The sequence below is a fragment of the Equus przewalskii genome, chromosome 14 (assembly GCF_037783145.1).
Source record: "Equus przewalskii isolate Varuska chromosome 14, EquPr2, whole genome shotgun sequence".
In the NCBI taxonomy this organism is placed as follows: domain Eukaryota; kingdom Metazoa; phylum Chordata; class Mammalia; order Perissodactyla; family Equidae; genus Equus; species Equus przewalskii.
Window position 1 is genome coordinate 91,046,932 of NC_091844.1, and position 70,520 is coordinate 91,117,451.

Here is a 70,520-nt window from a genome sequence, read left to right on the forward strand (position 1 = left end):
TGTCCTAATCTGTAAAGTAGGGACAACAATATCTGAATCATGGGATTAACAAGGATGTTGACTGCGTATTTAACATGGGGTTTGGAGATGCTCTTGTAGCTAACAGAGGGTCGTAGCTTGTGTTCCCAAGCAGCTTCATGTCCAGCTGCTTGTTCTAATGATGGCAGTGACTACTGTGGCTTGTTACCATGCTGTGTGGTGAGATAATGAAACCAATTAAATGTTATGAACGCATTTCAAGCAATCTTCTGTGACCTAAGAAGTGTAAATAAGAAATCAATTCAGTGGAGTAACCTGGGCTGCTGCAACCGTAACACTATTTAAGCAGTGTCATCCTCTGCCATTTTCCCTGCCCACATTCCTCATTTATGCTTCTTCTGCTCAAAGTGTAGTCCTTGGACCACCAGCAGCATCATCACCTGTGGGTTTGTTAAAAATGTAGAATCTCAGATTTACTGGGCCAGAGTCTACATTTTAAGATTCCCCAGGTGATTTGTATGTGCATTAGATATTGAGAAGCGTTGGTCTGCTTTCTTTTCTGGTCTCCAGTTCCTCTGCCATAGCCCTGGAGAAACTAGTGAGTTTCCCGTCATGACTCCATCAAGCCCCATTTGTTACTGTGTCATGATTGCCCTTTCTTTTCCTAATCACATATCCTTTGTATTGAGAAAATTAAATGTCAACTGAATGCCACACATAAAGTTGCATTCATTAGTTCTATCATTCATTCATTCAGTAAATGCCCACTCTATGCCGAAGAGACATAATTGAAAAGTCTCAAAGTCTTTGAGATGTAAAGTAGTTGAAACATAGGTTAAAAGTGTTATAATTAAAATTTTTTTAGTGTTTTTTTTTAGCATTTTTTGTTTTTTGCTGATGAAGATTAGTCCTGAGCTAACAACTGTGCCAATCATCTTCTGTGTTTTCACATGTGGGACACCTCCACAGCATGGCTGATGAGTAGAGTAGGTTCACGCCTGGGATCTGAACCTGCAAACCTGGGCCACCAAAATGGAGCATGCAGAAGTTTCACCACTTGGCCACAGGGCTGGGCCCTGTAATTAATGTTTTTAAGCCAAAATTGAAACAAAAGTGAAGGAGACATATTGTTGGTCCGGGGAAAATCAGGGTAGCTTTCACAGAGAAGATGTCCCTTGAGCTGACTCCTGAAAGGAGACTAGGATTTAGGGAGGGCATTCCAGGCAGTATGATGCAGCACTGCTCTTCGAGCGCTGGCCACTGGTTTTGTGTGCGTGTATGTTAGTGTGGAGGATGGGGTGTGAGAGGGGAGGAGGAACTGTTGTAAAGGCTGGAATGGAGCCTAGAGGCATCTTGAAGGGTCTCATGGGCACGAACATTTCGGGTACTCTAAGGTATTCCTCATTTCAAAGAAATTGCTCCCCCGTCCCCATAAGAAAGCAGTAGTGCTTGCAAGACACATGTCCTGACTTCTGGCTCAGAAGATGCAAGATATCTACATACTCTTCTGGTCAAAAATGCAGAGACAACTATTTCTAGGCGATAGGAACAAGAAGGAGCAGAAGTACAGAACAGATGTTGGGAAGGTGCTGATGTTTTCCACCAGACGCGAGCCAGGAAGGGATGAGCCTGTCCCTCCAGGAGAGGAGATGGGAACATCTTGCCATTGCCCTTCGGTCTCCTAATTCTCAGGTCTTTCTGGGTTTACTTGATTCCTCCCTTCTCTATTTTCCACATCCTGATCTTCATAAGAAAGGATTCTTTGGACCCTGGACCCTACCTCCTTGAGGGCCTTATAATAGGTGATTGGTGCTGTATAATAAAAATATCTTTACTCTGATATTAATAGCCAGCAGTCTCTAATGTCTTTCCGCCTTAATGTTGCTGTTTTAACAAAACAGGTTTATGGGAAAAATCTACAAATGTTATAGGTATTCCATGTGGCATGAAACCCAGAACCAGGCTGAAATTAAAAACAAAACAAAGAAAAATCAGTGACAACACTAAATGGTAAGAGTGTAGAGCGGCTTTTTTAAAAAACAAGGTCATAAATGACAAGAAAAGGCCGAGATTCTTGAATGTGAGAGTAAAATAATGTTTGTTTTATTTAACTGAATTTTTTGGTCCAACACTATATATAGGCAAACCTTTCCCAATGAATACAGTGGTTTTACTGAGCAATCTATTGGGGATTTTATTTTCGAATAGAGAATACCCTAATACATGTGCAGGTTTAATGAGTACTCTGAAGCCAGACCTTGTAAATGTTTTCAAATTCTTCTTTTTCATACAATGTAGATTTTTGTCTCTGAAAATGTGATGTTTGTAGAGATGTCTTCATTCTGTACATGTGGGAATAACCTGAAGAATTTAAGCTTCCTGCTCTATAATTAACAAAAATATAAAATAAATCACTTGGCCTCCTGAAGAAACTGTTATTATCACTAATAAAAGGGGTTAAGATAAAAAATATTTTTAACGATATATACATGTGCCTGCCTTTTCTAAAAGGCAACAGATGTCACCAGCATTTAACAACATAAGAACTTTCAAATTGCTTTGGTATCAGATGAAGAATGTTAATTGCTGTTTTGTGGTTTAAGACAGTCCAGGTTCCAGAAGATTTCACTGCAGTTATGTTTACAGTTTCCTGCTTCGTGGCTCTCTCATAACAAGTAGCCTTGCATTTCAGGATCCTCCCAACTTGAAAATCTTCCACAGATGAGCACAGCTTTTTGACATTCTCTGACTCTGCTCGTTCATTTCCTCAACGTGGCCCGAGGCCCTGCCTCCTTCGTGTAGCAGCTTGTGAACAAGAGGCTGAAGTTAAAGGACATATGCTGCCATTGACCAAGCGGCCGCGGCCCAGACATGGATTTTCCTGATCTTTCTCAGATCTGGGCTCTCTGAACCCCGGTACTCACACAGCTGCTACTCTGGGATGTCTTCCTGTTGATTTTGGTTTCCCAGAAACAATTTCACCCTGCCTGCCTCTGGCTTTGGCAGCCTGAGACTTTCTCAAGATCGTTTTGTCTGGTCCTTTGACATGACTCTCCCACCTGTACTTTGCTTTTGGTATATTCCCTGCCTCCAGCTGATTCTGTTTGTGAACTTAACCATTAGCCTTGACAATACTTGATAATATTGTGTAAATACTTAACAAGTATTCTTAACTGAAAAAGTGTGTGTGTGTTTCCCAGGGAAAGGGTCCATAGCTCAGTCAAAAAAAGGAAGACGCAGACAAGGACAATGCATGTGAAGGGCCCCAAACAGAATAGTTTCCCCACAGCTGGTGGTTGTAGGGTTTCATGTGATCTTATGAGGTGAGTGATGTGCTCAGAGAATGGGAAAGGTCATACATTTTCTCAAGTTTAGAGTTAGGAAAATATTCTGTGCAATTTTTAAATTTAACCATTACATTTTACAGATAAAGTTTATTACTAATTTGGTAAGAGACAAGAAAAAGAAAAATAAAAGGGTGTCAACCCTTGTACAAAGTTTATAAGAGTTGATCCTCACAACCACCCTGGAGTTGGTATAACAGATGTTGAAGTCACCATTTATAGATGAGAAACGAGCACTTTAGGGAGTTGAATAATCAGCCCAAAGTCTCATCTGGTAACTGCAGGCTGGGTCTCAGTCCCAGATCTTTGCCTTAAGACCCAGTGCTCTTTCTAGAGTCATTAATTTTTAAGTCAAGAAACATCAGTTACTTTCACCCTAGGCAATAATTCTGTGTCTCTGTTCTTGAATTAGAGGTGTCGTGTATCTGCTGTTTTCTGTTATTTTGTCTTGTTCTCCCTAACTGTATAATATCCACAAGAACACCTGTCTTTAGATAAAATAGGAAGAAATGAAAATGCACTGCTTTGCATTTGTGCTGGAAGCAAGCTCAGAGGGTCTGCAGACAATGAGTATGTTCTGAAGGTAGTGGTTGGAATGCATGCATATTTTCCTCTTGTTTTGATTAGTGCCTCATGATTTTTCATTTCAGATTTCCTCAGACTGCCCCAAAATACTAATAACTATTAACAGGAGAACAGGTGGCCCTGCTCCTCGGAAGTGCTGGGAAAGCTGGCAGAGTGTTTAGTAATTACTAACTACGGCCTGTGCTGACTGGGAAGCAGGCGCCAGGAAACAGTCAACTGAGCTGAGAAGATCTGCTCAGTCACAATCCCAGCAACAACTCCTGGACTGAAAGCCAGAGCCTTAATGCTGCTGGGGACCTGTGCCTTTGTTTCCCTTAGCTTTGCATTGTACTGCTTTGCCTGCATACAAATGAGATTCTTAAGAAAGATTTAGCATAATTTCCTTTAGGAGAAGAGCCTTGAGCAGTCATGCTGTAAAAATTCAGTAGAAGAGTGTTAAGAATATAAACGTTTATCTTAAAAAAAGGAGAAGGAGAAGTTTCGTTCCCAGCTTTAACACAAACTAAATAAAATTGGGCAAAGTGCTCAATCACTTTATAGCTGAATATTCTCATCTTAGTTAAAGTAATGACTGGTACACAAGACTATGGTGCAGATACAATTTGGAAATATAAGTTAGAAAAACTTTGTGAAAAAGGAAGTAATTTATGAAAAACCCAATGCACGTTCTCTGGCATCATCTCATTTATTGCTGGAAACCCTCTTATGCCCACGTTACGGGTGGAGATCAAACCCAATGTTCCACAGCAGGTTACAGCCAAGCAAGGAGAATATGCAAGTCTCTCAGTCATGGGGTTATAGATTAGCTACCAATACTGTCAAATAAAGAAAATATGTTTTATATGGTTTTGAAGCAGAGTTCCTGCTGAAAATTAGCTTAGTACTGAAATTGTATGTTACAAATCATTTCTCTTTCCATCTTCACAGACTATACACACTTAGCATGGAAAGGTGAAAGACTACAACGCAGCCACACGCCAAGCTGCAGACAGGCCTCTCAAAGTCACGGACAAAGACTCATTAAGAAAATGAAGACAAATATCCTGGGGAGTGTGTGATAGTCCATCTGATTGTTTTCTTCAACCTTTAATACTTGCTTCTGGAGTTAATTAAAAAATTTAGGAAAATGGAATAATTGTTTTAATGTTGACTTAGAGAAGAAAAATATCTCAATTTGAATGTGAGGTCAAAGAACGTACTCATACTGTCCAGCAGAGTAGTCCAATCCCTCAGTTCCCAGCGTCACGGAACACACTTCAAGTGACACACTAGCTCCTCGTCTGTCCTCATGCTCAGGAACGCGACACAGAAAGGCGTCTGAGCGGGAAATGCCGCCCTCACACCCAGGAGCTCACCTGTGCCCTGCTGTGGAGCTTCAACATTGTGGGGGACAAAGACAGAGAGTCCTGGATCGTCCTGTCCAGTCCACCCCAGTCCAGCCCTCGTGCCTCCCACCAAGATTTATCGAGGCACCTAGTCATCAAATTACCTGCCTCCTCAGAGCTCCTACCCAGAGCAAAGCCCTGTTTCCTGAAACTCCCTAAATTGCCGAAGACAAGCCAGATCCTGGAACAGGTTCTTTCTGATACCCTCTTGCTGAGAAGCCCCACAGTTCCCATGGTGTGTTCTCTCCTTGATGAGTAATGGATCCAACTTGTGTTCTGGTGGCATTTGGCTGGAGGAGGACATTAAGGTCAGGACAAGTCACAGAGACGCTGACGATTCATTTCTTGATCTGACTGGCTGTCGTATCATTGTTCATGTGATAATTCATTCAAATATACACTTACGTGTTGTTCACTTTCTCACGTGTGTAATATTTTGTGATAAAAATTCTTTTTTAAAATTCTGCTTTGGATACAGAAATATATTTCTTAGCCCAGGAATAAAATATTCCCTTCAGAAAATTTACTGGGTAAGATCAATCACAAATATCAATAATGATAATATTTTTAAATCCTGGAAACACAAGTCTCATGTTTAGTCATTAACATAGTGGGGGATAAAAAAGAGGTGCAATAGACCAATATTGCAAAAGGTAGTGACAGTTTACATCAACACAAACATTCTGGTCTGTTTTCTCTGGTCAAATGCCTTTGAACTCAGACTACCAAATTCATTCAAATGAATGGGGTGAAAGGACATGAGCACACATGTGTTTCAATCAGAGACAGAGACACTGAGGACTTATGTTGGTTCTTGGCTTGGAGGAACAGTCAAGAATGAGTATTCCTACCAGTGGCAGAGACTTGGTGTCAGGCCAACTTGCAGGGACCCAGCCTGAAGGAGAGTCGGCTGTCATCCACGTGTGGCTTTTAAGACCCACTGCAGTCAGCTCCTTCAACACCCAGAAGCCCACGGAGTCAAGGCCAGAGTGGAGGATCAATGGGGATGCTTTTATGGGCTGGCCCTGGAAGCCCACACACATCGTACACATCATTTTGTCCATATTCCATTGGCTGGGACTCCGTTGGATGGGTTTACCCATGCAAGATGGGATGGCCAGTGTAGTCCCTCATGGGTAGCAGCTTCTCAGCAAAATATTTGTACTATCGAAGAGGAGCACAAATCTCTGGTGGAGAGCTGTCCACCCACCCATCCCTGCCCCACGCAAGTGAGAAATGTGACCTCTGTTATGTAATTTATGTAAGCCCCTGGAATTTTGCTTTTTTCAATTGTCACAGCCAGTATTCCCTCCTCAACTGATACAATAGAGAAAATTCCATACCTGAGAGGATGACCATCGACTACCAGTTGACTGTTATCAAGATTAGAAGTACAGAGAAAGGAGATGGAGCCGTAGAGAAGCAGCTAGGGTGGGCCTTTCAAGAGACCTGGTTATGGGGGCATGAGAATAAGCTCCTTCATTTATGAAACAAGTGTATATAACAAGTATATATATAAACAAGCATATATAACAAGTACATATATAAACAAGGATCTATAACAAGTATATATATATACAAGGATATATAACAATATATATATATAAACAAAGATATATAACAAATATATATAAATAAGGAATATAACAAGTATATATATAACAAGAATATATATAAACAAGGATACATAAGTATAAATATAACAAGGATATATAACAAGTATACATGTAACAAGTATGTATATATAAGCGAGAACACATAGCAAGTATATATATAAACAAGGATATATAACAATTGTATATACCTAAACAAGGATACAGCACCTATTAGGAGCCAGGTGGTGTGCTAAGTGCTGTCTTCTACAACCGTTAACCCAGTTAATCCTCTCAACAGCCTATCAGCTACATGTCTGTCCCCATGTGGCTAAAGCAGAGGCAGGTAAAGTAGCATCCTAGGTACCCTCAGCTAGAAAGTCTCAGAGGCAGTGGTTAAACCAGCCTGTGTGGCTCTGGATCCCTTGCTCTGGCCTTTACATGTTGCTGCCTCATGGAACTGGGCTCCCTGATGTCAGAGACTCAGAAGTGAGTGAGGAACGTCTCCAAGGCAGTCGAAGGGTTGGTGTCAGGCTGAGGTGGCCCAACATCCAAACTGCTGAGGGAGCTCAGAGATGAAGGAAGAATCCTGTGTTTCTCCAAACACAATGGGTAGATGGTGTTACATCCATTTTACTAATTGGGAGAATAAGTCTAAGAAAGGCCGCATGCCTTGCCCAAGGTTTCACATTTACTGATTTGATGGAACTGGGTTTTGAACTCCTGTCTCTGACCCTCAAACCCTCCATTTGGCCCTTTCCCCACTGTCTTTGTGTTTTGTTTATTTTATTCTTTTTGGAGGGGGAAAGGGGGAGATTACTATTGACTCATTTACTCAAAATGGGGAGTTAAAGAGGAACGTAAACCAAATCTACCAGAAGATACTGACTTTCCATTTTTCAGATGATATTATATAATCACCTCATTACAGATACAATCTTATTAAAGATCCCTAAATGATACATTTTCACTCGGAATCATGGCTATTTCGAGATGCAACTAAAGAGCATTTTATTCTTCATGACTGACATGATTTCTATTCTAAAACCTAGCAGAAAAAGAAACAATATTATGCTGACAGCTTGCCAACCAGAAAGCTGCTGAAGGTCTTTCCGTGGTGGATCTGTAGGAAGCTGGTATGCAGTTTAAACTCATATGAGATGGAAATACCAACAGTCAGCCTTTGGGGCTTGATCGGATCTGCTTTGGATTGATCAGAATTTGTGTGCTAAAGGGATTCTCCACGACCAGAGCCCCAAACGGCACAAAGCTGTGGTCCGTTTTTGCCGACTAGTTATCTTTTCTTCCTTTGCTCAGCAAAGTTTTCAAGGGATGTCCAGAGAGTTTTCCAGTGTTTCTGTTTCTCTGTTTAGCTGAGGCCGTATTGTTTGATGCTGAGGTCATGGTGGCACCATAATCAACAGCCACACGGACACTGAGATGGCCAGGAAAAGGGCAGCCAGGCAGAGACCCGTAGCCAAGAGTGTCTGTGGGAAAAGGGGAGACAGAGCCTCTGGAAGCAAACCGATGGGGAACGAGTGTCAAATGTGGAAAGTCATCCCAAGATGGGGGAAATTAGGTATGAGTTAGAACTGACACAGTGTGTTGATGTTTAAATCTGTCACCTCAGTGTGTTCATCCCCTGCTGGATGCGTTCACGCAGGATTTCACTATTAATGGTGAGAGATATTTCACTGAAACTCCATATATTCTGCTAGCACCCACTTCTGGCTCAGGACTCTAAAGCAAAAACTCTTTATTACTAGCCAGGACTAGTTCCAGATTCCAATATGTCCTCCGGGCCTCAAGGCTGGATTCAATGCAGCTGTAGCAATGAGCCTTTTGTCTGGGACACAGGTTGTCCAATAGCTTATGCCAAAACCACTGCTCTATGGAATGCTGTTTCAAGCGATCACACACACACATAGTCCCATTCTCAACCAAGTTTTGAGAAAGTTGGGCAGGTGGAGGGAGGAGATGAGAGGAACCTGATCCACCTGCTTATAGAAATGATTAAATTCAAGCTAAGATGGTAAAGAGAATTTCCGCAGATCCTGGAAGGTCGTTTTCTCACTGAGTCACCATTGATCTGCTCTTATTCTGCCTTCCACAGGGAAGTAAGACATTTCCCAAGCTTGTGTGTGACTGTATCCCATCAGAGATGGGGCAGTGACTCACTCCTTTCACAAAATACATACAACGGCCCACGTATGCTAGAATATTTGGCTTTGGTTTTATCTCCCAGTGGACCGGTGACTGTCTTTGCTCTGCTTCCATCTCTCACTGCTCTGCTCTCCGGCTTCAAACCACCCAGGATAGGTGAACATTTTTCTGGAGAAATTGGCTTCAATTGCCATCCTCACCTTGACTCACTTTTCTACAGCAAAGCTGTAAAAGCCCTTCAGTGAGCCAGCGTACACTCAGCCAGTTTTCTTTGGTAAGTTTTCCCTGGTGATAATTTCCTCATTTTTATTTTTCCAGGTTTAGGAAATTGTGTTGCTGTGATGATTGGCATTGTGTTGGCAGGAGTTAAATATGAAGTGTGATACAGTTAATTGACCACGGAAGTTTCCTTGAGCTGCTTGTCCTGGGTTTGCCACCTGAAATATATCCCCAAGGGGAGACTTTTAAATGTTTAAAGAAATTCGAGGGGCCGGCCCCAAGGCTGAGTGGTTAAGTTCGCGCTCTGCTGCAGCGGCCCAGGGTTTTGCTGGTTTGGATCCTAGGTGCAGACATGGCACCACTCATCAGGCCACGTTGAAGTGGGATCCCACACACCACAACTAGAAGGACCTGCAGCTAAGATATACAACTATGTACGGGGGGGATTGGGCAGATAAAGCAGAAAAAAAAAAAAGGAAGATTGGCAACAGTTGTTAGCTCAAGTGCCAATCTTTAAAAAAAAAAAGAAATTTGAATTCTGGTAAAAAGAATCTTGAAAATTGGCAACGTTATTGTCGTGTTGTTTGCTGGCACGTGACGAGCACTTGTTGCTAAGAGCAAAGACTGGAAGCCCCAGAGATCACAAAACCCACCACCTCTCTCACCCCACCTTCCGCCTGGACAGTCCGACAGCCTCTAAGTTTCCAGGGTCCAGCAGTGAGTCTCTAATCAATGCCAGCTCTTCAGACTCAGCTCTTTAGACTTCAGACTCGTCCAGAACAAAGGCCTGGTGACCCAGAGCCCAACCCCACCAAGCCTGAGTCCACCAAGACTCTCCTCGGCATCTGTAGGACAAAAGTGTGCTCAGACCGGCCTCGCTTCCCTGGAGGGCCGGGAACTTCAAGGTTGCCCGTGCTGTGAGTAAACCCCGTGTGCCAGCATGTCCTTTTCCAGGTAAGTCTTTTTCTTCCTGGGGGGCAGCCAACCAGACTGCTCAGAGCTTGACACAGAAGAGACTTGTACCCCAGTCCTTTCTCTGATGGAGCCCTGAGGCTGTTCAGTCTGGCCCTTCACAGTCATGCACATTCACGCTCACATGCATACACCACTTAGGCCCTGGGGAATCTGCTGCTTTTTCCGCTTCATAAGTGGCTTTGTAACTGAGATTGTGTGAAGGGAAAATGCATGGCATGGTCACCGAGGCCAGAGCTGACATTCTCGCACAGACAATACCCCTTAACAACATTAAATGTATTGTGAAAGAGCCGTGTCGATCCATTATTAGGACTGTGCTCTAGTTTGTCAAAAGTTGAGGTGAAATAACGCACGTGGAGACTTTATCAACCCCTTTAATTTCTAGGAAAATTGGAAGTGAGCATCCTGTGGCAGGTCAGCTGCACTCAGGGCACCATCCCTCGATTCTCTTTGTTCCTGTGCCCTTTGTCCTGTGGCTCTGCAATTCCTCTCCTCAAGGGGAGAGGCCCCTTCCTGCCCCTTCAAGCCCAGCTGGTCGTGGGACTCCCTTTGGCCAAGAGATTATCAGCCGACTGCAGCAAGCAGGTCCGCGCCACCCTGTCAGGTCCTGCTGCCTCACTGGCTGCTCTGCAGTCACGAGAACACGCCCAGGTGGACCTGATCCAGGGATGGGAGAGGCACGTCCACGTGAGACCCACACGAGGACAGCGGTTACCCCAGCCCAGCCGTGAAAGACAAGCCCAGACAGCTGACCCCTACGCCAGGGAGCAAGCCCAGCAGAGGGCAGAGCAGCCTCCAGTCTGAAGCCGAGCACAGACTTCTGAGCGGTTCTTCAACACCTGGGCCGGAGAAGAGGGTGCAGAGACGATGATCGTTGTAGGGCACAGGGTTTTGAGGTTATTTGAGCATTTTTGGGACAACAGATGGCTACTGTATCACTGGTCTAATCACATGGAACCTTATGAATATAAAAACATAAAGAATCTGAAATAGACTAGAGGATAATTATCCTCAAATGGTCCATCATGGGACAACTTTAGACCACAGCCCTTCTGAGTCCTATGCGTCCTTCCACAGCGTGCCCACTGTCAGGACAGGCAACCTGTGCAGTAGTTTCAGATACACTCTTAAAATTGTCTCTATCGTACGTAGGAGCCAGAAAGTCTGCCAGGAACAGCACCTTGACTCAATCCCAGATGCTCGAGGTTAAGATAGAGATCCTGACCCTGAGATGAAGGCATCGTCTATACAGAGTTGCACTTGAGAACTACTTGTCACCACTCATTTTCTTTCCTAACCATTGTGGTAGGCAGAAGAGAAGCCTCCCAGAAACGTCCTCCTCCTAATCCCCAAGACTGTGGACATGTCACCTCACACGGCAAAAGGGCCTTTGCAGCTGTGATTAAATTAAGGCTCTTGGGATGGGGAGAATATCCTGGATTATTAGGTAGGCCCAATCTAATCACATGGGTCTGTATGGAGAGGTGGGGGCGGTGAGACATCAAAGTCAGAGAGAATATGTGAGGACAGAGCAGGGGTTGGAGAAGACAGAAGATGCCATTCGACTGGCTGTGATGATGGAGGAAGGGGCTGCAAGCCAAAGAACGTGGACGCCAGAAAAACCCACTGGAAGCACCTGCCTGGAGCCTCCAGAAGCAGTGCAGTCCTCCAGACCCATTTCAGACTTCTGACCTCCAGAAGTATAAATTAGTACATTTGTGTGGTTTTAAGCTAGAAGTTGGTGGTAATTTGTTACAGCAACGATAGGAAATGACACGACCATGCATTCATATTTTCTGATGTTTATAATATGAACTGTGAACTTGCACATGGACAGAGAACTTGCCCCAACACTGTGCTAAGGGCCATGAACTCACTTCAGCCTGGCCTGTGCTGAGGCCAGGTCCCTAAAGCTGACCCCAGTTCCCATGCCGCGTCTTTGTTCAAGTAAACGCAATGCTGCCACACCACAAATGTGCTTTTGCCCAGCACACATTGCTAGCAGTTTTCAGTAATTTCCACTCACCCCTTCTGTAATGTTCCACGTCCCCACAGACCACTTTTGTTTCCTCTTTGCTCTCTCTTTAAAATCCTTAGTCACTTTTGTCTAGTTGGACAGGAGTCATTCTATTCCGGACTCTCGCCTCACCACGGGAGTGAGTAAAACCTGCGCCGCCGCCTTAGCGAGAGGCCCATGCTGCTCCTGTTTGACGGTGAGCAATTTTGTTAAAAGCATACACATCCAATTCTCCTCCCTGGTGGCGGAGTAACTTCAAACGCACGCCTGAAGTTTGCATAAACCCTCCCCGAAAATGCGTTTATTCTAGATGTACCGCTAAACCCTACCGGGCGGAAGCTCACAGGTTCTACCCCTGATGCCTTCCCGCTGCGTGAGGCTGTACAGCCTCTGAGCCCTGTGAGCTTCCGCCTTCTCTTCTGGGTCAGACAGTAGCCACGTGCGGGGTTACAGAGCAATGGGCGCCCGCAGGCACACCCCTCAGGCTCTGCAGGGTCCTTCAGCAACTCTGACCACATCCCTAGGAGGCGCGTCCTTTCTTATTCCTGCTTCTTATTCTGATTCCCTGCTTCTTATTTGCACATGAGTGCTGGGGAGGAAGGGTTAGTAAGTGGTGGAGCCAGGACTCAAAACAGTCTGGCGCCGAAGCCGCGGCGAAGCCCACGCTCCCTGCGCCTGTGGGTCCCGCTCCGCAGGAGTCAGAGCGCCGAGCGAGGCCGCGTGTCCGAGGTGAGAGCGCAGCGCGGCCCGCGTGGACCACCCGCCCCCGCGGCCCCTTCGCTCCCTGGAGGAAGCAAGCTCACCGCCCACCAGGCACCCTCCTCTCTCCTTCTGAAACAGGAGAGTGTTTATTTAAACTGAAGCTTTTTAAAATCAAAATCACTTTGAGGATCATCCAGCGGAGAGTTCTCTGTTCACGGGTGGGGCACTGAGGACCAGGAGCGGCTGCCAGCGACGGGCCAGCCCCGCGCCGCACGGTCGGGGACAGGGCCAGAAGCCGATTCGCTCCGCTGTTCTTGATTTTGAAAGATTCGGAGGTTGCTTGGGAGGAGAAGGGCAGTAAGGTCTGCTGAGGTCCATCACAAGTCAGGCTTTGAGCTCCACAGAGGCGGAAACGGCGCCCTGACGGAGTGGCCGGTCCCTGTGTCTGCAGGCTGCGCGCTGGCGCGGGCTCCTCAGGCGGACCTGACACCCGGGTGCAGGGGAGCTGCCCTCAGCCGGAGACGTGGACGGGTCCTCGAGGGTTAGGGTTAGGGTTAGGTCCTGGCGCTCCTGGCAGGGCCAGTGGAGAGAGGCCGAGTCGTGACAGAAAAGAGCAGAGCTGCTGGATGACGTTCCTTCGCTCCGTGGGAGCCGCCTCGTCAGGTGAACTGAAAAACGCAACAGAGAAACCTGGGGTGCTCGATGGGCCCACAGCTGTGGTGCTGGGCTGACCCTGGGGCTCAGACAGCGGATTTAGGATGTGGTACTCCCGGGGGCTTGCCGCTGGAGGCCAGAACAGCCTCTTGTGTGTTTATACATGTGCTGGGCGTTTTGTATTTATATATAATCTCCATATATGTCATAGATGATAAATGTAATCTCTCTATACATATATATGCACACATTTATAGTCTACTCTCTTTTTAGTAACATTAGAATTATAATAGGAATATTAAAAAAAATAACAGGGGCTGGCCGGGTGGCAGAGCTGTTCCCCGGTTCAGATCCTGGGTGCAGACATGGCACTGCGTAGCATGCCATGCTGTGGCAGGTGTCCCACATATAATGTAGAGGAAGAATGGGCATGGATGTTACCTCAGGGCCAGTCCTCCTCAGCAAAAAGAGGAGGATTGGCAGCAGATGTTCGCTCAGGGCTAATCTTCCTCAACCGCCCCCCCCCCCCAAAGAAAAAACAAAACTAAAGCTCTCCACGCTGCCCCAGGTCCCTCTTGAGAAGGGACTGCAGGACACGCAGGCGCTCCTGGGACCTGCTCCTTTCAGGGCTGCTGTGAGTCACATGTCCAGCTGACCTTGAAGGGGCAGGAAGGGGCCTCTGACCTTGAAGAGAGGAATTACAGAGCCACAGGGCAAAGGGCACAGGATCAGAGAGAACTGAGGGATCGTGCCCTGAGTGCAGATGACTCACCACGATGTGGACTTCCAGCGTTCCTAGAAATTAAAGGGGTTGTGTCAATGAAAATAATCTATAACCAATCTATAAATGAAAATTGGGGTGAGTTCATTATGAACCAGGTCTGAGGACTAGCTTAGCCCTGGGCCTTCTTTCCCAAAGGAAGGAAGGGCACCAAAGAAGTGGGGTGTACAGTGTGGTTATATGCCTTGAAAGAGGTTGTTTCACATAGAATTGAAATGTCCCTTTTACAGTAGTCGTGAGACTGCTCTGTTGGCACAGCGATGGATGGACACAGCAGGTAGTAGGTCTGCTGTCTCGGTGCACACAGCAGAGTGGCAGGTCTGTTGTCTGGAGCTGAGTGGTCACAGGTGAGCACAGTAGTCAGTTCCTAGCCTAGGGAGAGATGCTTATCCTTAAGGAAATGCCAATGTGGAGGAAGTTGCATCTTTATCTTAAGGCCATTTGTTCTTGTCTTTGGGACACAGCAAATGTTTAAAGCGGATATACAAAGCATGCTCAACTGCTTCGTTAGGCCCTTTTGGAAAAAAAACCCAACAAGGTCAGGCTGAATTAGTTTTACACCACATGGCTTCCTCACATGCTCCAGTATGTCCTACTGCTCGCCGTTTGTCAGTTGATAGAGGATTCTCCACGTGCGTTCTTTTACCTTGTCTTATGACAAACTAGCATATGGTGCTAGTAATTGATTGATGTGGCTCTTTCACAATACATGGATGCAGGCTCCCCATCACAGGAGCCAAAGGGCACCGCTGGAGCACAGGAGATGGAGTTTTAAGGATAAAAGTCAGTACCAGTCTGCTCGACTGGAATATCAAATTGACTGCTTTGGCGAGGTTCCTGCAGACCTCCCCTAAGCTCCTCCGGAGGCAGAGCTCTGCCCTGAGCCTCTAAAGTTGCCGGGAAATGGTGCCCACACCCTGTCAGCTGCCTTCAAACACACTTTCTAGTTTAGAGAACCCCATGGTTCAGAATTGAGGGAAAGAGGATATTTGTGGGTAAATGGGAAGGAATTCATTAGAGGAAGAAGATCACTGATCATATCAGACTCTTCACATGCTGCCCTCACATTCCCTTTCCAACCAGGAGGAAGGAGCAACCATCCCATACAGAGCTGACCAGCAGTGTTAACTTTCTTCAGGCTATAGAACTAGCAGGTGACAGCCAGTCTTGAGCCAGACCTCCTGGCTTTACAACCAACGCCCGTTCCCAGCCCTGAGTTGGTTCATAATCAGAACAGCTGTATTAGCACAAACACGTCCACACAGCTATTTCTCCATGCTCTATCAATGTCTAGATCTTGAAGAAAAAACGATCTCAAAATCAATAAGCATCCTTCTAAAAGTATAAAATAAACTATTAAACTTTGCAATTATCTCTTAAAGTATCTCTTTGCGTGGTAATTTATTATTGACCTTCCTGTTTAATTAGTATCCAGTTCTTAGTCGTCGGTGTTGGGAACCTCTCAGTCCTTTCAATTCAGAGGAGGATGTAACGCCCTCAGTGGGACACTGTTGAACTTCCACTGTATCAGAGAGGGTGGCCCGTCATCTGGTCACCCAGGACAAATACTTGAGCCACTGCCTGCCCCCCTGTTGGCCCTTCATTTCTTGGCACAAAAGACAAAATAAATAGGTTTGATACAGGTCTTTGGGCCCCACAAACCTCATCCGCCCTCTCAGAACAAGTTCAGGTAATGTGTGAACTGCCAACTGATTACGTAAAATCATATTTATTGAAGATTAACATCCACACAATGCCTATAAAGCTTTATAGCAAGAATTATAAACATGTGACCGTAATTGGACACCAATGTTTTCTTTCACTCAGGTTAAAATGTCACTACTTGAATTATTAAACTCAAGATTAAACACACTGGGTTCCTGAAAGAAGGAACAGTTGTGTCACTCTATCATTTTGGCTGGCTCTCCACAATATTCCTGAGGCGTCTCTCTGTGCTTCCTCCAGTGCTCAGTGGGTAGTGGGGGGGGCAACATTGCAACCCTGGAGCTGCTGGGGCCCTGGAAGGTGTGTGGGGTCTCGCTGCCTGGCTGGGGTTAGGTGAGCACCGCCCTGCCCTTCCCTCTTGGCCCAGACACCCCCCAAGTCCTCACTTCCTCACCACCTGGCGTTTTCTGCTTCCGGAACTGTGACTGACCTGCCTCCTTCGACCAGGAAGTCTCCCTTCCCTTTGTTTCCTGTTTTCTGACGAAATGCAAAGATGCCTCAGAGTGATCACAAGACAGAGAACAGAGGACCAGTGAGTGTGCAGGAGAAGGGGGCTGCGTGGTTCACAGAACGACTAACAGAGAGGAGCCCACAGGAAGAGACACAGGAGCAGGGGCTCATCATTATGGAAGAGGGTTTGTGAAGCAGCACCCTTCTCCTGGAGTCAGGGGGTTACTCAAAGTCCCTTCCTAAATAGAACTTTGATTTAGGGCCCAAGAAAATTAGACTACTCTAATTTATTCAGAATCCAGTTATTTTGTCACTCTGCTAACTAGTATTGTTTGATAAGCCCTATTTCCTCGCATTTCAAACCTCATCCTGCCTGTCCTTCAAGGCCCTCTCTCCACGCTTGCCGCCCATGGGAGGCCTCTCTGTGTCCCCCACTGGCCCAGCACCCCCTTCTACCTAGTCAGATTTACTAGATAAGGAGCACTAACCTCTGCAATCAGAGCAGGCATCCAGCAAGTTTCAGAGCAAACTGGATGGAAACCAATAGAAAAAGAATTTGTACAGAGTGATTGCATCTTGAGAAAACACCTTAGCAAAATTGAAGAACTCTCTGTAATTCCTGACAAAAACCCTGAGACCAGAGTGAGAGTGCAGAGCGGCTTGCTGGGGCAGGGCCCCACGGCGCAGGGCACACACAGAGACTTGCTGTCTGGAAGGAACAGCATCCAAGACAGGACAGTGGTCCTGGCCGCCCTGAAAGAGGCTGCTGCCAAGCGGACAGAGGAAGGGGAACCATGTGTGTCGCCAGGTCTGCTTCACGTCATCCCGCGTGCGGACCTCACAACGTGACAAAGGCTGTGCCGTCTCTCGCAGGTGCTCTCAGTTATTCTCAGCACGGCCTCGGTCCTCCTCATGCCCAGCCCTGCGGCCTCGCCTGCCCCTCCTCCAGCTGTGGTGGGTCTGTACTTGCTCCTTCACCGTCTGCTGTTGGGCCGTGTCGTTTCTTCCTGCTTTTCCACATCTGTCTACCTCCTTCTCAGATTCTGTGCACAGAAGAGGTATAGTTTGTTTAAGCTGAAGGCCTGTGTAGGACCGAGTTGACTGTTGGCTCTGACACGCTTGACAAGCCATTACAAGAGGAATGAGTCACACGCAGCTCAGCAAATAGCAGCATCCCAGAGTCTGATCACAGAGCCGAGTTTGGATTTTTGTTTTAAGCAACTGTTTTAAGGAAGCCTTCCTGTGAATTTGTTTAGTGAAGAAGTTTGTTTTCTTGAAAACTAGAAAGCTGTAGAAACATCACCCTTGAAACCCACCCGTGCTTCCTTCAGTGGCCAGGATGGGGCTGAGCAGACCTAAGCCATGGCTTAGCTGAACCTCCTCATTTTAAAAGTGGGAAAGTCAGCTCAGAAAGTTAGTTAACCTCCATAAAGACACGCAATTGGTTAGAACTGGCCGTATAGCTAGAGTGACCATGTAGGTTATCATCCAAATTAAGATATTGTTTAAAGTAAAGGGGCAGTATTAATAATTATGTCAGAATAACAGGCAGACACTGGGACCGTGACAGGCGAAGACCTGTGGCCCCACAGTAGTCAGATCTTCTGCGCCTTACAGTCGGCCTGCCCCAACACGGATTAGTAGGAAGAGTAAGAAGCACTTTTGTGCAATGATTCTATTGAAAATGAAAGTGAATTTTCTTTTCTGAGGAAGACTAGCCCTAAGCTAACATCCATGCCCATTGTCCTCTCATTTATATGTGGGACGCCTGCCACAACATGGCTTGACAAGTGGTGCCATGTCCGCACCCGAGATCCAAACTGGCAAACCCTGGGCCGCTGAAGTGTAGTGTGAGAACTTAACCACTGCGCCACCAGGCCTGTCCCCAAAGTGGATTTTTGATAGAGAAAATAATTTATATTTTGTTTCACAAAATCAGTTTGAAAAAATTATTTTAATGTTTATGCAATTTACGGTAATAAATCCTGAATCCATTCTTCATTAGCATAACTATAATTTCATAGCTTTGTATTATCATAATTAGAGCAAAACAAAGCAATTAGTAATAATGCCATCTTCCAAATTCCTCAGCTTTAATAAAAGAAGGCAAAGAACCTTCTCATCAAAGATTGGAATTTAATAATTTTGAAAGTTAAACTTTATAATTTAGGTTTCATATTAGATTCAGGGATTTGCTATTATCTGTATGTGGAAACAGATGTCAAGTTTTATAAACAAAAAGCTTATTGTAATTAAACTTATGATTATGGAGTGAAAATAAAACACAAAAACATGTTGTTATAATCAAAATCTGAATGATGCATTTTTATGTGTTTACTTAAACAAGTAACTGAAAAATAGAGATGTCAATAATTGACCAAGAAAATACGAATGAAAATCAACTGACAGACTTCTTTGCTTGCCTACTGAACACAAATACTCTGCTAGTTGTTAGAGATTCAAGTATCGAAAAGTAAAGGTTCTGGTCCTGAGGAACCTACAAAATGTGTTTGGAAAAAACATTGCGTAAAGTTTTAATAACAATACACCTGACAGTGACAGGGGGACTGTGAGCCCCTATGGAGTTTCCCATCAGTAGGCTGCTGGGCAGTTTCAGAGCGGAGGAAGGATGGACGGATAGAGTGAGCGCAGGTGCGCGGGAAGCGGAGGCCTCCCAGGAGGGGGAGCCGCAGGGCAGCACCTTACCATCCACACAGCCTGGAAGCAGCGCCTCCTTGAAAGGGCTCAGGCTAAACCAGGCAGTCGTTTGGGACCAGTAGGCTCTGTGTCCTCCTGTCCTGTAAATTTTTGCAGAGCAGGAACCATGGGCAGTTTTGTTTTTTTTTTTTTTACTTTTCTGTTTTACATTTAGAATGAGAAAAAATAAAGTTTAAAAGTAATAAAGAGATATGCAAATAACTTCTAGTCTCTCCTACTGGGCAGATATTAAACCATCTCTGCCAAATAGGTGTCATCTTTATAATCATCATTATAATCTTCGTGAAATATTTGATCAGTTTCTGGCATTGACGGTCTTTTGACTATGGGAAGGCATCTTCTGTAATTTTTATCTGACATTCTATCTGTTAGAATGAACTTTAATGCAACTTACACAGTTGGCTGAAGATGCTCAATTTTTTTTTTTTTTTTTTTTGAGCAAGATTAGCCCTGAGCTAACTACTGCCAATCCTCCTCTTTTTGCTGAGGAAGATTGGCCCTGAGCTAACATCCATGCCCATCTTCCTCTACTTTTTTATATGTGGGATGCCTACCACAGCATGACTTTTTGCCAGGTGGTGCCATGTCTACACCCAGGATCCAAACTGGCGAACCCCGGGCCACCAAAGCACAACGTGCAGTGCACACTTAACTGCTGCACCACCAGGCCGGCCGCAAGATGCTCAATTTTAAAGCCACAGTCTGGCCATGGGAGGGCAGCAGAGAGAGCTGGTCTGTACAGTGTCATTCATGACTCAGTTTCTAGTGTCTGCTGGTTACTTCTCCTGAAGAGCGTCTGACCAGGCGTTTATGTCCCACAGTGGAGGATGCTCACCTTCCTGGCTGTGGGCAGCTTCACACTAACAGTTACAATCCAGCAAATTTCTCTAAATATTTGAGCTGCTCTTATCACCATCAAAATCAACTTCAGTTAAAAGAGGAAAAAATTTAGTAAATGATGCATGGACACTTTATATTCAAGGTTCATTCTTCTTAAATAACAGAGGAAGAAAAAAATGAAAAAAAGACAAGAATACTGCCTGGAAATTTGATAAGTTTCACCTATAAAAGAATTTCCTAAGATCTTTGGCCAGAGTTATTGTGACCAAATTAAGATGATAAGATCAGATACCATCTATGATTTCGCCTGTGGGTTTCTTCCAACATAAACTAATGAAGTTTCAATAGTTGGATTTCATCTAAGTTTTCAGGGTTTCTTTTCTTTTTCTTAATTCACTAACTTACTGCGTTTAGAAAATGACCTGATTCACTCTTTTGCTGCAAAATGTAGTTTAACCTTAACTTAGTTAAATATATTTTCTAGAGTATTATCAGGTATTTCTTGTCTTAAAGAGAAACCAGAACTCAGTAACTTTTTTGTTTTTAAATACCCTACCTGAAGTTTCTTCCTATGGCGTCTGTCAAACCCCCGACAGGAGGGACTGTGGAGGGAGCTGAGGTGGGGAGGGGTGTTGTATGATTTGCTTCCTGTTGTTGGAAGATGGCTGAACTCGCCCTTTGTTCCTGTCTTCTCTGAGTTCCTGTCCTGGCTCAGGTGTGGCACCTCCTCTAGCGCTTTAGCCAATCCCGCGTCCCCTCTTCACAGGTTTATTCAGTTCTGGTTCTTCTTACGTTTACCAGATGTTCACCTCTCACCAACCAAAGTCGAGTCTTTCTTTCACCATCTTTCCTGGTTAATGTCCTTCTACTTTTTCCCACCACCAGATTTCCCACTTTGAAAATGACCCTACTTGTATCCTTCACTTCTTCACCACCTGTTCTCTTATTAACTCAGCATAAGCCAGCCCTGGGGGTCTAGTGGTTAACATTCTGCCATCTAACCTAGTGGACCCCGGTTTGTTTCTGGTCAGGGAACCACATTGCCCATCTGTCGGTTGTCATAGTGTGGCAGCTGTGTGTGGCTGTGATGCTGAGAGCCATGCCACTAGGACTTCAAATACCAGCAGGGTCACCCGTGGTGGACAGGTTTCAGCAGATCTTACAGACTAGACAGACCAGGGAGAAGGACCTGGCCACCCACTTCCAAAAATTGGCCATGAAAGCCCTATGAATAGCAGTGGAGCATCATCTGATACAGGATCAGAAGGCGAGAGGACGGGGCAAAAAGCCTGGGCAGGCTTCCACTCTGCTGTGCACAGGGTGTCTCAGAGTCAGAATGACTAGACGTGACTGACAAAGCCGGCATCTGTACCTGTCACTCAACTGAAACTGCAGTGCTGCAGGACCTCCAGAGGCCACTGATCCCCATCCCTCTGTGGTGGTCTTCACAGCTGATCACCTCTCCTCCTTGAAATTCTCTTCTTCCTGGAGGCCACACCAAGTAAACTCTCTCCTGATCCATCCCCTAGACTAGGCTCTTAAGGTTCCAGAACCCCCGTCCAACATGCACACACACACATGCACACGGTAGGCTATATTGAGAATCTCTCTCATTCTCTCTCTCTTTCTTTTTCGAAACTCTTTAGGCTGCCTGGTTTACTTTTCATTGCCATGGTTTCAGATGTTACTTCTATTCAGCTGGCTCCTGTATCCTGTCACTTGCTCAGACATCTCTGTTAAGCTTTGTGTCTGCAATTACATCTGGTTGATGACTGTTTCCGTTTGAATGGACCACTAAAACCTAAACTAAAATGTCCCAAACTGAGTTAATTCTCTTCTCCCATATATCTATCCCTTGATATTGAGTTTCTAATTTGAAGTAGGTCCATTCTCCAAGTCACATAGACTAGAACCTGTCAACTTATTTTCTTCCTCTTTACTTTCATATCCAAGCAATTGCCGGCCTATGCAGATTTAGTAATCCCAATATATTTTCTATCCAGTCTGCCATTTCTTGTCCCACTGTATTCGTCAGGGTTCTCCAGAGAAACAGAATCAATAGGGTGTGTATAGAAGAGAGAAACATTTGTTTTCGGGAATTGGCTTCTGTGATAATGGAGGCTGGTAAGTGCAAAACCTTCAGGATAAGTTGTCAGACTGGAGATGCAAGAAGAGTGAATGCTGCAGTTCAAGTCCAAAGGCCGTCTGCCGGCGGAATTCCTTCTTGCTTGGGAGAGGTCAGGCTTTGTTCTCTTCAGGCCTCCCACTGATTGGATGAGGCCCACCCATGTATGGAGAGCAATCTGCTTTACTCAGAGTCCACTGAGTAAATGCTAATCTCGTCCAAAGTGCCCTCACAGAAACATCCAGAATAACGTGTGACCATATGTCAGGGCACTGTGGCCCAGCACAGCTGACACATGACTTTAACCATCACATCTACTACTGCTGCCACTATCTCAGCTACACCCATAAGAATTATCGTGCTCTCCAATCAGCCTTCTGTCTTTCGACACTGGCCTACTTCAGGCCACCCTGCATCACCCTGCTGTGTCAGGATGTAACTATCAGTACAGTGGTATCGCTCGGTTTCTCACTCTTTTGCTTATGTAATCACACACAGACTCTACTCATGACGTCCCAGACCCTCCCTGATATTGACTCAGTTAATCTTTCAAGTCTCATCAATAATGTTTTCATTTTACATGTTACTGTAGCCAACTTGCTGTCCCTAAATGTTCCAGCTATTTCAAGGCAAAACCTCTGTCTCTGATGTTTCTCATGGCAGGAAATTTCCACCCTCCGACCTTCTCATGCTGAGATTCTATCTAAAACGTCCACCGCAGCTACAATGACCCACATTCACAGTAACGGTTACAGTCCAACAGATTCCTTAGACACTTGAATTGCCTATATCACCACCACTATCAACTGCAACTAAAGAAAGAAAGGAAACTAGTAAATGATACTTGGGCATTTCATACTAAAGGCTTATTCTGAGAACAAGAAAGAGTGAGAGAGAGATTACGTTTTTTATATTTGTTTTAATTATTTTTTTCCTAAAACAAGACATTGCAGCTATAGCTGAAGCCCTTGTTCCTTTCTCCCCCTCCCCAGAGGAAACTTCTCTGGTAAATTTGGCACATTTCCATACCATATTTTTATATTATTCTTCATAGTTGCATATGCAAAATAACATCATTTCCCATCCTTTTAAATTTATTTAGATATCAAAATGTACGTAATATTCTAATTTACTTTTTACTCAGCATTGTTTTCTAGATTTATTCAAGTCAATACGTATAAATAAAGTTCATTTGCGGTAGCTGCTTTAATGCATTAATTGTATAAACAATCAAAATTTATCATTACATTGCCCGACCAACAGACATTTCAGTTGTTGCCTTTCTTTTTTCCATTAGACATCATGATTCAATGGGTATACATGTCATGTTTTCCTTATGCACATGTACATAATTAGGTAATATATTCAAACTGGAATTGCTAAGCAGCAGAGTATTTTCATCTTCAGATTTACTAGGTACTGTACAACGACTCTCCAACTGGCAGTGTGTTTCCATTTCTTTATCTCTAATCAATAATATTGCCAGATATTTTTTAGTTTTGCCAGTCTTACAGGTCTGAAATATTTCCTCATTATCTGTAATTTCTGATTATTACGAGTTTCATCTTTCTATGCGTTTGTCAGCTATTCATATTTTCTCTTCCATGAACTGCCTGTTCATATCCTCTGATAAATGACTATCTGGTTTTTTGTGCTCCCTAATTGCCTAGTGGAGCTGCTTGATGTAAACTGAGTTCCAACATCTATCAATTAGATGTATTGTACATGTCTTCTCCCAGTCTGTGGCTTGTTTTTTTATTTCATATTCTTTTGTGATACATAAATCTTTTACATCGTAATGTAGTTAAATGTCTGAAAAGATTTTTTTTTTTATTATGATCTATGTCTTATTTTAGAAATATCTTGAAAAGTTTTTAAAATATCTTTTTGCTGTGAAGTTATGGTTTTTTACATTTAGGTCTTTAATCCATCAATTTACCTTTGTGTTTGTTGAGAGAAAGAGATACAATATTTTTCCACTCAGAAATACAATTGTTCTCAGACTATTATTATGAACATTTACATTTTACCCACTGATTTTAAATGTTCCCTACATTATATCTACTTTGAGGCTATTTTTCAACTTATCTGTCTATCTCTGCAACACTATCATACTCTATTTATTACTATAATTTTATAATAACTGTATTATACACACATTCACACACTCATGTGTGTCTATATGTATTAAGAAGGTAGAAGGATCCCTAAATTTTTATTGGGACCATCATGTATACAAAGCATTAGCACATCAGTACTTTACACATTCACTTATAAAGCGTCTTATTCATTCATAATTTTTTCACTTTAGTTAACTTCAAATTTAAGAATATTCCCCATAGGAATTTCAATACTTTACTGTCAATAGGCAATAAATATTGCATAAAATAGCTAAGAATAAAAATACTTTGGATCATTATCATTCTGCAGAGTTTTAAATGACTGATAAATTCAAGAATGGAATCTCCATCTTCTCATTGACTTATAAAATGGGGGGAGGGGATATGTTACCAAAATTGATTCAAATAATAAATAAACTTTAAAAAAGATATATAACTTTCTATTAAGAAATTTATTAAAATAGTACAGTGCTATTTTTAACACACAAATGCTTTACAAGTATTATGTGAGTATGTGTTACAGCCAGAGTCTGTCATAGGAAAGGTGAATGAGCACGAGTGAAATGTGTTTCTGTTTACATATCTGATCCAAAGATAATTAAGTGATGTGTTTCAAAGTAATCGTGGTTATTTACAAATAAATGTGCATATAACTCATTTTTTTTTAAACCCACAAGCATAATATTCATATCAGAAAACTAACCCAACAAACACTTTGATCATTAAGCCAGAAAAAAACTAATATTTACTCAATTTAAAGGAGATGCATAAATTGAAGTATGGCTTATACTTATTTTTTAATTATCATTGTTCATTACTGTCTCTTTGGTAGCTAGCACAGTGTTCTGCATATAGTAAGTGCCAATAAATAATTATTATGCTCTACAATGTACTCAGAGGCTGAGGAACTGCAGTAAATATGACTGACACACCTATGCAGTTATTCACTCATTTATATTACTATTTTTATTTTTTAATTATTAAACATATTTTTAGATAAAAAAGATAGACTCACATGCAGTTGTAAGAAATAACACAGAGAGATTCAGCATATCCTTCACTCAGTTTCCCCCAACTTCCCCCACTTGCAGACTACAGTAAAATACCATAACCAGAATATTGACATTGACACAGTCAAGACACAGAACATTTCCACCACCACAGTGATGTCTCATGCTGCCCTTTATAGTTAGATCCACTTCTCCCCTAGTTCTGTCCCAAAGTCCTGGCACCACTAATCTATTCTCTGCTTCTATAATTTTGTCATTTTGAGAATGCTGTGTGAATGAAATCATATGGTATATAAACCTTTTGGATGAGCATTTTACACTCAGCATAATTCCCTGTAGATTCATCCCAGTTGGATGTATCAGTAGTTCATTCCTTACTGCTGAGTAATATTCCACAGCATTGTTGTACCACAGTTTTTGCTTTTTTCACTTTTTTTTTGTTGTGGTAAAATGCACATAACAATTACCATCCTCACCATTTTTAAGTATACAGTTCAGTGGTACTAAATACATTCACGTTGCTGCGCAGCCATCACCATCCATCCCCATTACTCTTTCCATCTTGTAAAACTGAAACTCCATCCATTAAACAATAACTCCCCGTGCTCCCCTCCACCAGTTCCTGATGACAACCATTCTACTTTCTGTCTTTATAATTTTGACTACTCTAAATACCTCATGTAAGTGGAATCTGACACTATTTGTCTTTTTATGACTTATTTTTCTTAGCATAATGTTCTCCAGGTTCATCCATGTTGTAGCACATTGCAGAATTTTCTTCATTTTTAAGACTGAATAATATTGCATTGAATTTATATAGCACATTTTGCTTATCTATTCGTCTGTGGATAAACACTTGGGTTGCTTCCACATTTTAGCTATGGTGAATAATGTTGCTATGAATATAGGTGTACAATGATCTCTTCCAGACCTTGCTTTCAATTCTTTGGGGCCTATAACTAAAAGTGGAATTGCTGGATGATATGATGATTCTATTTTTAATTTTTTATGAACCACCATATTGCTTTCCAGAGCAGCTTACATTTTATATTCCCACTAACAGTGCAAAATTCCCACCAGCTTCTCCAAATCTTCACCAGCACTTGTTTTCTACTTTTTTTTATAGTAGTCATCTTAATGGATGTGAGGTGTATTTCATTGTAGTTTTAATTTGCATTTCCCTAATGATTACTGATTTTGAGCAGTTTTTCATGTGCTTATTGGCCATTCGTATTATCTTCTTTTGAGAAATGTGTATTCAAGCCCTTTGCCCATTTTTGAATTGAATTTTTTGTTTTTGTGTTGTTGTTTTAGGAGTTCTCTATACATTCTGGATAGTAACCCATTATCAGACATATGACTAGCAAATATTTTCTCCCATTCTATGGGTTGCCATTTTTCTCTGTGGATAGTGTATTTTGATTTTTAAATTTTCATGAAGTCCAATTTGTTTATTTTGTTACCTGTGCCATTGGTGTCATGTCCATGGAATCATTGCCAAATCCAATATTGTGAAGCTTTTGGGTCTTACATTTTAGGTCCTCGATCGATTTTGAGTTAGTTGTTGTATATTGTGTTAGATAAAGGCTAACTTCATTCTTCTTCATGTAGATATTAGTTGTCTCAGCACCATTTGTTGAAAAGACTGTCCCTTGCCAATTGAATGGTCTTGGCACCCTGTCAAAAATCATGTCACCATATATATGAGAGTTTATTCTGGGCTCTCTGCTCTATTCCATTGTCTATACATCTGTCTTTATGCAATACCACACTGCTTTGTTTATTACAGCTTCGGAGTAAGTTTTGAAATCAGAGGTGTGAGTCCTCCAGTTTTGTTCTTTTTTTTAAGATTGTTATGGCTGTTTGGGGTCCCTTGAGATTCCACATGAATTTTAGGATAGGTTTTTCTATTTCTGCAGAAAGGTCATTAGGATTTTGATAGAGACTACATTGAATCTGTAGATTGTTTTAGGTACTACTGACATTTTAAGAAGATTGAGTCTTCCGATACATGAACAAGGGATGTGTTTCCATTTACTTACATTTTCTTTAATTTCTTTCATCAATGTTTTGTAGTTTTCATTGTACAAGTCTTTTACCTCCTTGTTTAAGTTAATTCCTAAGTACTTTACTCTTTTTGCTGCTATTGTAAATGCAATTGATTCTATAATTTTCTTTTCAGATTGTTCATTGTTAGTGTATAAAAATGCAATTGATTTTTGTGTGTTGACTTTGTATCCTCCTACTTGGCTGAATTAATTTTTTTTTTAAAGGAGGTGAACTATTTTTTTTTAATTGACTCTGAGCTAACATCTGTTGCCAATCTGTTTTTTTTTCTTCTCTCCCCAAAGCCCCCAGTACATAGTTGTATATTCCAGTTGTAGGTCCTTTTAGTTTTGCTATGTGGGACACTGTCTCAGCATGGCTTGATAAGTGCTGCTAGGTCTGCACCCAGGATCCAAACTGGCAAAACCCTGGGTCATCTGAGCAGAGCATGTGAACTTGACCACTTGGCCACAGGGCTGCCCCCTAATTTTTCATTCTAACTTTTTTGTGGAATGTTTAGTGTTTTCTCTATATGAGGTCATATCATCTGCAAACAAGGAAAATTTTACTTCTTCCTTTCCAATTTGGATGACTTTTATTTCTTTTTCTTGTCTAATTGCTCTGGCTAGAACTTCTAGTACCATGTTGAATACAAGTGGTAAAAGTGGGCACTCTTGCCTTGTTCCTGATCTTAGAGGAAATGCTTTCAGTCTCTCACCATTGAGTATAATGTTCACTATAGGTTTTTCATATATGGCTTTTATTATATTGAGATGTTCCCTCTATTCCTAGTTTGTTGAGGGTTTTTATCATGAAAGGGTGTTGTTGAATTTTGTCAAGTGCTTTTTCTGCATCAATTGAGATGATCATGTGTTTCTCTTCCTTCGTTCTGTTGATGTGGCATATTACGTTGGTTGATTTTCATATGTTGAATCATCTTTGCATTCCAGCAATAAATCCCACTTTGTTGTGGTGTATGATCTTTTCACCATGCTGCTAAATTCTCTTTGCTAGTATTTTGTTGAGGATTTTTGCATCAATGTTTTTAAAAGATATTGATCTGTAGTTTTCTTTTCCTGTGGTATCTTTGTCTGACTTTGGTATCAGGGTAATGCAGGCTTCATAGAATGAATTAAGAAGTGCTCCTTGCTCTTCAACTTTTGAAAAAGGTTGAGAAGGATTGATATTCATTATTCTTTAACTGTCTGGTCACTGAAATGACCATGTCCAGGGCTTTTCTCTGTTAGGAGATATTTGATCACTGATTCAATGTCCCTACTAGTTATGAGTCTGTTCAGGTTGTCTATTTTTTCATGATTTAATCTTTTGAGGTATTGTTTTCCTGGCAATTTATCCAAGATTGCTACTATATTTGTGTTATTTTTAAAATTTCACATACATCATGATCATTTCCCACTCCATAAAATATTGTGTGAAAGCATGGTTGTAAATGGTTACATAATAATCCATCCCATGGGTATATCATACATTTTCTAGCTTCCCTCCTGTTGTTGAATGTAGGTTGACTTCAATTGTTTGTCTGCAAGGGATAGCCTCATACTGTGCACATATCTCTTCTTTGTCCTTAGGATAAATTCCTAGGAGTAGAGTTTCTGGATCATTGGGTCCATAAGCATTTTCTCCTGCTCTGATCAAATCTTTTGAGGTGACGCCAGGAAGGAAATTAGGCTCAAAGTTTAAGTTATCTGATAAGTAATGAGAACAATTTATTTTCTTGTCTCTCTTACTATTCCAGTTTCATTTTTCAAGTAAATTATCTGCTTAATAGATGGAAAATTAGGGATATAAATAGAATTAGTTTTGTCTAATAGCAACAAGTCTTCAATACTTTATTTATAGTAGTTTTACTTTTATTCTTAATATGTTCAATACTCATATGTGAATTCACAAACCATTTAAAATGTGATAAACAGTTGATTAACTCATAAGCATCCGTGTCAAAACAATAAATTTAAAATTTATTGAAAATTTGCTCTGTACCAGATATAGTATTAAGGTCTTTATACACATAATCTCATTAACTTAACAAAAACTTTAACAGGCGGATATAAGGATCTCTAATTTAGACATGAGCAATCAGAGAGGACAGGAGGTCCAACCTCGCAGCCTCTGCAGAAGGCAGAGCAGAGATTCAGCCGAGGTCTTTCAGATTAACGTTTCTTTGTTGCTCACTATGAAGCAATGAGTGTTCTAAGCTATAAAAATGGCAATTTTTACAAATGACAAAACAAAGACCCTGAGAGGTTTATTATCTGTCCAAAGGAACATTGCTAATAAACAGTGGACTCACACTCAGACGGATTCCAGAGGCCCCAATCCTCTCAGAACTGCTACAGTCACACATGAAGAAGCGCCCATCAGGAGCAGAATTTTAAAAACTGTTTTCCCTCTGACTGACAAGATACCAGGCTGCTTGAGCAGAGAAAAGGCTGGACATGGGCCCCCACCAGGCCCCCTTCACCAGTAGTATCCTGTTAATGGGAAACAATCTGTCCAACCCAGGAGTTCTCTCCCTCCCCGCCCCTCTCCCCTTCACCTAAGAGATCATGACTTACCTGGCTAGTCTGGCTCTCAGGAGACCTGGTTTCTTGTGCTTCTATCTGACTGTGGGATTGGGACCAAAGGTCTAAAGATCCACGTGGCACAACCCTGAGGTGGTTCTCTGATCATCGGTGGTTGGTGGTAATCTGGCGCGGGTGTGCCAATCCCTGGCTGAGTTCACTCAGCTGCTGCACCTGCTGACTCACCACCAGCCCCTTTTGGTGCCCGCTGGCACCCAAGACCCTCTTTTGGAAACAAAATTCCACCCGGACCTAACGCACCCTCCTGGCCGCTGTGTTGCGCTCGCGCGTAGGAGGGCACTTAACCACGACTGCGGAAGGTCAGCATATCTGGGAGCTCGCCTTAACGTGAGACAACGTGGACATTTCACTCGTCTGGCAGATATTTTTAGTCCTTTGTCCAACTTTTGGAAAGAATGGAATTTTGGAAGTATTTTCTCTTACGCGTTTTGCATTCCTGGCCTGATCCACCGCCCTGGCAAACTCGTGGTTTCCGGGTTGCCTTGGTGACAGTAAAAACAGCAGTGATTCTGGGCATTATTTGTTCCAAATCCGCTGAACCTCGCTCCCGCCACCAGCTGTCCCGGGAGTCCCAGCACCCGGTGCTCCGGTTTGGTCAGTCCCGCGGCCGGCAGTGCCGGAGTCTGGAACCGATCCGGGTCCCTGCCGGGTTCCCGGGTTCTCTCCACGCAGCACACACTGTCCCTATCCTGCAATGCGTTTTCTTTCCTTTTCTATCCTGTCCTTCCCGATAACAAGAGTATGTGCTCAGGTAGAGACTCAGGAAATTATACAAAGTCAAAACTTTCCAAACACGCTGACGTCACTTCAAGAATTCAAAGGACGTGAGACACCTGCCTGGGGGTGGGGGAGCCCATTCCCTCTGCCCTTCCCCCACTCCGGAAATGCCAGCGTCCAGCGGTGACCCAAGGCACTACCCGGGCAGGGAGCAGGCGGCTGATACCTAGAGCTGAAAGCACTGGGTGCCTTCCCGCTCGTCTGCCCTGGGCACGGCGTGGGCCCCGCGCGCCCGAGCGCCCCTCCCCGGCGCGCAGCCCTCTCGGTGCCGGTCGCCCGCGGCCTTCCCGGCGATTAGCCGCGCGGGCTCGAGGTGCGGGCGGGGCGGGGGCTCCGGGCCGGAGGTGAGGGGCGGGGGCGGCGCTGGGCGAGCGCGCGGGGGAGGGGGCCAGGGCAGGCGGGGAGGAGCCGGCGGGGCGGGCACTGGGGCGATTCGCCAATCGGGGCAGACTCGGGTTCGTCCAGACTCTGGACCTGGGCCGGCAGGGGCTGAGGCGCTGCTCCTCGCCCTGCGCGGACTTTGGAATTGGCTCGGGGACGGCCGCGGGCCGCAGCAGGAGCGCGTTTCCGAGGGACGCCGAGCCCCCGACCCCGCCGAGCCCCGAGGATGCGCGCTCTTCCAGCCCTGGACGCGCCCGCCAGCCAGCGGCTCCTGCCCCGGGACCCCAAGGCACCCCGGGCCCCAGACGACGCGGCGGGACCGGCTCGCAGGAGCGCCGTGGAGAGGCTGGCCGCCGACCGCGCCAAGTACGTGCGGGGCCTGCCCGGGGTCGGCCCGCGCCCCGCTTCCGAGGGCGGCAGCTCCGGGGCGAGCGGAGGGCAGGTGGGCGACCCTCGGGCCCCGGCCCGCGTTCCCGGTCCGGTGGCGCGCAGAGCCATTGCGCGGAAGCCGTTGCGGCCTGACTCGCTGGTCATCTACCGGCAGAAATGCGAGTTCGTCCGTGCGCCGGGCGCCGACAGCTCCCGAGGGGGGCTGGTGAGGAAGCTCTTCCAGGGGCCGGGCAGGGACAAGACGCCGGTGCCTCCCGAGACGTCCCAGGGGGCAGAAGAGGGCAGGGCCAGGGCCGAGGAGGCCGCCCGGACCAAGCCCAGCCCCGTGGAGGCCCCCGCGGCCCGGGCCCCCGCCACGCCCGTCGGGGCGCCCCCCGGAGTCCCGGCCGGGGCGCGGGGTGCGGGGCTTCCGGGGCTGAGGCGCGGGGCGCTGCAACGCTCGCAGTCGGACCTCAGCTCCCGCTACTCTGCGTCCAGGGCCGAGTCTGACACCTTCTTCCGCTACTGCGGCCTGGATCCCGAGGTGGTGGAGGCGCTGGGGCGGGAGAACTTCTCCGCGGCGTCGGACCACGTCGCGCTCAAGGTCCGCAGCGTGAGCGTCGCCACCTCCGACAGCGGCTTCTCCCGGCACAGCAGCGGCGACGAGGGGCTGCAGGAGGAGGAGCTGACGGAGCAGGTGCCCAGCACCACCTCGGTGGTCGAGAGGAATGCCCGCATCATCAAGTGGCTCTACACCTGTAGGAAGGCCAAGGAGGCCTCCGGCCAGGCGCTGCAGGGCCCGGCGTGACTGCGGGCCCGGAGCCCCAGCCCCGAGGTGTGCGTGCGGCACCCTGGGGGGGAAGGCTGTGCGTGCGTGTCTGTGAGGCTGGGTGAGTGTGGCCGAGTTGGGTGGATCCAGGCCTCCCAAACTGCAGGGACCCTACAGATCGAGACGCAGAGGCTCGTGCGTTAGAGTGGCCTCTGCTGAAGAGCAGAAGTGCTGCGAATCCAGGTCCCCGCAGGTCCAGCGTGCTTTCTTTTGAGTGTGCTCCTTCTGACTGCCTGGAGAAGTAATTCTGAACGTTAACGCCGTCCCAGTTGGTTCTTGTTGTCAAAAGAGAAGAAATAGGAATTACAGAATGCTGAGCGAGAAGGCAGTTTTACACCTCTGCTATTACTTCTTGCACTGAAAATAACCTGAGAGCCCTAGTCCCCTGTGAATTGAGAGGTGGGCTCCCGAGGTTCGATCAGAGCTGCTGCTCAGCCTCTAGCCCCAGGGTCGGGCTGCCATCTGCCCCCCTCGGAAAGGAAGTCTCTGTGCAGTCCCTGGACGTTCCTGCACATTTACCAAGTGGCAGGAGAGGGCGAGCTTGTCTGCGGATCTTGTCAGCAGGGTGATGTTCCTTTAGCTGCAAAGATCTCTCTTTGCTAAGTTTTGTTTGAATTGTTTCGAGAGCTTTCTAGGGAGAGTCCCTCGGGCAGCTTAGATCACAAGGAGCTTCAGCTTGTTAACAGGGTGCTGGTCTGGACTGTTACTGGTGTCTTGAAGTCCTCCGTGGCTGTGGTTCTGTCTTTGCCTCTGCTGGTGAGACAGGAGGTACATTTCTTCCCCGTGGGCACCAGGAGCGCGGGGTTGATCTCAGGTTCCTTTTTCCTGAGGAACTGAGGAATGGGTCTCCTCGCTGGCACCTCTGCTCTTCCTTACAGGCACAGTGGGCGCTTCGGGGGATAGTGATGGGAGGAGAAGATCCCTTTTCAGGGTTTTCTTTGAGAACCAAGAATTTAAACCTTGCAGCATCTTTCTTTCTCCTACCCTTCAATGACGACTTGCTGTAGATTTTTTGAAAATCCATATGATGGAAGGACTTTGTCTGCCTTGAGGTAAACGTGTTGAACTCACAGTCTCAGTCTCTAGAGTGGAGGGGAGGGGCCACAAGACATGTCTGTCTGCAGCTCACCTGTGCCTGAGGCCTCAGCAGAAGCCTGCCTTCCCTGAGCTGCCGAGGGAAGTTAACCAGGAGTGAGGATTTCATTGTTTCTCTTGAAGTCAGAAGGTTTATTACTTGGGTTCTTCCTTCTAATTTATTGAAGATTATTGCATTTTCCATTAGCCTAAGTCCCCAAAGAATGTATATAGACAGTCAAAATTAAAAACAAAAAACATTAACTACATCTTTCACAGATGGTCTTTTGGGAATGAGATGGGTGAATGCTGGCAAGGTGTTCCCAGGAAGCCACCTGGACCCCTGGGTGTGGAGGGGGAAAGGTGCAGGGCTCGGCATGGCCCCCGGGGATGTGGTCTGGTGGACAGAGCACTCAGTGGGAATTAGGAGGCCTGTCTTCTGTTAGGAGTTTCTCCTGTACTGTAGGCTTGGGTCTCTGTGGTCCGCAAATGAAGGCAGATGGACAGATGGTTTCCAACCTCTCTACTTTACAATTCTGCATAGGTAATAATTTGTATATTTGTGTTCTGTGATTGGAACCCAGAAAAGGAAAATAAAAAGCCACTGTCTATTGGAGTAAAAAGTAAACTTACAAATAAGATCCCTGGGGGTCGCCAGAGTGCACTGTGTTTGCGCACAGAGGTAGAGTTGGTGATGGTGCTGAGGAAACAAGATGGTGCACCAACAGACCAAAATAAACCCTGACAGCTGAAAATATGAGCATTGCTGTCTGGTCCCTCCAGACCCAGACTCAGCCCCAATCCCAGTCCACTTTCCACGCAGGGACCCGAGAAGGGTTTTAGGGTTCGGTATGTGGAGTTAACCCGTCTGAGGCCCTCTTAGGTTTGAGCCTTTGAACAATGTAAGCAGTTCCATCAGCTTGCGGGAACTTTCACTTTTGTGGTGAGAAGTGGTTGAGGCAAGAGGGGCCGTGACAGGAGGTTCGGGAAGCCCCAGGGCGAATCTGTGCTGGAGAACAGAGGTTCGAATTCCTCATCCTCTGCCTCCCTCTGTCTCAATCCTGTTTGTTCCAGTGGCGGACTGAGTCACCTGTCTTCTGAGCACTCGCTCAAAGAAGGGAGACGACGTCACAGAGAGCCCGCCCCGTGTTCTGTGCGTCATCAGCATCACCGCACTGTGAGATTTACGTCACAGATTTACTCCCCCAGAGACAAACACGGCTCGGTGCTTGGAAACGTCACCCCAGGGGACCCACAGCCTGGCCTTTGGAGGACTGTGAGGAGGAAATGATTCTCCTGGGCTTTCTCCACTCACTGGGCCCGGGGGATGTCTGCTTGTGACCACGGCCCCTCAGTTTGCCGCCTCCAGACACCGCGTCTTCTCTGCGGAGGAGCCAGCAGAGAGCGAGACTCAGACGCAGATTCCGCCTTCCTCTGTGAGGCTCGTCTGGCGGCTGGACCGGAAGGCGCTGACCTTCCTCACAGGGTCACTTGTATGAGGCTAATTCCATAACATAGGGAAGCGGTGGAAGCAAGAATGCAGACTGCCACTTTCTCTAGTTTCTCAGGACTTTTGTGTTGGAATCCATATAGATTCATTTTAGGATTTCACGAAAAATTCAGAAAATTGGAGATGAACAAAGATATGCTTTCTAAGCGAAAAAGAAAAATATATTTCATATGGAAGTTTTTGTCCCCTTGGTAGATAGAGACATTATAACTTAAAATGAAAATATTCCACCCAGAATTAAATAGAAAGTTCATAAATTTATTACCCCATGGAGTAAAAATATTTTCACAGTTGAGAATATCAGAGCTGGAGAGTGACTCATGGACTCTGTGCAAATCCCACTGGGACCCCTGAGTGGTAGACACACTCGGGTCGTTGTGGTTGCCGTTTCCCAGCCTGTAATTCATGAAAATTACTCTTCCATCCACTGGTATTTAGTCATCTTCCTGTCCTTCAATTCAATAAAATGGCAGGCCTACCGAGATTTAGTTCTCTCTGGTTTTCTGTCTTTTGCATGGCGTATGTGTTACTGATTTTAATATTGTTATCAAAGAATGGTAGTTTTTCCTTTGGATTAACTAGGGATAAACATTGTTCAATTTCAAGGCAAAAATATCAGGGGCCGGCTGGTGGCATAGTGGTTAAGTTCAGTGCCCTCTGCTTCTGCGGCCCAGGCTTGTGGGTTCAGATCCCTGGGTGCCGACCTACACACCACTCATCAAGCCATGCTGTGGTGGCATCCTGCATATGAAATAGAGGAACGATGGCACAGATGTTAAGTCGGGGCTAATCTTCCTCAAGCAAAAGAAAGACAAAAATGAGATATTCCACAGCTCTCCGCACATCTCTCTTTGACATCAGAGGAGCGCCTGTGGCAACCAGCCCCCTGAAGCTGGTGGGATAGAACTAGTCTCATCATGTGCGGAGATGCCGAGGGGGATGGAGCAAATGCGTTTCCGCACCTTCTTGTCTGACCAGCTGCGAAGCTCCCCGTGTTAGGTGAACAAGTGGTTCCAGTAGCCCTAGGGCCACCCCCTCTGCCTTCAGGCCAGTTCAGGGCCTTTTAGAGGGGTTTGTGTCTGAGAAGGGGGAATCTGCCATTGAATATTCATTTAGATTGCTGGCGTTGTTTTCTCTTTTGTTGTCCAGCTCTGATAGTTGGCACTGGACTTACCAACATTCAGAAAGAGCCTCTTTACTCCTATGAGTAGTTGGAGGCACCCAGAAATTTCCAAAGTCCAGAAAAAGGCCTGCATGGCGATGGATATTTGTTCTGCCAAAGAAACCAGATGATAGCTGTCTTTCCTAAGGCTACTTTGTTTCAAAATGTAAAATGCAACAAGGAGATGTTTTAAATGGGGAAAATATCACAAAACTAAAGACTGCAGGGGCCAGACTTTGTAGGATGATGTGTGGCTTTGTAACTTCGTCTAGACTGGTGTTGAGTCACTACTTTTTCTTACTCCCCAGGAAGCAAGCCTTCCCAATAATGGGGGCTCCTTGAAGAGTGTCGTGGATGATTTGGAACCCCAAGGCCATCCTCACTGCCACAGGCTTTGTCTAGTGCACACAAGTGACCACATGGTTGTTGTTTTCCTAAGAATAAAGCACCCCATTGAAGAAACGTAAGTAATTTCAGAAGGGTTGAAATGCCGTGGAGAAGATGGGAACAAAGAACTTGGAAATTAGCTGAGTTACAACTGTTAGGACACGGCTGAGGCTCTGGAGATGTTTTCTTGCTCAGGTGGACCTATCCTTCCAGGGGGCAGCAGAAGAGAGGAGAGCTGCTTGGAAACATTTTCAGGGGCATCTTTTTGACTGGCTTTCTGACAAAGACGTACCATGATGCATTTAAGTGATATCACATTGATTTTAAAAAGAGAAAAACCAACGATCATGACAACCAAGCGTGAACACCATGGTATTCACTGCTTTCATTCATCTTGGACAGATTGGCACTGTTGAAATCAAAGTGCCATAATCACAAGAAGGTCCCTTCTACTTAAATACTATGGCTAACAAAGAGTAAACACACACTTACACTTGGACCCTCAACACAGACCTGCTTTGCTCGGCATCCCTGGGCCTTAAACCACAGAGAGCTCCCAAACTGGGTGGCTGGTCATCTTGCCTGATGAGTCAGAAAGCACTTTTAAAGTTGCTTGAGGGCTACAAGGTCATTCTATTAATGCTACTCCCGCTGGGTTGTAGACATATGGAAGTACATTCCAAAATAAGTTAGAGTTGAAATACTGCTAAAATACCTTTTCTCAGACCTGGACTATTTCTTGAGAATTGGCGGAAGAATCTTGGAGCTTCCTTTCATTAGATCAATAGCAGAATTCCTCTTTTGCAGCACCATTTAGAGTGTGCCTCCACAGTTCTCTTGTTCCCAGCTTCCAGAAGGAGAAGAAAACGTCGGTTTATACAGAATGTGGACGCATGAAACAGAACACGCCTGCCCTTTGGTCTGGTTCCCACCTCCATGTATCACACAGTCATCTCAAACTGGCAATAGTTCACCCTTCTCTGCAAAGGGTCTTTTTGAGACAAGGGGCAGTCTCTGGGTGGCCGGGCATCATGAAGATCAGAATCTTGTTGGTGAGGAGCTACTTATTCAGAACGGGCTCTCGTGACACCCGGAGGCCACAGGTTTCAGACTCAGAACCTTCTGAGAGAAATTTTATGTCAGTGATGGCACTCAAAGTAAATTTTCACCCAGTCACCTCTTTCAAAGTCTACCATATTTTATCAAAATACATCCTTTCAAGAACAAAATTATTAAAGAATATGGAGGGGAGGGAAATGAGTTTTTCAATGGTAAATATTTTATAAATCAATCCATTTTGATATATTCATGTATTTGTTTAATAGTGTATTCTATTTTTGTAACTTTTACTGTGACAGTAGGTCTTTGAGTTACTTAAATATTTATTTTTACACAGTTATTGATCTTCAAATAGTTTTCCTTCACTTCATATGGTTTCAGTTTTTATTGTATAATTTTGAATCATTTTCTCATTGGCTGTCATTTTGTATATGTTGTTTAATTGAATTTTCAACTTTTGGCTGTAAGTGTCCTCTGCTCTATGAAGCATTCGATGCCATAGTGATTTGTTTTCAGATTAGCCCCAGATACAAATTTTGGAGGCTCTGTTGGCAGACAAATGTACTTTTCTCAATGTAGACTCTATTTAAAGACAGCATATTCCCCGCTTTCAGGATTTTTCTCCAGTTGTCCCTCTAAAAATGCTGCTATTTTGCTGTTCACTGGATTGCACTTACTTTAAAAAGATATTGTCAAAGATGAGACTTTTTTTTTAAAGGATCTTTTCATATACCCAGTTCCCTTATTTGCAGTTGTTGCATTAAGTTTCTGTGTGAATGCTTTAAGTGAAATTGTTTTGTGCTTTTCTACTGTCAGAATAGGATGAACTGAAACCTAGGTCAGATTTATCTTAGATCAAAATGGTGCAGACTTGCCATCCATACAGCAGATGAAAAATATAAAAACATATTGGTTGCTGCTGAAAAGCACCAAGCTCTGCCAGAAGGGTGTGCACGTCAGTGGACGTACCGAGAGAGCAGAGAGTTCAGGAGGAGCGAATGCTGGAAGTCAGTGTCAGAGGCGGGTGTGAAGAACAGGAATGGGGTGTCCCCAGATGCTCTCCCTCCCTCGATGCAGATTCTCGCCTCAGCATCAGGGCCCCCATGTGTGGTTGGACGCACAAGTCCTCTCCTAACCCTGAGTTACCCCAGATTGCCTAGTGACCCTGGGAAAACCAAACTTTGTAGCTCAATCTGAATGACAAAGTTCGCAACTGCTTTTCACGAGGATGAGCAGTAGTTACTACTGCAAAATGGTTTTGTTTATGAAAGAGCCGAACATAAAATAACGTGATTAAATGCAGTGGAAAGAAAAATTATTGATAACCCAGGGAAAATAGCTTGACAGTATCTATTCCACTAACATATGGTACAGATTTGCAATGCCTCAGACTGCAGGGTGTTTATGTAACTGGAAGTTTCCTCATTATATACATGTGTGTATGGTCTTTAAACCGCTGTCCGTGACACTGGACTAGAAGGAAAGCTGCTTTAAACTTTGCCCTTTTCAGTGGTTGAAAGTTCGTGCGACCTTGCCGTGGTTATCGTTGGTGACGCCATAAAACATCAGGCCCAGACAGTGGTTACGGCAGTTTCTAAATATAGTTTTCTCTACCCAGTGCTTACAGCTGGAGTGCAATATTGTGTATTCTGTACTAAAGAAATAAAGCATTTTTATCATTTGTTAATACTAATTTATGAATTTGTATGATGTGAAAAAAGTTGAAGCAAGAGTGTGCCCACTGCAGTCACTCACATGTTTTGTTTTCTCCCTTTCTTCCTACCGCCGATCATCAGACCCTCAGTAGAAACGAGGAGAGCATTCCAGGACCTGACCCAGGTGAGTCCTGTGGTCTCTCAAGTCCCCAGTGCTCCCTGGAGATGGAATGCAGTAAAAACGGTTTTGAATATTTAGCACATTGTTTTTCTTTAATTGTTTCATCAGGTTTTTGCTTAAAAAGATTTTTTTCTCTATGTTTTATTAATATCATTGTTGGAAAATGGGCACAGAGATCAAAATGAAAGCATGGTTTGTCACCTTTCACGTGAGCCTCCCATTTGTGGAGGCAATCTCCAGGTATTTCAAGTTTGCTGCCGTCTCTGATTGGGGTGGAGGTGGGAGGAGGGAGCAGGACGTCTCGTCTAAATCACCGCACTGGCTGAGCCAGACTTTCTTCTCTAGTCCTGCCGTGGCTTGTGCCCAAACCAGTGCAAGCATCCAAGATGGGCCTTCTTGAGGAGAATAGATAAATCATTCTATATTCCCTTGAAGACAATGGACAAGTCCTCTGGGTACCATAGAAACTCTCTTATCGTAACTTGGAAACAGTCTGGATGTCGTACTGTGTGGCTTTCATCACTGAGTCGAGGGCAGGTGCTTTTTCTTCCATCAGGTCAACTTCAGTTCTTAGCTTTCAGTTACTCTTTTTGAAAATTCAGTAAAACAGAAGCAATAAAGTGATGCATAGTGGCTAGGTGTTTAAACTTTGCTTGTGTTTTCAGTGATGAAATAAGTAGATTTATATAATGTTTAAATGTTCCGTGTTGGAAATATTGAACAAGAAGGAAATGAAGTTCTCAAGGAGCTTATAACTCTGGTTGTAGAAGTAGCAGGTGCCGCAAATTCTGCAGTTGATTTTCATCTTCATGCCATCTCCTTGAAAATTGTCATTAAAATTTGAATCCTTTCTGAAGGGGAGGATGTATTAAATCATTAATAACTGCACATCTTTAAGTCAAAATAGAATATTCATTTCCTTAGACAGTGAGAACCTGAACCACAGGAACAAATACAGAAAGACCTGGATCTTGGCCTCAGGATGGCCTGTGGGATACTCAGTTTTGAGCTCGAGTAAGACTATCAGTTACAAGTGCCAGACAGGAAATTACTGTATTAACTAAACCCATATCCTGCTGTCCACTGGGTGGTATTGAAATAATTGTGCTCCTGAGCAATAGTGACTGTAATCAAGGACAACCCGCTGATGACAACAAGCAGAGTTCACCCTCATGCATTTATTGAGGAGCCAAATACTGCACTAGGCACTGGGGGTACCCAAGCTCCCTGCCACGATGGGCTTGCATTCTAGAAGGAGGGTCAGCTAATCAGTAATGGTGCACGGATGTATGTATGTATGGATGGATAGGTAGATAGATAGAAGATGGATGGGTGGGTGGGTGGGTGGATAGATGGATAGATAGATGATAGATGATGATAGACAAGCAGATAGATGACATAGATGGATAATACATAGATGGAAGGAAGGGATGGAGGGAGGGAAGAAATAAAGCAGAGTAAGGAAATAGTAGTGAGTGGAGCTAAGAATTAATTTAAGAATTTCATAAATCTTCTGGTCTATGGTTTCTGTTTGGTGGCCAATCTGTGTGAACCATGAAAAAAACCCAAAGTTCAAATCATATGAAAAGAACCAAGAAACAGGGAAGGAAAACGAGCAGATTATAAATGGTGTATTTTTTCACTGAGAGGTTTATTTTACTCCTTGGAGGTCATTCACCCCAGCAGATTAAAGCTTTGAAGTCTAAATTGAATTAAAAAATCACAACATATTACAAATGGGGCCTCAGGACTTGGTCTGCATCCAGTCAGAAGGTTGTTGGTAAGAGACGTGTGCCTTCCCTGGGCTTTTAGAGGAAGTCTGCTTTTCAAACACAAGGAGAGAATAAAAAGCGTCCATGTAGGAAGTAAGCTGTGACTCACAGGCCAGCTTTCCAGAAGGGGTGGTGTTTTCTCGCAGTCACCTCTGAGTGTCTCTAGGACGCGCCCTTGGAGGTAAACAGCCGGCGAGCCGGGCTGATGTTATCAGGACTTGAGGACCATGTTCCTCTCTGAGCTGCTTGGCAGATCAGGACTGCAGCATCCACAGTGAAGAAGCGGGTGTGTCCAAGCTCCCGGAGGGCTCTCACACCGTTTCCCTTGCAGGCGTGTGAGGTGCAAAGAGAAGATGTCCCTGTGCGCATCTGCTGAGGTGGGCAGAGACCGTCTCAGCCAGAACCACAGACTTGAGACGGAAAGTAACATTAGAAATCACGTGGTTCTGCCCTCCCAACTCCCAGGAGGCCCTCGAGGCCCAGGTGCACAGAGGCCGGAAAGCAGAGCTGCCTCATCCGCCCCAGGCTCGTCCTGAGTCCTGCTTCGAGTAAGTGGACATTAGGAGGTTAAGTACCTGCTTGCTGGGGACTTTCCTGGTGTTACCCCTGAGTCCCCTGTCCTGGGAAAACCTTCAGTTCCCAGCGACTAGGGAGGCTGACACCCTAAGAGAGGCAGTCTTGCTTAACACACCCAGATGCCAAATTCTCGATTTCACGTTAATTTCCACTCTGAGGAAATAAATGTCAAAACGACTGTGAGCACACGAGGATTTCAAGTGCTTGGTTTTGCATTTTCACTCTTGTCCTAAATTTGGGTGGTTTAGGGTGCTTCCTGCCCACTGGGGAAGATCACTTGGTCAGGGTTGAGGAGGGGCAGAAGTGTTTCCCACAGGAAGGAAACATGCACCTCGGAGGACCTGACTTGTCCCCACAGGTCAGGGGAGACGCTAGCACTTCCCACGCCCTCAGCAGCAGGAACAGCACTGCATGCTTTCCGCTGGTTCTTCACTCAACCCTCCTGCCAGTCCACGAGGAACAGCATTTTACACAGGAGGCGGCTGAGGTGTGAGAGATTAGTTCCCGCCTGGATCAGAGACCTAGTGTGTTGAAGAAGTGAGTTTGAACCCGGATCTGCCCAGTGGTGACGGCAGCCCCACTCCCCCCACCAGGCTGGTTTTTAAGAGGTAAATGCCAGCCAGAAGGTTTGAAGGATTTTGTGACTTCCCAAGGGTGTGCACTGATTCAGCAGGTCAAAAGCTAAGCAAGATTCCCACACGAGGCACCACACTCGAATTACCTGAATGCCCCAGTTACTGTCCTCTGAGTGACTCAGGCAAGGCAGGGCTGCCTCAGGAGCATCTCGCACAAGAAACCTCACAGCAGCGTGCACACGTTCCCGTTCAGGAGATGCGCTCTTGGTTTGGTTTATGTTAATAATTTTCTACAAGATGACACGTGTTTTAAAGATAGGAGTAAAGAGAGAATCAGAGGGAAAGCGAACAGGCTGAACCAGAAGGGCTTGGCACAGGCCTGGCCACGCTGAAGCCAGCTGCTGACTGGGGTGCCGGCCGAGCTGCGAATCCCTGTGCAGCCGCCTCACGTGCGTTGCGGATTCCAAGGCTGATGGGAGTTGGAGGGCGTCTAGGTCACCTCAGAGGCGTCTGGCAGACCGTGATTGCTGCTGCCGCTCACTGTTGACCTTTAGGTGAGGGGGGAGGGGCCACAGTTGTAAAAAGAAGAGGAACTCCTTTAAGTTTACCCTGAAGTACTGGAAAGTTTGGCACATCTTTGAGTTTGTGGGTTTTTTCAGCAATAGTAGAAGAAAAGGCCAAGATATGCACATTCAAAATATCTGCTGACAGCCACTTGAGTGCATTTCAAGGCTGCACAAATATTACTCTTTTACAGGTAGGAAGAAAAGCTGAGCCAGTGTCAACACTTTCCCCACAGGCCGAGGCAGAAGGAAGATGACTCAGCTTCTCCTCTTGGCTCTGGGCCCAGGGAACAGCCCTGGCTTGAAGGGGGCAGGAAGTCGTGGCACCCCCTCGGCCAGCGTCATGCAGGGTTGCTCACTAATGCTGGTCCTGGTCACAGGATGTACTTCTGCGGTCAGTGTAGTGACCCCACAGTGGTCCTTGAGGTCAGGAGCCCCGTCAGAGAGCTACAGATCCTTCTCGAGGAAGAACGTTTTCTAACAAAATTGCCACTGCAACAGAGAGGGAACCACATCTGAGAGAGTGTAAGTGTCTGCACACGCAGCACAGTGGGTGATCCTGGAAACAGGCTGGCGGAAGCCAAGGGTCTTAGGAGCACAGAGCTGCCTGGTGCTCAGGGCCAGTGTGCTCAGGAGCTCGTGGCCAGGAATAGGTAAACATCTCCCAGGTTCTGTCGCCTCAAAGGTGACTGGTGAGTGGAGGGTGGAGAGTGAACTGACGGGCACTTAGCCCTTGGGAGGCACCCAATCCGTGATGGCTTTCTATTCTAGTCGCGTTAGTCCCTTAATGATTTGGTATATATCTATCAGTTAATCTGTCTAAAACATTTGAGAACCAGTTTATATTTTCAAGTTGCCATCACTTCTGGTCACGGTTCATGTTTTCTCCTTTTCTGGAGCTCTCCAGCATTTGCAGTTCTGGGACAGGGATTTGCTGATCAGCGTTGTGTTCGGCTTGTCACTCGCCTGCGTAGGAACTGCTTTCAGCGGAGAGCCAGTGGTGACTGTTCCAGCAGGTCTACAAGGTCCCTTCACCACCGCGGTTTAGTGAAATGAGGGTGGGTTAGAATTTCCAAATAGAGGACATGTTTTCTGAGCAAGAGAAAGCACCACAGCTCCACTCTGAATTTTGGGTAAGTATTATGGGGCTTCCTGATTGTCTGCTTAAACATGCAGAAGCTGTGAATGGATATTAATAGCAGAGCAGCAAGGCCTTTACTTATCGAGGGCTTCAAATTGACAAGGCTCTCGTATCCAGTTTCTCATTTGATCTTTGAGGCAGTCAGGGCAAGTGTTGCCACTGCTTCTGTTTGCAGAGGAGGAAGTCGAGCGTCCGTTACCTGTTCAACATCACTCGCCGTTTAGTGATGTAACTGAACGCGGTTCAGTGGAGGAGTGAAAGCGTCCATCAGCTTCACGGGATGTGTGGGGACTCCCTAAGGAGCTGTCGAAGAGCTGAGTGGAGGTCTCTGCTTCGCGTCTTGACTGTTGCGTTTCCCTAAAGCTTTCTGTCTAAAACCCCGGCATCCTCCTCATGAGATTCTCCATTACTTTGTCCAGTCGAGTGAGAGCCCGAATTAAATGCTCAAATTCATCCTTTTGCATAAAACCTTTCATATGTTGTTGCGGTGTGTGTGCGTGTGTGTGCATGCACGTGCACGCGTGTTCCATTCTGATATGACTGTACATTTTGACACGATTGCTCCCTTGACCGCTCTGTCTGGTCACACGTGCACACAGCAGCTTGTGTGTCAGACATACCAACAGCTTTTCACTCTTAGTGGAAGGAGAACCTATGCGTAGTTATTTTAAGTGCAGATTATCCTGCATGTTTGCAGGGCATGTTTGAAGGTATTCACGTACATTGCTGTCTCATGAAAAGCTGCTGGCCTGTGGCGTAGGGCGAGTAGACATGGTTATATCTGTCTTCAGACAGACTCGGAAGAGAGGATTGACCTTCCGCGTGATTCCCAGTTGTAGCTTCCAGTCTTCTGATTCTGTCCAAGTTTCTGCAACCAAAATTCTAGCATGCTTAGCTAATTTTGGTTTGTTTTGTTTTTCTAGTTCTTCATAATAGCTCGCTATTTATATTTAGAGTTTCTAGAAATAAATGTCATAAAATGCGTGATATTGCATGAGAATGTACAGTATAAAGTCCAACACTTCATAGTCAGGCGAACGGTTCATCCTCCTCAAACATCTCTCCATTTCTGGTCAGACAGCCTTTTTCTGTTTACAGTAAATTAGACACTTGAGCATAAAACCTGTTCAAAGACATTGTTACTAATTAGCCACAAGATTTCAAAGTCACCTTCCATTACCTGGCTTGCTGGAAAGACCCCTACTTGGTGAGGTCTGCCTCCCGCCTGGACAGAACTCTCAGGCAGAGGCAGAATGCAGCACTACAGGCCTCTAGCTGGACATCACGATTGTGCTAAATCCAGTCCAATTTCAAGGTTGGATTCAGAATCTCCAGGACTGTGAGCGAGTGAACACGTTATTTATGCCTAAGAGAGGAGTTTTTCGTGCACTGACTGCTCTCTGTTATACGTCTGGGGGTAAAGGGCTAAAGCACCGATTTAAATTCAGGAAGGAGGCGAGGAAGGATGGATGCCGTGTTCACAAGATTTTATGGAATAGTTTTCGTTACCCACGTTCTGTAGGTGATGAAAACTGAAAGTCGGAAGATACAGTTAAGTTATCCAAGGACACAAAGCTGATTCCGACGCTGCTCTTCCTCTGCCTCTAGCAGGATGACAGTCAGCAGTCGGAGCTGCCTTTTTATTTCATTGTGTTGAGAAACAAGGTCAGCATCTGCTTAGGAAGCAGAGCCGGGGAGGGATGGTGAAGGGAACTGGGAAATTTGAAAAGAAGATGCTCCTTAAGCACGAACCTGGATTAAAAAAATCTTGGTATTAAAAAAAGTTAGTAGCAGTCAGTCTGTTTTTTTCTACTCAAGGTGTACTGGGCAGACTCTCACAGGTCACAGAGAATCAATGAGGTGACAGAAGGGCCTTCAAGATCACCTGTCCACATCCCTCAATTTACAGATGAGGAAACTGAGGCCCCGAGCAGGAAGTGGCTTTCACACAGTTACCCCCAGAGAGAGGCAGTAACCGCCGCCCACACCTCCACACTATCCACACCCAGTGCCTTTCATAGCGTCCTCTCCCTGTTCTTTCTGTGATTGGAACCATCTTGTTCTAAATAATTCTATTATTTAGAATTCTTTCAGTAACTTAATGAAAACCTTAAATTTCATAACCAAACAACTTATCGTTAGTGTCCAGGGAAACAAAATGCTGTAACTATCACAAGAAAACAGAAGTGGGGATTGTCCAAAAAAAAATGCAGGTAATATTTACAGACAACTAGTTCCTGGTTAATGTATAACTCGCTGGATCCCTGTGGTTCTCCCAAGGCTGTGTCTCAGCGTGGATTGTGAATGGTCTTACTCACCTTTGCATCCTTGGAACAGTCTTCCCCACACCCATTCATTCCTTCTTCCCTTCTGACAAAGTAGAAGTATGGTCTGGCTCTCATGCAAGGTTAGCTCTCCACCTGTGCCCTTATCCAACCTCTCCTGCCTCCTGCAGCGCCTCAGTCCGTCAATCACCCCGTTATCAGCATCTGAGCCTCTTTCTCCACAGGCGTTGATTCCCAGGAGCATGTGTCCAAGTCTCTTCCATTGTGAAATAACCTTCCCTGGACCACACACCTCTCTCTCAATATGATAATGATGAGAGAGAAAAATAGTTGAGTAAAGACATCCAGGCAGAGAGAACAGCATATATGAAAACCTTGTGATAAAAGAATTTGATGTGTTAAAACATGGAAAGTGTCTACTATAACCAAAACACAGGGAGTGATAGGGAGATTGGAGAAAAAGATGGTTGCAAAAAAATAGGCTAGAGTCAGTTTATGTGTTATAGAGTCTTAGGACACAGTAAGGAGCACAGATTTTGTATCTTAAATGCAATGGTAAATCGATTAAGATTTTAAGAAATTAGAAGACACCATTGAGTTATGTTTATATTTTCAAAAGGTAATTCTAATTGTTGGATGAAAAACAAATTGGAGAAGAGCTAAGAAGGTCGCATTTTGGCATGAAAGTTTGATGTTCCTGCAAGACATCCAAGAGATGCCAAGTCAGCAGGATCCTAAAGGAGTCCAGATTGCATAGGAGAGGCCTGGGAATTGGCAAGATCTGTAGGGAAATGGGGCAGAGAGAGAGAGAGAGAAGAGAGCACAGTCCTGAGACTCAAAGAGAGCGGGGTTGACACACCTGGTGGAGGAGGAACCAGCAGAGAAGAGGCGGGAGAGATCAGAAGGCAGGCAGGAAACCAAGAGGACAGGTGTTCTGTTTCATTCTGTTCTTTGGTAGGGAGGGGTGATTATTTCAAATGTGCTTAGTAAAATTAGGACTGAAAGTACCAAGTTTGACCAGGTAGTGCCCACTGGGTATTTTTAGAAAGACTTTTATTGTTTTGCTGGGAAACCAAACAGGAATGGTTGAGAATGAATGAGAAATGGAGAGCTGGGGACAAGGTGTGCTCGGAGGAGAGAGGTGGTGCGTGAGAGAATGAGGCCAGGGTAAGCCGACCGGTATGTGGAAGTAGCCGGCCGCTGTGTCTGGTCTCCGTCTTCTCATAGCAGAGGCCATGTCTTCCTCCTTCCTCACGGCTTTCAGCTCAGCAGACACCTTCCTATGAGAAACTATCCAGTCATTTAAAATATATTTTAAACAGAGAATCGTAGGAAAAGATCCATACATACAGTAAAATAATATACATTTTAAACTATATTATTTTAATTTGAGTTATAAAATGTACATTTATTTACTAATATTTTCATGTAAGTCCTCTTTGAGTTTTCCATTTTCTTTCTTGGGTATACTGCACCCATGATGCCTCATCTATGAATTCCAGTTTTAGGTCTGTAACGTGGAACAAGACATTAAAGATACTGGCACAGCAATGTGGGTGCATATTCCATTCCTCCCCGTTGGTAAGTGTTACTCACCCTCTTTTCCTTCATCAGCAATTTGCCCAGCATCTCACCTTGATCTCATGTTTGCAAAACTCTTAAATAAGTTTTCTTGGAAATAACAATAACACAGCCGGCATAAACAGACACGAGGACAAACTATTGGCCTTTGGTGATCACACAGCTCATTGTGTCAGCTGAAGTATGCAGGTGAGGAGGGAGCTGTCCCAGCCCTGTGGGCACCTGAGCCTCATGGGGAAGGAGGGTACCCTCTGATCTGAAACTCTGTTCAGGGGGGCGGCTAAGAGCTCTCCTCCCGGACTCCACCTTCCCTACGATGTTCTGGCCTTTATTCTGCTCAGCAGGTCATGACAGGACTAATCATCTTTGGGAATAAAAAGTATTGGCCAATAACATTCAGAACAGAAGCACCTACTGGGAGGCATACAGAGACATTATCCAGCCTGTAGGCAGGCAAGTCTGCTAATGGAAGGGCCTTCCATGGAAGTGAAGGCCTGGTGCACTGACAAGCTGGACGTGTGGGAGACCATGGTTGGGCACTAGCCTTTGGCCGCCTGGTCAGGGGCAAAAGGAGTTCAGGTGGCTATGCCCAGGAACAAAGCTGGAGTCCAGTCCAAGGAGGCAGTGGGGCTGAGGCGTCATCTACTCAGGTGGACGCTGCCAGCTGGGCTGGCCGAGGATGCTGGAGGCCAGGGCCATGTGTGGCTTCAGGTGGAGGACAGAACACAGAGCCGCAGCTCTCAAGGCCACTTCCCGGACCCAGGTCTCATGCTTCACCCTTTAGGGAATCGTGGTGTTATCCTCTGTGAGTTCAGAGGGGAGCTCTTAAGAATACCATTGGGTTTGGACATATAGGATATTAAATAATGGCTGTAATGGATTCTTTTTCCCACCAGTGTATTATATATTATTTTCATGGTTAAAATTAGAGAAGAGGAAGGACTGCCTGCTGTTGGGAGAAAGCAAAGCTCGCTTTCCTTCAGATCGTTTTTATCACCACCCATGTGGCACGCGCAGAGAGAGGCACACGCTGTAACACGGTTAAAATTGAGCCATGGGGGCCCCCTAAGGCTCATTGTCAGGGTAAACTGGAACAGTAGGATGGACATAGCAGCCTTCGGGTCACCTGGTCAGCTGAGTAGCACATGATCACTACCGGCACCTCCCTGCCCACCTCCTGTACAGATGTGGCCTCTTGCCGTTGCTTTGGTGGGCTCCTGCTCACTCCTCCTGCCCCCAAAGGGCTAGTTGAAATTGGGATACGTTCGTGCTCTCTCACTTCAATAACAATACATACGCTGTTGTTGTCACCATGGCGCAACATTTATTTCAGACACAGAAACCCACCGGTGCAACAGAGCTCCTGTCCTGAGCCAGGCCGCGTGCCAGGCCAGCATTCATGGCTTGCTCTCACCTCAGTGGGAAGGTCGGTTGTTCTGGTTTGTTTTTGATTCTTTGATTTAACACTCATTATTCTTAGAAAGAAACTAAGCATATGTGAGAAAACACTCTTTGTTTATTTGTGGACTGTTATTTCAAATACATTTTCTATTTCAAGATCGCATTTTACCATTATTCGAAGAAGCATCAAAAACACAATTCTGCAAACTCAAAGAACTCAGCTACAACACACAATAATCAAGTTAATATTATTTTGTCATAAATGTAAGATTCTAAAGTAAATACTAATACAAGAAAATCATTAACAATCTTTTAGGTTAATTTTAAATTTGGTAAACTTCAATCTGTGGAGTCATGGTCCAGTTTATGTTCCAAACACTTATGAAAGGGATCCTAAAAGAGAGAACCAGGCTTAGAAAACAGGCTACTAGATGAGCAAGGAAGCGATTAGATTCATCATGGGGTGGCACACCCCAAAACATCCAAAACATGCCATAGTTTACAGGAAGAAAAACTTTCTCAGACTTGGGTCACTCTGATTTTTAAAACTAATTTCTTTCTTTTTTTCTAAAGCTTGGCACCTGAGCTGACATCTGTTGCCAATCTTCTTTCTTATTTATTTTCCTTCTTCCCCCCAAAGCTCCCCAGCACATAGTTGTATATTCTAGTTGTGGGTCCTTCTGGTTGTGGCATGTGGGATGCCACCTCAACACGGACTGGTGAGCTAGGTCCTCGCCCAGGATCCGAACCAGCGAAACCCCAAACTTCTGAAGCAGAGCACTCGAACTTAACCACTCGGCCACTGGGCCAGGCCCTAAAATTAATTTCATAATAAGAGTTCACAGTGTTCCGAGTTCCTCTCCCTCCCTTCAATGTCCTTCCTGAAATCACACCATCATGTTAATAACATGCTTATCTGGAGCTCTGGAGCTCCTCCTTCATGCCCCTGTTAGCAGCAGCACTTGGACAAAGATGTATAAAATGCAAGTAAAAAGCTAAGCCGTAAAGGGCCAGCCTGGTGGCCTGCGGTTAAGTTCGCACGTTCTGCTTCGGTGGCCTGGATTTGCCAGTCCGGATCCTGGGTGCGGAACCTACGCACCGCTTCACGCGCCAAGCTGTAGCAGGTGTCCGGCATAAAGTAGAGGAAGATGGGCATGGATGTTAGCTCAGGGGCAGTCTTCCTCAAAAAAAAAAAAAGCTGAGTGGTGAAAAAAGAAACTAAATCACTTCCTCGACAGCTGTTGCTAGTTATTTTTTAAAAAAATCATCAGCAATTATTTAGAAATATTACTGAATTTTTTCCACCCAGGAATGCCAATTTCTTGTGTTATTTTGTATCTATTAGCAAAAGATATGGCATTATCTCTTCCCTGCCTTGAGATAAAGAAAGGAAAATGTCCCAACGTCAGACCTTGGTGGGGTCTTCCAGAAGTTACTCAAAAAATTCCTAATGTGTCTTCCCGTGAGCTTATAAAATTTCTGGTTCTCCTTCAGTTTCATCTTTTCTCACTCACTGAAGTCTATTTGGTATATTTTGGGCACCTTTCAAATGTCAGACTAATTCTCTGTGCTGTGTGCACCCAAAGCACCCGCAGTGTGTACTCCCCAGTGAAGGTGACCCGGAGAAGCTTCCAGCCTGGGGCCCTGTGACGGGGGTGTGAACCTCGCTTAGAGGGATGGGTTAGTGCAACTGAAGAGCTCGGAAACAACCTTTCCCAAGGCCAAGATCCTTATTTAATGCAAGGACAGCTCAAAACAAGACTTGTGTCATCAAGTATTTGGGAAATGATTAATCATCGTTGTCTACACTCCAGATTTCTGTCTATTCCTTTTGTTAAAAGCACAAGGGATTAACTGCTTCCGTGAACCACTTCTCCCCTTTGTGACTGGGCCAGTGTGCATCAGCAGTGTTACTTTGTTATTAAGTTTCTCCTCCTTTTTGCTCTGAAGTGTGTTTCCATGCAGATGAGGACAGTCTTGTGTTTTCCTCAGACATGTGGATGCTCCAGTTCATATCCCTGAATTGATTACCATCCAGAAGACCTCATCATCATGCCTTTTACCCACACCTAGTGCTCCTCAGATCACAATTATAGTTAAGTATCTCAGTTTGCAGAATAGGAAAGTCTGAAAAGTATAACCATCACTGAAATTTGAGAAAGATCTCTAGTTCTCCTAGGATATACGTTTATACAAAGCGTTCTCAGGGTCAGGAATCAGCTCCGATTTGTCGAAGAGAGACGTTTATGGAGAAACAGACAGTTAGAGCAAGCCTGAGTTAAGTCCAGTCCTGCTATACAAATGGCCTGAACATACTGCATCATCATTAAAGACTGCCAAGGAACAAGCTTTCTCTCTTGTCACATTCAGTCCATTTAGCTGATTCTGGACTAGGCTGGTGGGAGTCCATTCCTTGAGTTTTCCTGAGCAGTGAGCTCCGTCATGGCTGGTGGGCATCCATCCTTGGTATTTTCCTGAGCAGTGAGTTCCCTCATGGCTGGCAGACGTCCATCCCTTGTGTGTTCCTGAGCAGTGAGCTCCATTCTATCCCATTTACTGCAATAGGACTGCTCATCCCTGGACTGCACTTCGATGTCTTGTTTTCTGAGCTACAACTCGCAAGCTTTGCCATGAAGATATTTTGTGGAGGAAACTCTGAGGCAGAGATTGCAAAGGCAATGCTCTTGAGCAGTCAGCCCAGTTAATGGCACAAGGAGACGTCCTGGCTGACAAGGTGACAGTAGCTGCCATTTGATGCTGCCAGAGCTAGAGGCACACAGTGTTCTTTGATCCTTCATGGTGCCTCACACAACTCTGTGATAGGCTACCATGACTATGATCACCAGTAGCAAGTGAGGAAACGGGAGCTGGCTGAGATGAAGCAGCTGGGCTGTGGTCACATGGCTGCAGATCCACAGAACAGTGTTTGGACCTAGGCCTTCTCTCTCCAGGCTGTGGGTGCCCAGAGCAATCATGTACTGCTTCCAAGTCCAAAAGGATAAATGAGAAGTCGTTTTCAAGAAAGAAAAGCTGCATTTGAGAGAATGACTTTCCAAAGGCTGATAAGCATGGGACCCTCCAGCACATGCAGAGAGCAACAACTTATTTCCATCAGAAGCCAGTGTGTGAAGTGGCCCAAGATCCAACAATTATCTCAACTGACGCTAGCACTGATCTGACTGAAACCTGTTAAGGAGCAAGGTGTATGTGTGTGTGAGCAAGTGTGTGCAGGTGTGCAAGTGTGTGTGAGCATGCTTGTGCATGCATGCACTGAGGGCAAGTGTGCTCTGAACAGAGACATGAAATGAGGCATGGTTGTGGAATAGACTGGTTCAGAAAGAATCTTCCAGGGTCCCAGCTTCTGGGTTGGGTTGCTTTCTCCCACTGGGCCAGTTGCAAGATTATTCATCATCTCAGCAACAACCACCTTATGCTGGGTCACCTCGAGTAGATGTTCAATAAACACCGGGTGCAAACTTCTCCTAACTTTCCTCCCTCCACACCCCTGTCCCCATGTTGTCCCCATGTTCCATTGGCAGAAGGTGAAGGAGAGATAAATAAATGCTCAGAGCGGGAGATGGCTCTTCGCTGACTCTCTGGGAGAGGTGTCATCACACCCTCAGTAAAACTGCCGACTCAGTGTGAAAGAGGTGTCCTTCCTCCACCCAGCCTGTGCACTCCTCGTCCCTGAGCACCAAGGTTTTCCTGTAGCTTTTTGCATGTTCTGTGAGCTTTGGAAAAGAATGTATCTCTAATTGGGAGAGCCATGCTCAGGTTGTTGCAAATCACCCACTTTGAAGTGGGCTGTAACAAGCCCAGACTAGATCCAAGTAATTAATGGGAGCCAGGTAAAATAATGAAGGAATAAAATGCAATTGGCAATGGTGCCTCAGGGGCCATGTGTGAAGGTTGCCAATTGGAAATAAAGGGCTTTCAGACTTCAAAGAGGTCAAGTGGCCCTATTACTCCTTAATTTACCGATCTCTGGGTAGAATTGCGGGATTAGTACCTCTCACTTCCATGGAGTAGAAACAACCCAAATATCTATTAACTGATGAATGGATAAGTTAAATGTGCTTTATCTATACAATGGAATATTATTCAGCCATAAAAAGGAATGAAGTATTGATCCATGCTATAATACAGATGAACCGTGAAAACATTATTCCAAGGGAAAAAAGACAGACACAAAAGCCCACGTGTGTATGATTCTATTTATAGAAATGTCCAGAATAGGCAAATCTGTAGAGATAGATAGCGTACAGGTGGTTGCCATGGACTGGGGGAGGAAGGAATGGGAAGTGACTGCTAATGGGTTCAGAGTCTTTATAAGGTGATTAAAATGTTCTGGAACTAAAAAGTGCTTACAGTTGTACAAACTTGTGAATGTAGTAAATGCCACTAAATCACACGCTTTAACTGAGCAATACAACTGAATTGTATGGTATGTGAATTACATCTCAATTTAAAGTCAAGAATATTTCCAATAAATGAAGTTTATTAATTTACAGATTACAAAGATCTACTGAGTGCTCCTCAAAATGAACTTCAAAGGAGTTCCATAGTAAAGTACATTACTGTGAAATTCGAGAATATCAGGGATAAAGATCTGAAAAGCTTCCCTTGAGGCAGAATAAAAGGTCGCCTATGAAGAATCAAGAGTCAGAACTGCATGGAAGTTTTCAACAGCAATTCTAGGTGCAGTAAGGAAATAGAACTTGGCCTCAATTTCTAAGAGAGAATTTCTACTTTTCTAAACCCAGCCAAACCATCAATCCAGTGTGAGAATAGAATAAAGGCGTTCTTGGATATGCACAGCATCAAAAGCTTTGTCTTTTCTCAGGATCTGCTGGATGATGGGATCCCTTCAAAGTTACCATTTTTAGGTTATTTCCTAAGAAACAGGAGAACGTGAGTCCCACTAACAGGTGATCCATGAGGGAGAGAGGTGGCGCATCACCAAGAAGAACCTATAGGTCTTTGAAGGAGCCCCCAGCAGAGGAAGGAGGTACTCAAGTCGGATGGACACATGCAGGCACAGAGATAGGACTAGCCACGCATTCTCACACTTCAGTGCACATCACAATTACCCATGAATTTGTTAAAATGCATATTCCAGCGCCTGCCACCAGAGATTCTGGTTTGGTAAATCTGGATTAGAATCTAGGTTCTGCAGGTGATAAAAAAACACTGTGGTTATAGACATGAGCGCTTGAATCACACAGACCCAGATTCAAACCCAAGTCCCCTCTGCGATTAACTATGTGCTGTCACTAAATTGCTTCATCTCTCCAACACACCACTTCCTCAGGCCAAAAATGGGCATACAAATACATAGGAGTGTTATAAGGGAGAGTATATACAATATTCTCATAAGTATAAAACACTTAGCACAGTGCTAGCATCTAAAAAGCGTCGATACAAAACTAAGAGATGGTTCTTTGAAAAGATAAACAAAATTGACAAACCTTTAGCTAGATTCACCAAGAAAAAGAGGGAAAGGATATAAACAAACAAAATTATAACCGAAAGAGGAGCCATTACAACTGATGGCATTACACAGAAGTACAAAGCATCTAAGAGACTACAATGAACAACTATATGCCAACGAATTGGACAACCTATAAAACGTTGGTAAATTTCTAGAAACGTACAACCTACTGAGACTGAATTGTGAAGATGTAGAAAATCTGAACAGATCAGTAATGAGTAAGGAGATTGAATCAGTAGTCAGACGTCACCAGAGAAAAACCCAGGACCAGATGCCTTCACTGTTGAGCTTCCCCAAACATTTAAAGAAGAATCGACACCAATCCTTCTCAAACACTTTGAAAAAATTGAGGAGAAGGGCATCACCTTGATACCAAAGCCAAACAAGGACACTACAAGAAAAAAAAAATATGTGCAAATATCTCTGATGAATATAGGTGCAAAAATTCATGACAAAATACTAGCAAACCAAATTCAACAGCACATTAAAATAATCATGCACCATGAACCAGTGGGATTCATCCTTGGGATGCAAAGATGGTTCGACACACACAAATCACTAAGTGAGACACATCACATTAATAGAATGAAAGATAAAAATCTACGATCATCTCAATAGATGCAGAGAGCACATGATGAAATTTAACATCTGTTCATGATAAAAACTCAAAAAGTTGAGTATAGAAGGAATATACCTCAACATAATAAAGGCTGTATATGACAATCCCACAGCTAACATCCTAACATCAAGCTGAGAAGTTTTCCTTTAAGATCAGGAACAAGACAAAGGTGCCCACTGTTACTACTCCTATTCAACATAGTACTAGCAGTCCTAGCCAGTTTCAGCAATCTCGCTACTGGTTTTTATCTGAAGGAAATGAAATCCCTACCTAGGAGAGATATCTGCACCCTGTGTTCATTGAGGCATTATTCACAGTAGTCAAGATATGAAAGCAGCCTAAGTCTCCATCAACAGACAAATGGATGGAGGAAATGTGATATATATACATAAAAGAATATTATCAAGCTATAGAAAAGAAGGAAATCCTGCCATTTGTAACAACATGAATGAATCTTGAGATCATTATGCTAAATGAAATAAGTTAGAGAAAGACAAATACTATATGATCTCACTTATATGTTGAATCTAACAAAGCTGAACTCATAGAAACAGAGAACAGATTGGCGGTTGCCGGGGTAGGGGTGGGGGCTGGGAGAAATGGCTGAAGGTGATCAAAAGTACAAACTTCCAGTGTAAGATAGATAAGTCCTGAGATGTAATGTACAGCATGGTGACTACAGTTAGTGTACTGGGTTGTATATTTGAAAGTTGCTAAGAGAGTAAATCCTAAAAATTCTTGTCACAAGAAAAAGAAATTATAACTATGTGAGGTGATGGATGTTAAGTAAACTTATTGAGATAATCATTTCAAAATACATACACATATAAAATCGTTACATTGTACACCTTAAACTTACACAATGTTATATGTCAACAAAAACAAAATAAAATAAGTACTCAATAAATGGTAGTACAACACTTATTTTATTACTAAAAATGCACCTAACTGAGAAAATGGTGTTTGTCAGGGCTTCGGGGAACTAAAGTTCAGGGAAGGGGAATGAGCCAGCAGCCGCCTCTTGCTTGTGTCTGTGCCCTGTGGCTGGGCCAAGGGAGGCCAGAATTGATGGTTACCCAGCAGAGTCAAGGACGAGTACACAGCCCACACCTCCTTCCACCTGGGCCAGTGTTCCTTTCATTTTCACTTTTGACTCTGATCTGAAACTGGAACTCTTACCTGTTCAAATATCCCTGCTACTAAAGTAAAACGCCACCTTAACGCAATAAGTAGCAACTGAGAAATGCAGTTGTGTGAAATATGGGGTCTTATTGCAAGATCCATGGAGAATACTCTGCTCTTGGTCATTACCACCACAAAAAGCTCAAAAGTAAAGATACTAAAATTACACTATTTACAACTGAATTACACCCCAGGTAATCAAGAGCCAGTCCCGTCCTAACCCCTCCCCAACAAATGAGGACTGTGTGATGGAGGATGGGAGCCAAGAGTGTTACATCCAGATTCTGTCACCACAAGTTTTTACTGCCTTTGACTTTCGTAGATGAAAGGGGACTGAGGGCTGTATGACTTTGACCCCATCAATGAGCCACTCTGGACTTCAGTGTATTTCATTTGTCAAACAGGGAATAGGACTGAGTAGTTTATATCCTTCTCAAAGAGTATCCTGCTTTAGAGAGCAGATAAACGTGGTACAGTGCCCGTCCAGGGGCTGGGAGTGAGAGCCCACCCCTCACTGGTCCCCAGCCCCTCAACGGGGCCCCCGTGCCTGCAGACCCTCCCACATCTGAAGCCCGTGCCCACTGACTGCGGCTGCATCGTCAGTCTGTCATCTGCACAGGAGGAGGGACCTGCTCAAAAGTTGAAGACTTCTTAGAAACACATCTTTTTTATTTTCCTTCAGCTCCATCATGGGCCTGAATGTTTGCAACCTGACACAGAGGAGGACACACGGCGGGAAGCACGCTGAGCCCAGGCACTCTTTCCAGCCCAGGGCGGTGCCCCTTCCAAGTGCAGGTCCCAGGGATTCAGACCAGGAAGCAAAGCAGATGAGAGTGATTCAAAGCTCAGCTGAAAGGACAGAGCAGCCTCACGGGAGAAGGAAAGCCGGACTGGAAAAGAATCTTTAGAGAAAACAAATAATGTGCATCTACCCGGGGCCCTGTGCCTTCATCTTCCATCTCTCCTCTAGCCCACCCTAATGAGTAGGAGTTGTAATGGCAAGTGTTGGACCTTAAAACATTTCATTGCTTTCACAATCTGGATTTTGGGATATAAACTTCAGAGAGAATGAATATATCCCCCTTGAATTCAGTTTTTGCTTCATTATTGTATCTTTTAAAAAAATATATTTGTGAACATATAAAACAAAGAAAAGAGTATGGGAAATAATTCCTAATCAACAAGTATGTATTTGCTCAAGACACAATCCTCACATGGCATATGTGAGACCCTGTGAACGGGATCTCAGGGGCGTCCCACAGTCTGTCCCAGAGGCAGGAAGGGACCCGGCCGTCCTCACCATGCAGACTCTCTGCTGAGCGTGCCCCATGGTTTCTCCTGAGAGCTGTGCAGCAAGACTGCGGACACAGCTTTGTCTTGCTCTCTGTGTGAGATCTCGGCGCCGTCTAGCCTCAAAGTCCGTATGCTTCCGCCTTTTTCTTATTCTGTTTGGGGTAAACATAGAAGCACATAACTACGACCAATTCAGGTAAAATAGAATGACTTGTAATCAAGAGTTCAACAAGGTCCTAAGTGACTGAATGACTTATAAATAAGAATAATAACACAGTGAAAGTATTATTAGACTGATAAAGGGGAAATGGTTGATGGAAATTGCTGACGTACAATGTACAACTGCTGATCTATTTAATGCCATGTAAAATGTTCGTGATCTAATACTGAGTGAAAAAAAGAGAGGATTCAACATTTTATATACAGTATAATCTAAAATTTCTCTGTGTGGTTGGAAAGACAGAAAAGATAGTTATCAAAACCCTATTGGTGAAATTGTTTTTTCTTTTATAACTCTTCATGTATATCAAAGTCCCTTTTTCAACTGTAAGAGGTCACAGCAACAGTGTCTAGAGACGTCAAGGCTGAGAGTCCAGGAGCTGAGAGGCACCCGCAGTGAGCCCGCGGGACCATGTTGCTCCCCACCAGCCGCGGAGCAGAGGAGGGGGTGTGAGGGCCCTGGAGCTGGAATCTGCGGCTGCCGGGCCCTTCGATTCCCAAGCCTCCTCCTCTCTGGTCAGGCTGCTAAACAGAGAAACCAGCAATGTTCTCACAGTTCAGACACAATCGCTTGCAACAGCTGATCCACTCTTACAGCTCACTTCCCTCAGAGTCGATGCAGCTGTCTGTCTTAAATTTGGCCTTTGCCCTTCATATGCTGAGACCTGTGGGCTCAGGTGGGGTGGATGCAGAGCTCTGGGAGCTGGCGCTGGAGCTAAGGAGCCCTGAGTGGGTCCTCCAGAGGGTTCTGGTTGGAATTCTGTGGCGTGCTTTGCTTGGGGACCATGTGCCCAGCAGAGAGGAGGCCTTTCCTCTCTGTCAGCCTGGGCGCCCCTGTCTGCTGCACACGTGCTCCCCGTGGGAAACGTTCCCTTCTAAGGGGGGGTGCATGGAGAGGAGACACCATGAAGCTTTCGAGAGAGGACACGCAAGGCCACCTGGCTCAGCCTCGGGGGAGCTTACCGGGGTCAGGCTTCCATGGGCCGAAAGTAGCCACAAGCGAGGTGAGTCCCTCAGACCCTGAAGGCAGGGAGCCCCGGCCTGGACCGGCCCGTCTGTGTCCCCCGTCCTGCTCCTCAGAGAGAGGCAACTCGCCGTTCATCCCCCATGACCACCTGGCATCTCCCTGCTCATCCTGCAGAGCGGAGCCTCCCAGGCTGGGCTGGATGTTGTTGTGTGAACTGGACGAGAGACTGTCCACGTGCTTCTCCGGATGCGGGGCCAGTGGTCCTGCCTGCGGTGCTGGGTCTGTGATTCACTGCGGATATCATGGGATGAGGCCTTCTATTTTTATTTTATTTTATTTTTTTTTCCTTTTTCTCCCCAAAGCCCCCCGGTACATAGTTGCATATTCTTCGTTGTGGGTCCTTCTAGTTCTGGCATGTGGGAGGCTGCCTCAGCATGGTTTGATGAGCAGTGCCCTGTCGGCGCCCAGGATTCGAACCAACGGAACACTGGGCCACCTGCAGCGGAGTGCGCAAACTTAACCACTTGGCCACGGGGCCAGCCCCAGGATGAGGCCTTCTAAATCTTCCATTTACTGTCATTAGTTGACTAACTTTTATCTATAGCAGAAGATATATTGACTTTTTTTTTCCAAGATGGAGAAATACTTTTCCTAAAGAACTCATTCAGAGACACAGCCTTCTCAATTTCACTACTTTAAAATAAAAAAAAAATCAAAGTAACACATCGAAGAAATTTTTCCCTTGGCAAAATATTTTATTTTTGTTTGAAGTGTTTGCTAATTTTTCCTGCCTCTTGCCCAGATGAACAGGGAGTTTATGCATTTAATTCAGTTAAAAAATTAGATAACACAGTATCTTTAAGAGTAGTGGAGACACTTTTTTTGTTTTGTTTTTATTTAATTTCTTGAGGCCTTCTCAGTGCCAGCACAGGGAGGTGGTGCAGACACACAGATGGGGGGTCACCGGTGTGTCACCTCCAGCCTGGCTCTAGGCTGAGCCGCCCTGCCTGACTCTCAGTACCAACAGCAGCTCCTGGGATTCAGCACATCCTCGAGGGCGAGCACGAGTGTGTCCGCCCAGCAGGTTCAGAGCCTGGTGCAAACTCGACTAGGAAGAAGATTATTCTAATTCCTCATTATCTCGTGAGATTTTATTCTAATAATAGACTTTTTTTCATGGTCACCTGGGCTGATGGTCAAAGAATGCACAGACAAATGGGAATGGCATTTGCCTTCCTGTGTCTGTGATAGCCGAGTCCTCCCTGGGGGTGCACAGGGCGAGCACAGCAGCCCGCAGGCCAGTCACCCCTGCGCTAATAAACATGCCAAATGGAAACAGTGCTGTAGGACCAAACCACCAATTCCACCTAGAGGAACCTACAAGGATTAGCCACAGCTGCTTACCGCCTCAACAGTGCAGCTTCCACAGGGCCAGCTCCTGGACGGGAGCTTGGAGATGCTCCAGCTGCAGGTCTGCATCGTGTGAATGGGCAGTGGGGCAGGCAGTGAGCAGCCTGGGCTTCTATCAGCCTGAGACCCACATGTGCTGTGACTGCAGAACCACCTGCCTCAGGCGGGCAGACCCACTATCTTCCAAAGCCCACAAACAAAGGAAACCAAAGTTCTTTGTGGTGTTGACTATGCAATTGGTGATTTTTCAGAAACAATGCTTGAATGTATTGTCATGGAGTCAAAGTGTCAGAAGAAATACTAGCAGGTTTCTAATCTCTGCACCAAGGTTGTTGGCAGATGCAAGAATTATTGTAAATAAGCTCATGAGTGTCAAAGTGCTCATCCAGAAAGAGACACCCTCCTAATATCCACATTTGAGGCAGCTGTGCTACATCCATTTGATAATGCAAAAATGGGGGTGGCGCAGAACCCAGGTCTACCATTGCCGTCTGCATTCGAGCACCATGCCATCCATGCAGCTCCAGGCTTTGACCTCACCCGTGTGGCAGGAGCACAGAGACAAGGGCGTTGCTGTGCTGCCTGTTGTCCACAGCCAGCCTGCAAGCGCCAGGTCTAAAAGCGAGGCGAGGTCATCTTCAGGCGTGAGGCCTTGGTTACTGGCTGCGATGCGGGCTGCAAGGGGGTGGGCGTTCATCTCTCATTTACTGGTGTGTGACAGGAGACATTAAAGTTTGAAATGTCTGTTTTTCCCTCTTGAAAAGATTCTTTTAAAAATACCCTCTCATCTTAGGTGCCACTGACATTGGCTATGACCCTGATAATTTGAGGAAAAATCTGAAAATCAACCATGTGAACCAGTATTCTCAAAAGTGGCACTTAGGTAAATAATGTCATTCTGCATTGTGGCAAAACCCTCGCTTAAGTGGGCAAAATTCTTGTGTCCCCGTGGGTGGGCAGGACCGCTGCCTGGGTCGCTCTGGAGAGATGAGTTTGCGGGACTTCAGGAGGTGGGCGGTGCTCTTAAATCCCACACACAGCAGGCGCTCGGCTTTCCAGCCTGGATCCAAGCATGCGAGTCAGTGTTCTCCACCCCTCAGAGACCGCTTTCCTCAGAGCTTCCAGGTGTCAGAGCCTGTGGAAATCATGATGGAAGTAACTTTTTTTTTTTTTTTTTTTTTTTTTTAAAGATTTTATTATTTCCTTTTTCTCCCCAAAGCCCCCCGGTACATAGTTGTATATTCTTCGTTGTGGGTTCTTCTAGTTGTGGCATGTGGGACGCTGCCTCAGCGTGGTCTGATGAGCAGTGCCATGTCCGCGCCCAGGATTCGAACCAACGAAACACTGGGCCGCCTGCAGCGGAGCGCGCGAACTTAACCACTCGGCCACGGGGCCAGCCCCATGATGGAAGTAACTTTAAAGGCCACTGGAACACGTTTCTCTTCAGTGACCTCGGCGTCCACAGGCAGCGCTTCTCGGCTCGTCAGGGCGGAGCCTCCTGCTGAAGTTGCCCATGAAATGGCCCTTCCTGCCTGGAGCAGCCACAGCATTTTCTCTTCTGCAGCCTTCGCTCCAGCGATATTGTCATTAATTCTGAAAGCTCCCTTCAGTCTAACCTTATCAACAGAGCTGACAGTTAACAGGGACCCACTGTGTGCCCGGTTCCAGAGAGCTCATGCTTTATGTTAGTTTTTCACGAAATGCAGCTGCCAACAGTGTGAGGAAGGGTGTCACTGGTGAGGGGAGTCAGCTGTGGCACTGAGTCACCCCTCCTCCAGGACCCCACAGCTGCGGGCAGAGTCACGGTTCAGAGCCAGATCTGAACAACCACCGAGCACAGAAACAAACGGTGGAAACATCATGTGTTCAAGAGCCTGTGTAAGCCATTCATGTTCTTTCTAAGGAAAACCATCATGTTGATCTTAGACTTCACATGCTTCAGAGTGGCAGGCAGAAACCCGGAGCTGAAATGCTGTGACACACCAGCTCACTCCCCCGGTCACCACACGACCCTGATATGTCTGTGCACAGACCGCACCTGTGATGCCGCCTCCTTCGGATGCCGTCAGGTCTGGACACCCAGAAGCACAGGCTCACAGAAGCACAGTGAGTGCCCTGCGGCGCCGGGAGACACTGGGGACAGGGGCGGACAGACCTCTCTGAGTGGGGACACAGGGGCTGCACCTTCAAGAGTGAAGACAGAATCTGTCACAGAACAGGAAGCTCTTTGGAGGCCGAGCGCAGTGCCCAGCATGAGCCAGAGATGACAGCACCTCTGGGGAGCTGCTATTCCACAGTGTCGCTGGAAGGACGTGACGAGAGGGGCTGGAATAGACGAGGCTGGCTGTGGAGTAGGGCCAAACGTGGAGGACTCTGCTACTGTGGTCAAGAATTTGATTCTGCCCAGAAGGTACTGGGGAGCATCCTGAACAAAGGGGTGACGTGATAACGTTTATCCTTTAGAACAGGAGTCAGCACAGATTTTCTGTAAAGTGCTAAATAGCAAATATTTTATGTGTTTCGAGCCATGTGGTCTCTCTCACAGCTACTTGACTCTTGCATTGTAGCTTGAAAGCAGCTGCTGAGAGCGTGTAACCAACGTGTGTGGCTGTGTTCCCATAAAACTTTGTCTACAAACACCCGCGGTGTCACACTCGGCCCACGCTTGGCAGCTTGTCACACCTCATTTCAGAAAGATTAGGTTTGTACACTATGGAGAGCTGGTGCGAGGCCTTCTGCTTTAAAGTGGGAGGCTGAATACACCCTGGAATCTATGATGCCTGACCAAGCCCTTAGAATGAGAGGAAAAAAGAAGATAGATAGATAGACAAAATGTATATTTGTGTTAGAAAACAAGGAAGAGACAACTTGAGGAAGCAGGAGGAAGCCGACAATTGTGAGGTAAGTTCCCACTGGCCTCTAGCGTCCCTGCTGGAAGTGGTCCTGGCCCCAGGTAGTTAATTTGCAGGCGAGCACAGAGACGTGATCACCCAGCACCTGAGGAAGGACAACACTGTGAAACACAATCAGAACAACTCGTACGAGAGGAATTAGAGAGAACACAAGTGTCAGAAAGGGCAAGAGCGCTCTTGTTCTCGTCACACCCGGCGCATGGAACGGCACGAGGCGCGGAGCCTCGGTGGGAACCTGGGGCCCACTGGCGGGCAGAGAGTGGTGCTGGAGCAAAGGAAAGTCCTAAAGCCCGTGCCTGTTCGCACCTAGCGCTTCTCTGCCTAAGAGATGTGTGACTGACACATTCTGCAACAGCAAAACCAGTTTGTAACCAGCCGAACTCAAGAAAACGGAAACAGGGTTTGGGAAACCATGCAGCTGAGCACTTCTGAGTCTCTGAAACCGCCTTTACTAAACAAGGGAGACCGAAGATGGAAACTTGGAAAATGGTGTCTTCTAACTGGACAACTTCAGCATCGAGGGTCTAAGAGGGGTTTCAGCAGCTCGTGATTCTACCACGATTTCTCCCCGGGCGCAAATCACACATAATAGCGCTTTGTAATCGTAGTTTTCCCTCCTGTTTTTGGTAGTGATGGGGGACGTGCTGCAAGTCCCCCCAGTGTTTCAACTCTTCCCACAGTTTTGTTTTTTTTTCCTCTTCCCTGCTTTTTGGACACAACTGCCTTTGTCGCTTCAAAAACTGCAAGTTTTCTGTTTTTTTTTCAAAGTAGAAATTTGTAATAAACTATCAGTTAAAAATGCAACATCTGAAACTTTGTATTCTTTCTGCAGAAGCGAGGTGCACACAGGAGCTGTTGTCGCGGCTCTTCTCTCGCAGCAGCCTCACCTCGCACAGCAACACACAAAGCCGCTCCCTCGGCCTGAGCCCGGACGACCCCTGCCTCCTTCTGCCCGTCTCCTGCACAATGAAAGGTGGTATTGTGAGTTTCTTGTTTTAACTTCCGTCAGAGAGGAACAAATGTAGCTCTAACGGAGCTCTGCCCAGATGCCCCTGTTTGCAGCACATCTTTATTTTACAGCAACCGTCATATGCGGCGGCTTTTGCTTTCCTTTGAAAATAAGTTTCTATAATTTTATTTAAACTTTTGAGTTAAAACATAAAATGTTTCTCTTTCGTCTTAGTGTTGTGTCTCTGGTGTTACTTAAAATTAAATTTTGTTTCCCAAACCACGCCTTAATCATTCTTAGATTCCTTAAGCAACTAAGTTCTTTTTTCCTGAAGGCAAAGCAATATGACAGCGTTAATTTTTAAAAGCTAAGTTCTTGAAAACGAGTAAGCAGTCTCTCATGTAAGGTTGGGTGTGGTAGACGTCAGTGGGGTTCTGAGGGAGGAAGCTGGCCTGCTCTCCTTCTGTCGAGTCCGGGAAGGTAGGAATCTGCTCACTCTCGAATGGTTCCCAAGTCTGCACGCTGCAGGATGCGCCGTAAGCGGAGTTTGAAGCAAGTTCTGCTTCACTCCGATGACAGCCTCCTCCAACTCAGTTTTTCTCAACAAACTTCTTTTCCCAGCAGTAGAATCCCAGACTTCTTAGAGGATCCGGAAACTTTTCACAACCTAAGCCTGTGAAACCCTTCTGCTTCCTTTTCTCATGTACACAAAACACCTGATGATGAGGTAAAGTCAGAGACGTTCCTTCAAACCAAAACCTGCTTGAGAGACGGGCTTCGGCTCCTGCTGTAGAGCCCTCTGCTTTTTATTATTATTTAACATTTCTTACTGGGAATCAGTTTATTCTGAATTTTGGCATATGTCTAGTGAAGAAATGTGCAAATGTCCATGTCCGTCTGTTCCCCTGACCAGTGTCAGACTGGCTGTCGCCTGAGGCTCAGCTTTACTTTCTGTCTTCAGTTCTGTCTTCTCCAACATCAGCTTTGATTTCAGGGGCTGGTGCCACCTCTGCTCCTCCTCTAGGTCCTGAGTGGAAATTCTCCAGTGTGACCTTTTCTGCCCCGGCACCTCCCCGAGCCCCCACAGTGAAGGTGCACACCTCCCCCCGGACACGTGCTAGCACCTCCCAGCCAAACTGTCCTCTCAAGGCAGTGGGTTTTCAGTGAATCTTTCCTTTGCTGCGCTTCAGCTGGCATCCCTCTGACTCGTCACCCCCAAGGGTTCCGAGAGGGGCACAAAGGGAGCAGGCAAGCAGGTCACACCCTACATGTCAACCAATGTTGCAGAGGATCCATACTTAACAAGCTCCAGCGAGTATGAATCATTTGCCGCTGAGCACACATGCCCATGCGCTGCTGTTGCCTCAGATCCCCTAGTCATCAGACTCGTCCCCCTACGGAGGGAATTACAGGGACCACTTAATAATTTCAGGTCTGTGAAGAGTGACAGACGTTTTCCTAAAACACTGAGGAGAGAATGACAGCAGAGCAGCTCTGCCCCTAGGTCACAGCTGGAGGAGAGTCTCCTGTGCGTTGTTGGAAGAAGTGGCTGTTTTTTCCTTCGGAGGTCTCCCACAACAGGGCCTCTGCCCAGATCTCCACCCATCCTTGGATGCAAAACTGGCGGATTAGACACCCTCATACCTCTTCTTAGGGTCTTCAATGGCTTTGCTCAACCGTCACAGCCCCAAATGCTCAGCCAGACATTTGTCCCCATGATCCAAATTGGAGCTGTCTTTCAGTCTAGTTTCTCATTACTCTCATGTGATAGTCCTTATTTGTTCCACTTCCACCCCAATAACACAGCATGTGCACTGTCATCTCTGAGACAAGACTCACCTTTTCCCTCTGCCTGGACTTCTCTTCACCCATCTCCTCCAGATCCAGTTTCCACCCTGCTTCAGCCTGTGTCCGTCAGGTGGGCTCGCCTATGCTGTGTTCACAGACAAGCCCCAAAGCTCAGCGGTTCAGAGAAGCTTCTCCCTCATCCCACGCTCCTCATGGGTCGGGTGGGCTGGAGGGGCCTCTACGACTAGCTCTGTTCCGTCATCTAAACTCAGATGCATACTGAGTGAGTGCCATCAGCAACCCCCCAAGTGCTGTGGAATGAAGAAGAGAACGATGACTCACACCGTGGCTCCTGGGGGTTTCTCCTGGAATACTCACATGTCATTTCTTCCTCGCTTCCGCTGCCAAAGAAAGTCGGTGGCCACGCCCAGCCATCAGGAGATTGAAAAACAGATCAGAGAGTGCCTGGAGGAAGACTCAGAGCTACGACCACCACAAACCAGTGCAGGTTCCCACCCACCCCAGACAGCGGCCTCCAGCTATCACTCCTTCCTGTGCATTTTTAGGATTTCTTATCTGAACCGATGCGGCCCAGGACCTCCTCCAGCATAGAAGCCTCTGTGTGGAGGCACAAGCACTGGCTTTCGACTAAGACAAATTCGCACTTGTGTCTGGGCACACTCCACCTGAGTGACCTCTGAGGAGTTTCTTAAATTCGTCCTGCCTCAGCTTTCTCACTTGTAAAATTAGGAAAATGGTGCTAAAGTATGATTCAGAGTGCTGACAGAGGATTATTGATAAAGCCACTGCTGGCAAAGGTGTAAGAACAGAGAGTCAGGGACGACTGGGGATGATGCAGAACCCCAGGTGAGTGAAACGCTGGAGCGTCCCCTGGGCCAGAGCCAGCTCCATCGCCAGGACTCTAACTCAGAGAGAAATCTGTGGAGTGGGCGTCCCACAGGAGCTGTGACCTTGGGTCAAGGACCACAGCCAGCCCGCCTAGGCCATGGGGAGCAGTAAGAACCCGGCTGACTGGACCCAGTGGGAAGGTAGAAGGCAGGAGAGCCTGTGGACAGTTCCCGTGGGTCAGCCTTCGGGCGCTGAGCAGGTGAAGATTGGAGAGGCAAGCTCTTGCGGTGACGGTGATGAGTGGTGATATGAGATTGCAATTTATTGTGTGTTAATGCCTTGGGGTGCCCTGTGGGCGTCCTGCTGAGCTCGGGGCCTCCAGGTAGTGTGATGGGCTCTTTCTGTGAGATTGATTAGCCTCATGTTCCTAGAGCTCCACAGCAGTGAACCGAGGGCGAGTCCAGGTGTCTGGGGGACTCTGCAAAGCTGGCTTCTGACTCTTAGTAAGGACTCCCCTCTGTCATTCTGAGTGTGTTTGGAAGGACTGCCAGTGTAGAGCGATGAGTGGGTGATGCCCCTGACAAGAGAGCCCTCTGCTGGAAATTGGTTGAGCTGGAACACCAGATTTCTGTCTTTCTTTCCTGGGCTCTGATAGAAGAATGAAATGTCCACTCTGGTCGCTGATTGTTTCAAATATGCTCAACCTCTGCAAGGGCTGTGGAGGGCCTCAGAGGCCATGCAGGGTTTCCTCCTCAACCCAACTTGGGAAGGGTGGTGCTGGGCAGCCCCAGACTCCAGCACAGCCCTGAGACATGCGGGTCCTCAGTAGACACTTGTGGACTTAGACAGGACTTGGTGTGGTGACCAGCCTGCACCCAGGTGCTGCCTTCTGGAGGGCTGGTGGGACCCTCCTGTGACCGGCTGGATCCTTCGCCCCATCCGATTGGGCAACAGTAGACGGTCAGGTCCCAGACGGCATGGGCTTTGGCCTTCAACCACCCAGGCAGGCCATCCTGGGTCCTGTTCAGCCCCTGTAGCCAATTAGTGAGCTGACTGTGCTGCTGGGCAATTGAAAAGCTGCCTGGGCAGTGTAGACAGCCCCTTAGGACGCTTACTTCCCAACATCCATGTGGTTGGGATAAGTGTCTCCTCCCGCACAGCCTCCTAGCCTGTTGAGAGAGGTGGTAACCCTCCAGACGTTGAATGTGGCCCTGGCCACAACAACTACACAGCAGACTGTGGCTGTGCAATCCTCTGGCCTTCCACTTGTAATAAAACTTTGACATTCATTCTCATTGGGAATCAAAGATATGCAGCAACTGCGCCTTCCAACGGGCAGTTTTGCACTGAGGCTGCATGGTCTCAGAGAGCCACGTGCATCTGTAGCCCAGCCCCTGTGGCCTGGGGAAGCCCAACAACTGTGGGTTCCATGGTGTGGACTAATCCTTGACTCCCACTGCTTCACTGAGCAAAAAATTCCTTACCCTCCTAGCATTTGGACTCTGTTCCTTGTAAAGGAGAGAGAAGAGACTGGAAAAGGAGCCAATTTGACCTTTGGGGATGGGTGATTACTATGGCCAGGGGGTGACTCCTGGGCTCTCACCTCCCAGGAGCACAGGTGAGGTCTGTGTGCCTTCTGAGGGCACAAGGGCTGTTCTAGGCCAGTCTCTGAAATGTGAGGACCAACGCCCAAGACAGGAGCCTTGAGTTTACCACCAACGGCAACGCTGCTTTTTCAGCAAGTGGAAGAGCTTCTTGCTCTGGTGGGAGGGCGGCGAGAGCATGGGATGGTGGCTGTGGCCCCGCCTCTGAGTGAACTCTTTCCTTCCTTGGGCTTCAGATCCCACAGAGGAGCAGTGGGCCCTCAGTGATGTGGAGTCTGTTGTTTCCACAACCCAGCATCTGTTCTCATGCCCATGCCCAGCACCTCAGCTTTGGGAGCTACATCTCACCTGCTACCAGTCCAAACAGTTCCAGAGGGCTGGCCCCACGTTCCACCACCTCAAAGACGGGCATGTGACCCAAGTCTAGCCAATCCCATGTTCCATCCCCTGGGTGCTCTGAGGGGTTCAAGGACAAGCATGCGACTCAAGCCAGGCCAAAGGCATTTAAAGCTGTGACTTTTCACGGAACCCAAGGGAAGGAGAAACTCTTCCCAGTAGAATGGACACTGAGTGTCAGCCTGGAGTTGCTGGAGGCCCCGGCTGCAGTGAGAGAGGCTGTGCCTGTGAACGGGGCACCAAAGGCACTCAGGACAGAAGGCTGGGGAGGAATCAGGTCATGCTGACAGAGTGCGAGCCCCTGGACCTACCAGGTCCAAAACCACTCTTAAAGTTGCTTCTTGCAAGTGTTGATTTATTTCTACCATTAAAAAATATTAATTTATTTTCCTTCAGTAAGCGTGTCCAGGCTCTCTCAATCAAAGTCCCAGCCGACACATCAGAATCAGTGACCCCGAGACCCCCTTTCCACAGTGTCCTCATCGCCTGGTGCATGGCTGGGGAGATGATGACACTGCGTGGGGTCCAACCTTAGGGGAGCTGCCACAGCTCTGTCCTGTCCCTTCCCTGTTCTGGGCAAGGAGGACCCAGAGCTGTGAGAGGAGAAGCAGCAGGGGAAGAGGTCCCTGCACGGCTCACGGGTCTGTTTGTGTTTTCCTTATTTTAGGGTCCCTTTTGTTAACACATGTTTTTACCAGGAAATCACCCAATTCCTCTAGATTTCCAGTTTGATGCAATAGCTTTTTCTTATTTGACTTTTAATTTCTCCTCTCTACTAACTTTTTACAGAATTGTGGCAATTCGTGAACAAATATTGATATGTTATTACTAGCTAAAGTCCACATTTTTGGGTTCCCTTCATTCTACTTTTTCCGGCTCCAGGGTCCCATCCAGGTGCCACATGATGTTTAGTCTTCACGCCTCTTTGGGCCCCTCCTGGCTTTGGCAGGTTCTCACACTGTCCTGACCCGAGGAGCACTGGTCAGGTATTTTGTGGAACATCCCCCGTTGGGAATTCCTTGGGGTTCTTCTCACGGTTAGACTGAGGTTATGTGTTTTCAGGAAGCAGATCACTTTCTGTGAAGCCAACATGCTCTCCAGGCATCTTGTCGTTGCTGGTGTGTTGGTGTCCTGGCTGAGGTCGTGTCTGTCAGGTTTCCCCACTGTGAGCTTCATTCTCGCCTGCGTCCACACTGTCTGTCTGCTTCAGGAGGGCGTCACTGTGTGGAGCCCACACTCCAGGGGGCAGTCAGCTCGCCTCCTCCACGGATGGCTGAGCGTCTACATCAACTGTGCGCAGTTCTCTCACATAGGAGGTTTCTGTTCAACTCCGTTTATAAAAAATCTGTGTAACAGTTTACGTTTACCAGTGTGGACACCTGGACAGTAGTGCAACCTTTGGCTACTCCAGCACCACATGGTCGCTGAGTTCCTTCCTGCTTTGTTTACTGAGAGCTTGTTCTGTTGGCTCCTGTTTTCCTCTGACAAAATTCCGTCTTTGTGGACATTTTTTTTCTTGGTACTTCATTA

The 70,520-nt window shown here is 45.9% G+C and overlaps 1 protein-coding gene and 1 long non-coding RNA gene across 4 annotated transcripts; both read left to right on the forward strand.

The window, feature by feature from the left end:
- The first annotated feature begins 31,277 nt into the window (after positions 1-31,277).
- FAM110C (family with sequence similarity 110 member C) lies at positions 31,278-39,274 on the forward strand. 3 transcript variants are annotated; one of them, XR_011525855.1, is made up of 2 exons: positions 31,278-32,450; positions 36,444-39,274. XR_011525855.1 is itself a non-coding variant. In XM_008532143.2 (2 exons), exon 1 carries the CDS (start codon positions 31,418-31,420, stop codon positions 32,366-32,368), a length of 951 nt encoding a protein of 316 aa, XP_008530365.2. In that variant the 5' UTR covers positions 31,278-31,417; the 3' UTR covers positions 32,369-32,395; positions 36,444-39,274. The 3 variants fall into 3 exon arrangements, 2 of the variants coding, with proteins under 2 accessions (XP_008530365.2, XP_070428001.1); XM_008532143.2 differs by having other exon boundaries at positions 31,278-32,395; XM_070571900.1 differs by lacking the exon at positions 36,444-39,274 and adding an exon at positions 34,538-35,457 and having other exon boundaries at positions 31,278-32,395.
- Positions 39,275-39,377: 103 nt separating this feature from the next.
- LOC139075483 (uncharacterized) lies at positions 39,378-44,497 on the forward strand. The gene is made up of 6 exons (XR_011525856.1): positions 39,378-39,420; positions 41,521-41,737; positions 42,124-42,302; positions 43,098-43,428; positions 43,811-44,036; positions 44,220-44,497. It is a non-coding gene; the product is annotated as an uncharacterized lncRNA (long non-coding RNA).
- The last annotated feature ends 26,023 nt before the right edge of the window (positions 44,498-70,520 follow it).

Excerpts from the sequence above, each read along its gene's own strand:
- FAM110C (XM_008532143.2), top strand. The coding sequence starts at position 31,418 with ATGCGCGCTCTTCCAGCCCTGGACGCGCCCGCCAGCCAGCGGCTCCTG.